The following is a 72,089-nucleotide window of genomic DNA, read 5'->3' as shown; positions in this document are numbered from 1 at the left end:
TTAGCTGCCAGAATCTTCAAACTTGTGTCCATCACTTCTTTATTTTAATCCCCCGTTTTTTGTCACTAGATCTATTCTCGTGCAGTAATTCTCACATGTCCTGAAGTTTCCTGAGAATGGAAGTGTGTTGTATGCCACTCTCTAATTGTCATAAATTGCCCCACAGAAGCAGATCTCGATCAGGTGGCAACAAAAGCTCATTCCTCAATCAAAAGCCACCCTGGAGATTAATTAATTCTGCATTTTTAGCCTTCAAGTCAATTTGCTTTTCATAACTTAACACTCCCAGCAGAGCGCAGTTTCCTTCCTTTTGATTGTGTATCATATGTTCTGATGATCTCAGCAGGCCCTCTGTCTTATAGAACAGAAATTATACAAACCACACCACGCTCCCTCAGTGTGCCAATTTAAAATAGCATTGGCTCTTTCTCAATTAGAAAGCTAAGAACGGACTTGAGTTCTCGGGGAGACCGCGGTCTTGACAGGCTACCTTGAAAGAACGAACACGGAAGGACACAAGGACACAGAACACATCTTTGTGAGAATTGAGATGTGCTGCGATCTTGTTGCTGAACTGACTGTTCTAATATTAGGATCTAATATCAATAATACTAACATCACAGATGTCATAACCTATATGTACAGTACTTATTGTTATTATTTGATATATTTTTATTTTACATATGAGTATGTGTAAATGAGTATTTAACTGTCAACTTTAAGATTCTTTTAAATATGCCAATTAAAAAGTGCTACAGGCTTTCTCTATAACTTTATTAAAATTATACCGAACAAAACAGCAAAGCTTTCAGCGGGAATCTCCTGATTTAGAACAAGCTTACAGGCTTCTGTACGTCGTCCACCAATGATGACTTTTTAAACTGTTCGATTATTTAACGGTTTGATTTAACATTTCCAGGTTTCTCAGAAGCCGAAGTCATCATTGTTAGCTCAACTTCTATAGAGAGCCTAAGTCCCTCCCCTTCCGGTGGACCAAACTTGGGACCTTATTTCGGAAAAATATTGTATTGTAGTCAATGGCGAGAGACAACAAATATTTTAATCCTGTTTGAATTGTGCCCTGAATTATACATATGATGTTTGTCAATTTAAAAGATACATTTTAAAGTCAAGAAAGTCACAGTTTGATGTAAAACTGTTGAGGTATAAGACTGTGAAAATACGTAATTAAAGACTACAAACCCAAAAGGCGCACATGTGTACCTTTTCATACCTTTTCTGAATGAAGCTAACTTTACTGAAGCTAACGTCTGTCATTTTTTCTATAGTCTAACGTTACAGTCGTATCGTTACGCCGTCATGCCTGTGTGTTTTGTACCAGACTGCACACACACAAGCTTGGTGACGTACATTGTGCGAGTCTGCGAGACGAGAGATGTAGTTCATTGAGCGATTTTAACATAAAACTAAATGTTACTCTTCTGTTTTATGACAAACTGTGACTTTCTTGACTTTCATAATTATCTTTTAAATTGACAAACATAATATGTGTAATTCAGGGCACAGTTCAGATGGAATAAAAAGATAAGTTGTCTCTCGGCATTGACTACCATACATATCTTTCCGAAAGGTCCCATGAGCCGGTAAATGAGAGACTACAATGACTATATATTTTGTGTGTTCCCATTTACTCAAATAGCAAAAGAAAAACTTCATGATAGTGTTTTCAAAACTTTCAAAAGGAGTAAAAAAATAGAGAGCGATTGACGGCAGTCAGAGGAGAGCAAGAAGTCAACTTTACCATCACTCCCACAGCCATTGTATATCACAGCAGCATTAGTTTTTTAACAAAGTTAATATAATACTAGGTTTAGTGTTATAAATGTTGTAAATTGTGTATATTTTATTAAGAAAATTGTGGTTCAGAGTTGAATAGAAAATATTGAGAACATTTCACTAATAAAACCAAGAGATACATTTTCCTGATTTTTTTTAAGGAAACATACACAGTTTAGAGTGTGAATTGAATTGAGGAACCGATTAAGCTGATAAATTAAAGGAAAAAAGGCTATCTATTTATTTTAAGAGAATTGGTTTAATTATGCAGTTTTATTTAGATCGGTTCCCAACATGCTTTGCATATGGCTGGAAATGGAGAGTAAATGTTGAATTTCTCTCACCCACACTTACACACACTATAAGGACACACTGATGATGACTGATGTGCCCTTCAATCGGTCCGAAATACCTCGTCCTGATAGAATCATCTGCCAACAATACAAAATGTAGTGGGTTGTTGCCAAGGTCTTTGCTAATATGTGACCAGATCCATCATTTTGAACAGTTTTGACCCAGAAAAACACATTTGCACAGAATAAAAAAGGAAAGTGTTTTATTGTGAACTTGTGTTATCTAATTGTAAAATATTATTACAATTTAATATAACAGTTCTCTTACGAGAGTATCTCTCGTACTGCGTAATATCTTACGCTATGGGGAAAACCTCTTTTCCACGAGATATTGAAGCCAAAAATTATCCTTAATTTTGAATCAATGTAAAACGCGTTGCGACAGCATGCAGACATAGGCAAGGTGACTCGCGTGCCTATTGGCTGACCTGTGGCAACAGCAGCAGCCTATCGAGAGAGGCCCTGCATGACCTGATACCCAATGGGGGCGCTTCGCGCCCATTTACATCACGTCCCGCCAGAATAGGCGTGGCCTTGGCCTATAAATATAGCTCGATAGGCTGATACAAACTGATTTTCATCTCTTCAGCGAAGCACTACTGCATCGCTGGATCCGGAGTGAGAAGCCGCGCCATCTGAGAGTAAGGCTTCTGTGGGACGAGCCTTCGAGCCTGAAGCCGCTGGCCTTCACCTCGCCGCCTTCAACCGCCGTACCTGCTACGCTTTCCGGCATTTATATCCTTTCACTGCTAAGAGTGTGTTCGCCGCTGCGACTCAAACTCTCTCTCTGTCTATATCTCTCTCCTAAAAGAGCTAGCGTCTTTTCAAAGATGCAAAGATCCTGCGGCTCGTGCAGAGCCACACTCAGCGACGGGGACCGCCATGTCATCTGCGTTTCCTGCCTGGGTGAGGAACATGCGGCTCTCGCTCTCGTCGACGGCGGATGCCTATGGTGACTCTGAGGACTCGCCTGGCATCCTTTTCAGAGCCTGCACTTCAGCCCGCTGTAGCGCCGCGTCATAAAAAGCGTTGTGCTCAGCGCGGCCCCGAGCCTACTCCCGCCAAAGCTTGCCGGTTCGCCCACCAGCATCGCTCAAGTTGCTCACCGACTGACAACGACCGCCGTCTGCCGCCATTGAGATCGACGAAACAACAGATGCATGTTCTATGTTCTGTGGACCTCCCCCCCACTGTCCGCGAGCCTTCTGGGAGACGGGCTGGCATTGAGTCTGAGTTGATGCGAATGCTCTCTCAAGCCGTCGACAACCTCGGCCTCGACTGGGAGGCGATGGATGGATGCTTCCTCAAGAAGGACCACGCGCCGTCACATGCCAGGTCCGCGCCTTTTCTTCCTGAGCTTCACGAAGAAGTCGCGAGGTCTTGGAACGCCCCCTTCTCGGCCAGGATGCGTACCTCTCTGCGTCTCTGCCGCATTCTCCACTGTGGACGGTGTGAAAGATAGAGGGAACCTTTCTCTCCCTCCAGTGGAAGCAGCGGTAGCATCCCATCTCTGCCTGCCCTCTGCTGGATGACGAGCGCAGAGATGCTGCCATCTAAAGCCTGCCGAGTGACGTCAGCCATGCACAGTCGCGCTTACACCGCCGCCGGGGCAAGCTGTGTCAGCGCTGCACACAGGGCCGGATTAAGAGTTCAGAGGCCCCTGGGCACAATGTCTTGTAGGCCCCCCCTTAGGCAGGCCAAATGTATATTTTGTATAAGGACATTTTAATATGGCATTTACCATTTTACTGACTTAAAAGGAACCTTGTTGTACTATGCTAGAGTAAAGTTCATAAACGGTCATTCTTTCCCATAGGAATTTGTAAAACTATGTTGGTTGGACCTCTGTGCCTCTAGGGGGGTTCGGGGGCATGCTCCCCCGCAAGAATTTTTTTTACATTTTAAGGTTAAATGCATCAATCTCATGCTCTTTGAGAGATCAAAATTAAGAGCTTCAACCCATGAACTGCTCGTTGAACAAAGAAAAAGCATTGATTTGTACCAGAAAAATAAAGAGGGCTCAAACATTTTTTTAGTTATGAGAGTCTCAGTCTACATTACATTATCAATGGTGTTTTAGGATGCCAAACAATTATTATAATAATGTAATAATGATTTATATAATTATTCCTATGAGTAAAATCCATATAGCCTATAAATGTACTATATAAATGAAAATGAATATTTCAAAAGTATATTTTAGTCTACATTACACGATAATACAGGAAAATTAAAATACTTTTGTCCTAATTTCTTCACTTGCAAGAAATAAACCCTTGAGCTTTTATTTAGGAGAAAACACCAGATAACCATGCTGATCGCGTGAGCAAAGAGTGCACTTTTCTTTAAATCACGCAGCACAAACAGGATGCCTATTCTTAGAGACTTGTGCTGTTTTATAAAGGCACAAAGCCATATCATGGTTTCGATTTTAGTTCGTTGGCAAAATATAACGCTAGAGACCTTTATGTTAGGTAAGGTTATATATTTTACATCTCATATGTGTTGGGAAAAGGGAGAAGAGAGAGTTCGGCAAAAGGCGGATTCGAACTCGGGTCGAGCGCATCAAAAGCTTCTTTCTAGCACTTCACGCACTACGACCTGCGCCACTGTAGCTATTCCGTGAAGTGTGTCTTTTTGCTAAAAAGACAGGCACTTTGTGCAAATATACGCTCCGTTATCTAAAATATTTGTTTTCTTCCCCTCGCTTGGGCCACAAGTGCGCATGGCGAACTTGCAATGAATACATTTTATCAGACCGGCCCTCGCGGCCTCGAAACACTACCGGCCCACCGGGGAAACTCCCGACTCTCCCGATTGCCACTCCGCCCCTGGTGCCCAGGGCCCCTTAGATGTCGTGGGCCCCTGGGCAAGTGCCCAGTTACCCTAATGGTTAATCCGGCCCTGGCTGCACACAATGGCCATCCTGCAGATCTTCCAGGCCGACCTTCTCCGTAAAATGGACGAGGAAGGCGTGGAATCGATCAGCGTCGCGGATTTAAGGAGCGCTACAGACCTGGCTCTACGCGATGCGAAATCTGCTGCACAGGCCATTGGGCGGAACATGGCCTCTCTCACCGTGGCTGAGAGACACCTGTGGTTGACGCTGTCTGAGATGACGGATTCGGAGCACAATCTGTCATAGAGAAATCGAGCGCGACCAGGCTGCCCGCCGTGATCGGCGCGCCCCCGCCTCGCACACTGTAAACACAGTTTTTATGTCTCAGTACACTGAAGCTCTGCAGCCACCGCTATGCCGCGACCAGAGCCCGGATTTCATTCCACCTCTAGCTATTCACGCAGATGCGTGGGCAAAGCTTACCTGGGTATCAAAATGGGTGTTGAACACTATAAAAAGAGGCTATTCGCTATACCTGCGTTGCACGGCGGGAGTCGAAACCACGGTAAACAACAAAGTATCTCATCTACTTCGAGCCGAAATAGCGAAACTACTGAGCAAAGGGGCCATAGAACCTTTATCTCAGGCTCAGAGCGAAGGGGGGCTATACAGCATTTTCTGGTACCGAAAAAAGTATTCTTGAGATTCGCCTTCGACGGCCAGGCATATCAATACACAGTCCTACCGTTCGGCCTGTCCCTACCACCCCGTACATTTACGAAGTGCATGGACGCGGCTCTCGCACCCCAGAGACTTCAGGGCATCTGAGTTTTGAACTACTTGGACGATTGGCTGATTCTAGCTCGATCACACTCAGAGCTCATAGAACACAGAACCACATTACTCGAGCATGTCAAGAATCTGGGTCACCCAGTCAATTGGGCGAAGAGTTCGCTGTTTCCCAGCCAGAAAAATTTCTTTTCTGGGCACAGTGCTGGACTCGCTGTCTTTGACAGCACATCTGTCGCCGGAGCGCGGACTGGACATTCAGCGCGCCGCAAAATCTTTCCGCCCCGGCTCTATAGTCCCGCTCAAAAGGTTTCAGAAAATGCTGGGCCTCATGGCCTCAGCATCTTCGGTACTTCAGCTGGGCCTGCTTCGCATGCGCCCACTGCAGTTATGGCTGAAAGCGCGAGTTCCACCCCGGGCATGGACCTCTGGTCTGTTTCGGCTCAGGGTCGACATTTAATGCCTTCGGCTCTGGGACCTTGGAAAATAGTCGACTGGTATCATTCAGGCGTGAGTCTGGGGACTCCCCCGAGTGTGAAGGTGGTGTCCATGGACGCCTCCACCTCGGGATGGGGAGCGCTGCTCGAGGGCAGACTGTTCTTTGGCCAGTGTTCAGAACGGGAAAGGCTTCGACACATAAACTGTCTGGAAATGTTGGCAGTCGACAATGCACTACGGCGCTTTTGTCCCCGGATAAAAGGCCACCACGTCTTGGTCCGGTCGGACAACATGTCAGTGGTGGCATACATAAATCGCCAGGGCGGCATCAGGTCCCGAAACCTTTACAGGCTGACGGAACGCCTCCTGGTCTGGGCTCAGCACAACCTGCTTTCACTGAAAGCAGCGCATGTGCCTGGTCATATGAACTGGGACCAGATAGACTGTCCAGAAGCAATGTCCCAGCAGGGGAATGGTCGCTGCACCCGCAGACGATCCAACTGCTGTGGGAGACATTCGGCAGAGCGCAGGTGGACCTGTTCGCGTCCCAAGAAAACGCTCACTGTCCGAACTTTTTCTCCAAGAGCAGGGATGCGCTGGCCCACGTATGGACCCGGTGCCCCCTCTATGCTCTTACCCCCGTCTCGCTCCACTCCCCCCTATGTCTGCATGCTGTCGCAAGGCGTTTTACATTGATACAAAATTAAGGATAATTTTTGGCTTCAATATCTCGTGGAAAAGAGGTTTTCCCCATATAGCGTAAGATATTACGCTATACTCGTTCCCTCTCTAGAGAGAACCGAGGTTACGTTAGTAACCGAGTACAGTTTCTACTCATGAATGTAATTTATTTCTGTGATGTCAAAGCTGAATTTTCAGTATAATTCCTCTAGTCTTCAGTGTCACATGATCCTTCAGAAATCATTTTAATATGCTGATTTGATGCTCAAGAAACATTTCTTTTTATTTTCAATATTCAAAAACACAAGTGTTGCTTAATGTATTCGTGAAATGTGAAAATTTATTTTCAGGATTCTTTGATAAATATTAAGTAACTAACAAGCTTTGGACATTGAATGAATTTTCTGAGGGAAATGTAAACCAGGTGACTTCTTGTTCACAAGATGGTTTATTAACGCCTTTCCGCATTTGAAAACACGACCTGAAGAGAAAAAGATACTTGGTACATTTACAGATTTTTTTTCACAAAAAAAGTGTTTAATGATTGCTGCAAAATATAGCTCACTTCTTCTCAACAAGCTAGATGATTTACACTGTATTTAAAAAAAAAAATTTTTTGGATGAAATTAATACTTTCATTCAGCAAGCATGCTTTAAATTTGAAAATTAAATATATTTCAAATAAATGTTGTTCTTTTGTACTTTAACTTTCTATTCATCATAGAATCCTGAAAAAATGCATCACACAGTCCAGCAGCACAACTGTTTTCAACATTGATAATAAATCTGTTGAGCATTAAATAAGCATATTAGAATGATTTCTGAAGGATCATGTGATCATGAAGAATGGAGGAATGATGCTGAACTTCAACTAAATTACATTTTAAAATATATTAAAATAGAAAACATTTATTTTAAATTATATTAATATTTCATATTGTTTAGATTTTGATCAGCCTTGGTGAGCAAAGAGACTTCTTTAAAAAAAAAAGAAAAAAAATTCTTACCGGTAGGGTATTATCATATATTTAGCATAAACAGTGCAGGATGCCCCTAAGTTTAAGACTTAAATTGATTTGTTCAAATCCTAACCGTAACCTATAAGCAATATAGTTTAGGCAATGCTTGCATCGTAATGCTCTTCGATAAAGCCCAAAGTATGCAGGTGTAAGAGGTTTGTGCTGTCAGGGTTCAGCAGGTGTTGGGTTGACAGTGTGTGCAGACATTGTTTGTCAGTGCTGGGTCAGTGAACGAGCTCGACTGTTGCAGCCTGGAGGCAAATCACCCTCAGTCACCCTGCCAGACACACACGTGCTCCCAATCATTCTTACGCAAACATGCTTGTCCACACACAGATATGGATTTACAAATGTGCAAACATTCACACATGTATGTGTGTGTGCTCATGCCTGGATGACATTGTAGTTGCATAGAAAACACATAATGATGGCTTTGTCCTGCCTTCCTGTTAACTGAGAGTTCAGAGGTGAAGAGATACATCAGGACTCATGTTCCATGCATCAGTGCATGCTCTCTGCTTCAACACTACAGACAGTAGTCGCTCAATACAACTGGAATAGAGTAGAATAGAATAGAATATTTTAGCCCAATTCCTTTATAATAAACAGATATACAATGTATCAGCTGGTGTGTTTATTTTCTAATGACATTGTGCAAGACATTACATGTAGCCTAATTTAGTTCTGTTAGTAAGTTATGTTCTATTTTATGACTTTATGAACTTTTTTTCTGCCTTTGATTTTACCTTGTCTCCAAAATAACAAAGCACAAAACAAATGGCTAAAAATTACAATTTAACAGTGTTTTTTCTTTGTTTCTTTGGTTTTGTGTCCATTTCACACTTCAAAGATAAGCAATTTATGTTTAGTAATGTTTTGTTGTCTCTATGGCAACTAAATCAACAAAACTACTAATGGCTCAATATTTTAGCACATTCTGAAAGGTCTGCATCCATTTTTTCATGAAAACACAGTAAACTTACTGCATGTAATTGAGTAGTTTAAATTCAGCATGTCACATTTTGGCTTATATATATATATATATATATATATATATATATATATATATATATATACACACACACACATAGTGTATATATATATATATATATTTTTTTTTTACATTACATGTTATAAACGCATCCCAAATCTATCCTAAATTCAATTAAATAATGACGATTGCTGTGGAAGACTTAAAATTGTTAACATTGATATTATAGAATTGAGCTGTAATGGTTGTTTGTGAAATCCAATCTCCAAATGCATAAAACAAAATGACTTACATGTGTAAATTAAAAATTGACTCGACGACTCTTTCTGCACAAAATAGTAACCTTTGGCAGCCACCATAATGAAATGATGCAACTCATCCTTTACACATACCTCCCCATTGTCTGCTGTGAATTGCATGTTTCTAATTTAACGAATTAATCGCGGCAGGCAGTATTTGTTTACCTGTATGAAGGCCATCACAAACAGGAAGTCTGCTGAGTCATAGGAGAATCCCTATAGGATCCAGCATAGGAACAGCGCAACAATCTTAAGCATCTCAGGCACGCAGTGTCTTCCAGGCAATACACTTTTTAATGGTTTTAACTATAGCAGCTGTAATCAGATCTAGTCTTGCATCACAATAATGTTCAGAATATTGGTATGAGTAATAGGTTTAGTCAATCTTTCATCAACATTAACTACCATTCAAAGTTTGAATAGTTTTGAAAGAAGTCTCTTATACTCACCAATGTTGCAATTTATTACAATTTAAAATAACTTTTCTATTTGAATATCTTTTAACATGTAATTTATTCCTGTGATGCAAAGCCGAATTTTCAGCATCATTCCTCCAGTCTGTAGTGTCATATGATCCTTCAGAAATCATTCTAATATACTGATTTGCTGCTTAAAGTAACATTTATTATTATTGATGTAAAAACATTTAAAACAGATGTGCTGCCTAATATTTTTTTTGGAAACTGTTTAAATTCTTTAATAAATAGGAAGTTAAAAACAGCATTTATTTTAATATTTTACTTTTTATTTAGTGTAAAAGTTGTTAATGTTGTCTTAATGCTGAATAAACATTCATTTTTGTCAAAAAAAATAACTTTCTGACCCCAAACTTTTGAACGGTAGTGTATGATAACTCTGTAAAAGAACAACCACTCAAAACAGACACAAGAACGGATAAGGAACTAAACTAAACGGGGGCTATATGAGACTCAGGGGCCGTTTAAACCACACCGTTTTGAACTAAAAACAGAAAACTTTTTATATGTTTTGGCCGTTCATTTACACGACAACTGTGTTTTGGGGGTCTGAAAATGCAAACTTTTGAAACCGGTTTCAAAGTGCACGTTTTTGTAAACTACAGAAATGCTAATTTGTGAAAACTGTGACATCATACGCTTGCATAGGCTATTATGTGTTCAGATGGTAGTGTTTCTTTACAAAGTAACATCGCCAACTACTGGCCTGGCATGAATAATACTATTATTTTTAGACATTTTCGCGGATCCATGTGAAAAGGCAATCATTTTGACAATGTTGTCGTCTATACGTGGAAAAAGGCAAAGGAAAAAACTTACGGTTTTTAGTACATCATTGTCGCGTTCATGTGAGCTGACAAGGGGCAGGTGGACACAATAGGTTGCTATGGTAAGAAACAGCATGTCAACTAAGGAAGACAGGAAAGACACACAGGAACTCGGAACAAATAAAGCTAAAACAGAACCAACCTGACAATCTGTGTGATTCAACTTGCATTGCATTTAATATTAGTAGCCACAGCACTTAACTCTACCGGCCTTGTGTGTGTACACCTGCTCTAGTCTATATTCAACATAAGGTGACCGCAGTGGACTGAGGCGTGCCATCTGTCCTCAGGACAGATGGAATAAATTCCTCAAGAGGCACCGTCGTACAATCCGCATTGCTGGGTGGGACAGTAAAGCAAAGCTTTTTTTGGAACCTTATAGAGATTCTCCAGAGTAATGCTACAGATGGCAGATGGATACTACCAACACAGCTGGCAAAAACAAAAAACAGACTGAAGTTAAACCTTGGAAGGTTGTGTTGCTTCTCCTTGTGATTTGTTTTTGCAGATTAACAGATCAGAGATTCCATGATGCCCCCGAAACATCCAGCATTGCTGGTCACCAACATAAGGTGTGTTTTGTATGTTGGGACCATGGGAGGCTAGTTGCTTGTTTGAGGGATCATACCAGCAAGACCACAACAAAACTTGCTTATGTGTTACATAGCATGTTTCTTAGTGTGTGTTCATAGTTAAAGACTAAATTAATTTGAATAAATGATTTAATAAAGAAAAAGACATGTTACTGGTTATATGTTTATACACTGCTCAGTTTTCATATGGTCCCAATCTATAGAGAGTAAATGTAACACTGAGGCAATGTCGCAGTTAGTGAAATAAAGTGAAGAGACCTGCGGTTAACAAGCAGAATCACTGAAGATAAGAGGAACAACAAGAACAATAATATCAATAATCAATATATCACAAGAGGATGATTCAACTTTATTCACTTATTACAAAATTGTTTGGCTGTATTTGTTTCATATGATACATGTACAAAGGTTGTTGAAGCCCTTCAGTACTTGGCCATTGACTTTTTTTTGTTTTTGCAATGTACACAAGCTCATTTTGACTGATTTGTGTGCAGATCTTTTGGAGACCATTACGTTGATGCTTTGAAACATTACCAGTGACATTGATTAATAATAATCATAACTAAACCAATTAAGATTTTCAGTTCTACTTTCAGCAGAGGGAGCAAATGAAATTACAAATTTATGAATATATAATTCAATAATATGTTTTAACGTTATATTGTTTGTCCTTTACATTATTTATGTGTTAAATATACATAAAACAATGCTTGTCCTCAAAACAGACAGCTGGCCTATGACGTAAAAATAAGCAAGAGATGCAATAGCGAGAATAAAGTCTTTATTGACCACAAGTGAAAACAGTTGCAAGTGAGAGGTGGAGATCACAGCAACTGGGTGACGCAGGGACGTTGATAGGCAAACCAGTCAGTGGTAAAGATGAAGACGTGAGCTGAATCCAACAATCGCCAGGCGCAATCCACAGATCTTCCAGAAGGAATAATCCACTATAGGAATCCAGGAAAACTCAGGAACAGAGTCCAAATCCAGAAAGACAGATAGCTAAGAGGTCAGGTAACAGGACACGACAGCAGGACATCAAACAATGTCTGACAACACAAGACAGCAGACAATAAGCATATATAGGCATGGCTGATAGACCACAGCTGGTGCGATGATAATTAAGGTAATCAGCGGCCACACCCACAAGCACACGCAAACACACGGTAAGAGACAGTAAATTCACGAACCATGACCATATTCACTCTCAACCCTGCAAGATCATGCTGGTGAACCAGTTTCACCAGCTCTGTTTTGCTTGAGAACAGCATGAACATGCTGGTCCACCAGCTAGATCAGCACTATACCAGCATAAACAAGCCTGGACCAGCATCGAATCCATGCTGTTTATGCTGGACTTTTCTCAGCCGGGCATCCCTCTATATAAGCTTTTTATTGGAAAGAAAGATGAATCTACTAAGATCAAAACATGATACAGTTCAACTTTCCCTGGAGCAGAAGCATTTCCCACTAAGCACTGACATTTTAACGTGAATCATCACTTAAACATGTTTTTAATCTTGACCTGATTGGAAACACTCATAAATGAAACACAGTTATGTGGAACCATAAAACTGAAACCTCTACAGCCTGTGATCTCAGTGATTCATTATGAAGAACATGTACAAGTCTTGGGGATAATTGTCCTTTTCTCACATTCATAAAGACCAAAACATTTCTTTAGGGTCAATGACATGATACTCACGCATTCAATTCTATATTTAACAATCAAAAAATTAAATACTTTTTAGACTTGAACACAATGATGAACATGTTTTAAATTTCTGAAATGAATATAATTTTGATATGATGACACATTTTGTGAATGGACTTTTTAATATTATCATTGTTTTTAAAAATGATTTGAGACATTCAGAAAAATTAATCTCTTCTATGGTGAATGAGTACTACATTTCTGAATCAAATTGGACATTTTTTTTGGTTTTATTATGGCTTAAAGTAACTAAAACGGTTCAATAATAGTGATAAAATCTTGCAAAAAATTACATTTTAAATTGTCAATTGAAAATTGTTAATAACAGATATAGCCCAGCCAAGTGACTGCCATTAAGATAAATGGGCACCCCATTGGAAAGCTTTCAGTAGAAACTAAGGACTAATTTGAGTTTAACCAACATGCCATTTTGTTGTCATATGTCAAGAAAGCTATAAAACAAAAAAATATTCACAGACACAATACTGCCCTAACAATAACATATTCAGATGTTTTGAGTGTCTCTCTTAATATGTTAACAGCAGACCAATAATTATAAAAAAACAAAACAACTAGTGCACAAAAGCTACCTGCTCAAATGTCCACTGTCTTGACTCAGTTAATGCTAAAGATAAATGTTCAACTAATGAAGCAATGGAGCGCGAGGAGAACATTGGCTTAAAATAAGATAAGACAGTGAAACTGTCTGATATGGATTTTGACCAGCTGTACAGCTTATTATTCTATATCATTTGTTTGGATGCTGGCCTCTGCGAAACACATTTTGCATTATTAACTATGATATTTTCCCTAGACACTTGGTAGACAGATATCAGTAGGTGGTAGGCGATGGCCTTATTATTATCAAAGCTTCAAGCCTTCCATGCTTAGCAAATTAGACTGTGTGACCACATTTGCTCACTCATCAGTGCTGTCCTTGATAGCAGGGGAGATTTTTAAGTGGAAATGCATCCTTCAATAGTTCTCTTATGGGGAAAATGTACGTTTGTTGTGGCCTGAGAGGGAGACAGCAATTTGTTCCACAGAATCAATGTGCCAATAAGAGCTAGGGCACTGATCGAAAACATGAATGAGACATTGAGTCATTAAAAATACATTAGGGCCAATCTGTGAACCAGCAGGGATTTGCTGGACTGTCTCTGGGCTGCCAATGAGAGCCTGTATAGTAGAAGCAGCCTGGCACTTAGTGCACTAAACTGAAAATCGATAATTGGCGCTGTCGTGGGTGACAATGACAGTTCTTATCAGCTTTTTTGGCCTGGTGATTGGTGGATTTGCCTTTCCAGAGTCTGGTCGCAGTGGTGTTAGTGATAACGCTGTGATCCGTATCTACCCTGACGTTTATTGAGTACATTACTGATGCAAAGTGTTTCCTGCAGTGTAACCGTGATAACTTGCTTTAAGCTTTGCTGATTTCATGCAGCTGGCTTGAAATTGTTAGAAGTTGCACATGTCAAATTTATAATCACCTACGCAAAAAGCAGGCAAAATTTTGCATTTAAATTCTCTCTTTCTCTCTCTCTCTCTCTCTTGAAAAAGATGTGTTTTCAAACGAAACCTCAAGCACGACAACTATAAAGATAGCGATAAAGATATAATTCTTAAAATCGTTCTCCATATTAAAGAATAACAGAGTTCACACCACAACTATAACGATAAAGATATGAGGAACGATATCGTTGGGATCACTTTCAGAATGATTTTTTTCCTGCTGTCGAAAGATAAAACACTGACAGCCACTCAGAATCCATTCTAATTTAAAGGTCTCGTGCATTTAAAATGGCAGATGACATTGCAGAGAAGTTAATCGTCGAGGTACAAAAACATCCTCCACTGTTTGACAAGTCAACCCCTTTTCGAGGATACGTTATAAAAAGATGGATATATGGGAAGCAATCGGTCGTATCCTGGGAATAAATGGTGAGAAGTATTAACAATAATATATAATTATGCAGTCTAGCATAGTAACAAAATTACCTCAGGTAGGCTATCCAGCGCTAGTTTTGACAACATTGCTGAAGTTGCAGTGAAACAGGCGTTGTATACATAAAGGTGTTGACTAGGCGATGTTTTTATCCCTTCATTGACTTCGTCAGCTAAATTCACAGTTACTGTACGTTCACACCGCCGCCGACTTGAGCTTCCAAAGCGGCCGGAAGTCATTCATTTTCAATGGAAGCTGGCTTCTCTCAGCTGCAAGGAGCGTCAAATCCCTCGGCGTCGCGTTTTGAGCGTCAATCAGAAAGTTGAAAGAAGGGCCCAGTCCTAATTCGCATACTATCTGTCCTAAATAGTATTCGAAAATATAATTAGTACGTCCCAAATCGTAGTATATACCCGGATGGTCTACTATTTCCGGTCAGAATCCGAAGTGCAGATCGATGCACACTCTAAAGCCCCGTTCACACTACAAGCGACTTTGTCGCTGTATGTCGCCAGTGGCTGGCGATGAGGTCGCTAGTGGGCATTCCCACTACTGGTTGCCTTTATAAATGACATCCAATGATGTGGAGAAGGATCATGCGCGCTCCACTCCTATTGGTTGTCGCTCCCGAAAGTCGCTCTTCATTTGCATAAAGTTAAAATGATCTCAACTTTGTCGCGTCGCCAGACAAACCCCATCCGGTCGCCAACGGTCGCCGGAACTCGCCCGCTCACGATTGAAATGAATGGTATCGCGTCGCTTGGTCGCGTGTAGTGTGACCGGGGCTTAACGGCTAATATTGCTCACAACCCATCGCTCGTTGGACGAGGATTCGGTTATAACTACAAACACGAGTGAAAAGTGTTAAAAAACTACAGACATGGAGGACGCGCGAGTCCGCCAGTTATGTAGAGAGAGTTAGATAAAGGGGTTTGAGTGATTAATTATCAATATCTAACCTGACGAAAAGGTATTTATTCAACGTTGTCTACATTATATTGGTCTGCAGCAGCATTGTGAACTATTGTGAATTCATTACCTTTTACATGCATCATTATATTCAAATTGCATACACATGAGGAGAGTCTCCGCATGAAAGACCCACGACTGGCAGATGAACGTGCTCTCCGAAACGGTAGGAAATAAAATTAGATTGAATGGAGGATTTTAACTGCGACAAGATGATTGACAGGGCAGTTTATGGTGACAGGAACACGCGACAGAGCTGTCCGTTAAAGGTGATGTGATAGTATGTCCCAAAGCTTGCCTACTCTTTTGCTACACACTCAAAAGTATGTACTTTTTCTTCACAAAAAGAGTAGGCCTACATACTTTTAGGTCGTGGTATAAGTAGGTGAATTGGGACTGGGCCAAGCTCAACTTTATGGTAATGAGCTATGACGCGGTAAAACGCCAGAAACCAATCAGAATAAAGACGTCCTTCACTCTGGCTGATTCCGGAGAAACATACGATGTGAACTTTCGTTCCTACCAAAACATTAGTTCCGAGAAAATGGAGGAGAAGCTGATAATCGCTCTTGCTGGGTTTCCTATCATATATGATATGACGTTGTTTGCTTACAGGGACCAGTTACAAAAGAAGGAGGCATGGGATAAAATAGCAGCACCAAACACAACAACTTCGCGATTTTCCATAATGATCCGGTACACATTTGAGAATGAGCGCAACTTCTATTTAAAATATTTACGAATGCTCGTTTTAAGCGGGAATGCAATTCATTTGCTCACGGTGACAACGATTTGACCAATTGCACTAATGCAAACAATAGCCTAATGCAAATAATAATAATAATAATAGCTAATTATTATTTTTTTCCCCGACCAAATTTGACCAAAACGGTTATAAAAATGCTGTCATTATAAAAGGTTTCTTAATGTATAGCTTGTTTTTTCTGTTTATTACATTTCATGTTGTGACACTTCTCTTCTCCCTGCTACGTCAGAGCGTCCAAAGCGTCAACGAGCTTCCCCGTGCTTTTTGACAAGCGTCCATGACTGAGCGGCCAGAGCTTCTTTGACGCTCAAGTCGACGGCGGTGTGAACGTACAGTTAGATAAGATCGATTACACACTAGACTTGCTAGATTCACTGTTTATATGCGCTCGGGACATAGCATGCTGGCTGAGGACATCTGCTGGCAAAGATGTGTAAAGGCAATAAGAACAGCAAAAACATATTCAATGACATGTTGTAAACAATTATAATAAAATGTAATCTATAACATCAGTCAATATCATTAAAGCTATTGTAGTACGTTTTTCTGAATGAAACTGTTGTTGATTCATTCGAAAATATGAATACAATTTGTCTTCAAAAGACGACAACTCTAATCAGAGTGACGGATTCTCCCAACTCCTCTCGTCTTTTAAGGATATCGTGTACCCAAAAGCGCCTGTTTTTCTTTTGATATTTGTTTGTAACGTAAAGCAGCAGCCGGGGTCTATTCCAGAAAGCAGGTTATGTGACATACCCGGGTATGTTTAAGAGTAAGTAAGCGGATAACCTCAACTTTCGGTTCCAAAAACGGAGGTAACTTTCAGGGTATGTTAGTAGTCATAGCAACTCACTCTCGGAACTTAACCTGCTACGGAGCCAGTTCTGCAGGGGATAGGCAGAATCTCCCAGGATGTAGTAGGCAACATTCACCCCACCAATATTCCTGGTGTAAGCTGGAAAGTGGTTGCTGGCCAACTCCCACAATGTGGACAGTCTTAAAACACAAGCATCATGCAAGCTGCCAGGCAGTCCTGCAAACACGTTCCAGAACAGTCCTTTTCCATCTACAACACCTTGAAGGACGATGGAGTGCCAACCTTTACGGTTGAAATAGTCACAGTGGTACTCCTGTGGTGCCAAAATGGGTATGTGTGACCCATCAATAGCACCAACACACTGCGGGAGCCCCCATCTGTTCTCAATGTAGGAAGCCATTTCTTCAAACTTCTCCTGGTCTGGGTAACGGATTTGTTCGGGAACCAACAACGTTTCTGCAGCAGCAGTGAACTCTTGAACACACCGGCAAACAGTTGTTATGCTTACTCCGAAAAGATGGCCGACAGTTCTGTACTCTGAACCGGTCGCAAGCTTCCATAAAGCGATGGCCACTCTCTTCTTTAGAGGAACACACTTGCGGAAGCTTGTGTCTTGTCTCTCCATCACTGGACGCAGTTTGTTGTACAAATATATGAATGTTTCTTCCGACATTCTGAAGTTCTGAACCCACTGCGCGTAACAACAATAACATCCCACCACTCGGTAGCTCGGTTGAAAGCCCAAACAGACGGTTTGCCGCGGCGACTTTGCAAAGCTAAACAGATCTGAAACACATAAACCATGCACATTTTAGTACGTAATACTGGTAGCTATAAAGTTGATTAAATACTTTGCATATAGTATAGTATTTACACATATGCAAACGTTAGCTATGTTAGCATAACTTACCCTCTTGCGTCGGCTTTGAACAACCGGATTCGTCTCGTAGTCTAAACTCTGTAGTAATTCGCAAACTCTCCTGTTTTTTTCAGCAGTGTTTCGTTTTGCTGCCCTCAGCCTCTCATGAAACAACGTTTGTCTTCTTGCTGTGAGAAACAGCCACATCCCGAGGATCAAAAACAGCATACACTCGATTTCCTCCATTGTCCTGTGTGTGTGGGTAGCGGATGTGTGTCGCGTATAAGATTACGTCACGGCAGTTTCCTGCGGCGTCGCTATGACTACCGGGTACTATTTGTGGCGGTACTATCTGCAATGGAAAACGGAGCGAAAAGCGAGCCGAGTCGAGGCGAGCCGAGGCGAGTCGAGCCGAGTCGAGCTGGTACTGGTAATGGAAAAGCGCCATTAGTTTGTTTCAGAGAGGTGACAGAACATGGCGTGCCCTGACCATTTTAGTTACATAAAACTACTTAATCTTACCCTACTTTATACAGTCACAATAATTTTAAATGTTTCTAATTATATAACTTTCAATTTCAGGGTTCCCAAATGTGATTGGGTGCATTGATGGAACCCACATTCCCATTAAAGCTCCTTCAGTCAATGAAGGAGACTATGTTAATAGGAAGTCAATCTATAGCATCAATGTGCAGGTGACAATAGATTTTTTGGGTGCTAAATGTTTGGGTGTTTGAACCATTAAATCACCCTCATTACTGGTCCCCACTAATTAGGTAATATTTGGCCAAGAGGAACCCAGTGGACCCGGTAGACCAAAGAGATGGCAGGGTGATATGAGACATGATTTGCCAAAATCACTTTAATTAAAACCAGTTAACAGTCAAGTGTTGTTCATTGTTTCTTTATTTCCTGTAACAAAAGACATTTGTATTTATTGCTTTAGATTTCATTCAACAATAAATGACAGATTAATGTAGACATATGTTTCCCACCTTAAGCTGGTGCTCCAGCAATTCAATTTCAAGTCTGGCCTTTTTTAGGTTAAGCCTTTTCTCCGCCATTTGAAGCTGTATAAGCTCCATCTCCATGTCACTTTTTCTGATTTGCTTTTGAAGGTGGACCTTATACCGTTTTATGGCAGGCAACTAGAAATACTGAAAAAGTCTTTAATACAAACACAGACCAAATATTTAAATGAGGAAGGAGAACTGCAGAACATTTCTTACACTGCTAAGATTCTGTGTGGAGGTAGATGGACCCTCATCTGTATTCAAATCTCCTGCCATATTCTGTATAATGACAATTTATTTATTCTCTTATGTAAAAAAGGGGGAATGCATTCTATGCATCATACCTCTATGGGCCTCCCCACATTTTCTGTTTCTGTCACAGCAGAAGTGGTCTCTTCATCATCATCCTACAGTGAAAATAAGGAAGGATGCTTGGTCTAGCAAACAGAAACCTAAAGACAATAATCACTTACAACTGTGACAGAGTGTGGTGTTGCAGGAGGATCCAACAATACAATGTGGCCATCAGCAACTGCAAGATAATTAAACCAATAAGATAATCATGCATATTCAATACTCAATGTATATTCTTAAACAAATACAACTAATAAAGAAGGACATTAGGAACATCTAAGTACTAGTAATAAGATTACAGTATACAGCATATGCAGTCAAAGCAGCATGCATACTGCACAAGTGAATCAATGACTGTAAAATGAATTCAAAATGCCTTTTTAAAATGGTGACAGTGTTGATGATTTTCTTTATTAAAACACTGACAAAAACAGAAGGTAAACATAAGTATTATCAATAAACATAAGTATTAATATGGTACACCTACATTTTACTAAGCTACTTGTCTTGGTAGCTGAGTCTGACGAACTGCCCCCTGGAATCCCATCGACCACAGCTCGCCCTTTATTAAGGGACAGTGCCAGCTCCTCAGCTAGGGTGAGGGGAGGGGGAGGTGGACCCCCACCTGTTTTACTGGCCTCAGCCTTCTTTCTATTGGCTGCATAGAAAACTAAATTACATTTAATACTAAATTACATGGCGTCAGTAACAAGTTTAGTAAGTTTAGAAAATATTACCTTGTTGGAGAATATTTTTGTGTTTCATTTTGACTTGGCTTACACTTCTTCTGGCTCCAGAAGGATTACACCTGATAAAACAAGAAGCCAACATATAACTAGCCAATTATGCGCATTACTACTGTAATATTAAGAAATGTATGGAGGCCAACAAGTAAATACTTGTCTATTTTTACTACATGCCCCCAAATAATTTTTGCATCACAAATTATAAATGGGGTATTTTCCCATATTTTTGGGACTCACAAGGGGAAAATACCCCATTTATAATTTTCTAAACTCACGCATTTACTCTGTCCATTATAATTTGCCAAGCCAACTTTCTTTTGCTGATGCAGCAGTATTGCTTTTTTTTTTTTTTTTTGTTATAATGGGCTTATAGTCTTCATAAGCAAGCTTTAAAACCTCCAACTCAGTTTCACCGAAGTATCGTATGTAGCTCGCTTTTTTTCTCCCTTGGTTTCCATGGTGACTCCTGAAATCATTGAAAATGTCTTTATGTACTGGCCGTGCGCGCGCATTAACTCTGGGTTACCAATAGGAGGTTGATTAAACTAACTCAACATAGGTGTTTTGGAACCGACATACCCAGAGTAAGCAAGTTTGGTGTTAACCAACCAAGAGTTCAAGGTTTATCTGACGGTAAGTTAACCTTGCTTTCTGGAATACACCCCCGGTCATCCCTTTACGCGGGCGCGCGCGTGCTTAAAATAAACAAAACCATTATCGGTTGTTGGTGTGGACGCATATATAGTTATCTTTATCGTTATCTTTATAGTTATCGTGCTTGGTGTGAACGGGCCTTTAGTGTGGACAATGCATCAGGGGCTGTTTGCACTACACCGTTTTCAACTAAAAGTGTAAAACTTTTTATTTGTTTTGGCGTTCATGAACACAACAATGGCGTTTTGGGGGCCTGACAACGCATACTTTTGAAAACAGGATTCCAAGTGCAAGTTTTTGAAAACGATACCGTTATCATCTCTGTGTAAATTATAAAGACACAAATTTGTGAAAGCGGTTATAGGCGGGTAGTGTTTCCTTCAGGAGAATACAGCATTTTTAGTCGTTTTCACGGATCTGTTTTTAGTACATCGTTGTCGTGTAAACGAGGGATTAAATTAACGGGGAACGTAGGCTAATCAAGGTAAACACAGAAACAGGTGTGTGGAAACTAATCAACAGCCAGGGAAACTAAATAGGAAGGCAGCCGAAACAGGAACAGAAAACAGTGGAAACTAAACCAAAACAGTATATATATATACCAGTTGCTGAATAAAAAATAAATTTTCCATAACCACACTAGGGTTATTTGGCTACTTTTAAGTCAATTTTTGGGAGAACTCTCACTTTAAGTTATTGTGCACATCTACAACCTTTTGCTTTTGATGGAGAAAGTTTGATCGGTTTTACTCACAAAATCACAGTATAGAAGTGGGTGTCTGTCTTTTGGGTCAATGACCCTCATTGCCTTTACATTTTGTCCAACCTAGACTGATTTGAGATGTTTGACACACACTTAACTTTGAACACATGTTTGCCGCTATTATTGCTCTCAGACATTAAGAGGATGACTCCACTAAATGAGAAAAAGAGCTGACAGTGTGCAGTGAAGCGCATTAACAGACACCAACAGTGTGTGAAAAGAGGTGTGAAGTGTGCATATGTCTTGTTTGTTCTTTTGTTTATATTGTGCTGGGAACATATGAACAGAAGTATTGAGACACACTTCTTACTGAATTCAGGTGTTTCAATCAGACCCATAAGTCAAGCAGTCTGCATTTACAACATTTGTGAAAAAAAATGTCTTCTGACAATCATGCTTTTCTGTTTGGCAGTCTGATGTTTTGAGGCGAGTCTGGGTTTTCAAGGACTTTGTGGACCCACTTTATTATAATGTCTCTGTAGTAATAATGCAATGCCATTAAAGTCCCGGTTGATGAAATGGTCAGGTGTCCCAATACTTTTGTCCATGTAGTGTTATCTAAAACATACTTTTCAAAAGTCATTCTTTTCTTTTTACTAATGAGAAAAAACTACTGTAATGTTAAAATAAATGATTGGAAAAAGACAAGATAATTATGAATCGTGTTAGAAATGTGCAGCAATTTCTTCACACTATCAGAGAGATGAGAGATGATGATGGATTATTTTGTGTGTGTGTGTGTGTGTGTGTGTGTGTGTGTATGTTTCTAGTTATTTAAACCTTATTGAAAATGAGCTGTGCTGTGATGTGTGACATTCAGATTCAGATAAGTGGATCAGCAGTCATCAGGCTGACATAACCCTACGTGATTTATCCAACCAACTAAGCCAGATCCCAAAAGTGATAGTATGCAGCTGAAACTGTAGAAGAACAGGCTGTTGGCAAATCAAAAAGACAGATGGTCAAATGCAGGAAAAAAGGCGTTTGCCATCTTTAAGGTGCTGCAGTCCACAATGTTGTTGTCCAGAAACAAATGAGCTGGGACCGTAGTTGGTCTGAAACAGTGACAATAAAATAAAAAAATCAACCATTTTGGGGCATTTACACTTGAAGTCTTATAGAACATAAATACGTATGGTCAATGTCCCATGTGCATTGTAGCTCCAGTTACAACTGTTAATACCATTCATGCAGTGGTTCACTTACAAGGAGCATCAACTGACATTTTAAAACCACTAGAATGAATTGTTCTGAGGTTTATGCATTTTTTATTGATACAGAAGTTTCATTTCAGTTGTATTACTTAATATGGCATGCACAATGGAATACTGTGGACTGAATCATTTTAGTAGGATAATAAATCCATGGACACTCATATAAATAAAAAATAATGCATGCTGAAAATAATCACCTAAATTCTCCAGATATAGGTCAAACGAGTATAATGCATTTATTTGAAAATAGGGCTATATCTAAATTTTAAATATAGGACTACTGTAAATATTTAAATAATATGCAGAATGATGACGCCCCTAGGAACTAAAACGGAACTATGAACCAATGTGACAGGCAGGTATAACAAATAAACGGCACAAGCTAAGTTTTTATATTGCGCTGTGTACTTTTTTGTATGAGTGATATGACACTACTTTGGGGAATATATATATATATATATATATATATAATTTTTTTTTTTTTTTTTTGAGAACCAAACTGGCAATTTTAATATCTCAGGCTGCAATATCTCTGCCCTTAAGCACAATTTCAGTAGTTGATGACTGAGTCACTTTACACAGTTGACCGCACAGAGGCGGCAGTAGTTTGCATATTAGATTCATGTCTAAAGCTGCTGTAAGCCATTTCTGATCCAGTAGTGGAAACAAACGGAACTAAATAAATTATATTTTACAAACAGGTTGCCCTGAACTAACAGTACCAAACAACACCTTAATTTCTCAGGGCAAGCAAGGAGTCCCGCCCCAAACCAATGCAATTGGCAGTGAGCCTCCTCCAAATTTTCTGATTGGCTAAAACGTACGGGGTGCAATCACAGAGACAAGTTTGATTTCTCGAACTGTTTCAGGAATTTAAAAGGATTTAAAAGGAAGTCTAAATTATTAAATATAAATAATAAAGGTAATTTACTGGCTGAAATCGGAAGCACATTAATTGGCATCAGTCTAGCACAGTTAGAAAAAAAATATTATTGAACAAAACAGTAGCCTACAGTTATTTGTAATGTGTAAATTTATGATAAAATTATAGCTAATGACCGTACTGAGCAGCTTGCCGTGAAGGTTTGCTAGCGTCTATTGCAGACTTTAGATAGGCTATGTTCTAACTAACTAATCTAACTTTTATCATTACACTTTGGTTACAGTCCTGTTGAAACTAACATATATATATATATAAAAAAAAAAAAAAAAACCTTTTTGTTTTGATTAGTGGGGGTCTGATGCATAGATATAATAAAATCTAGATGCTTCATTGGCTGCTTTGGCCCGTTGCTGCGATATGTCAACGAGTCCGCCATACTGGACTGGGCAAGACTGGCTTATAAACAAATAGAAGTAAATGTAGAGCTTTTTTTTTTGGACAAAAAGCACATTATGTTTACAGTTCTCAACCGATTTCAACGAATTATGACCTGAATGGAGAACGAAATTTGCGTTTTAGATTCGTTTATAATATAAACTACAATGTAAACTCAGACTTCACAAGAATCATGTAATATATTATATTATTTCTTATAAAGTCTGTTTTCATAGCTAACTAATGTTATCGCTAGCTTTTAACAACTCTGGTGGCCAACAAGCTACCAACATTACATATATTATAATGACCAAATTCAACCAGAAACAACTGAAGACCTCCGATGCAAAAGCCTCTAAAAGCCACCTATGTCAAAAATGAGATAATAATGTTGAGTAAATGCTCTCCGCACATAGTATACGCTCATCAAATACTTTCACTTCAAACTCACTAAATCCCAGCCTCAGCCCATTCAGAAATGTTGGTAATTAGGTAGAAACCTATATAGGAGCCTGATAAAAATGTTAATATTAAAAAAAATGTTAAACGGACATAAAGGCTTTTGCATCTGAAGTCTTCAACTGTTCCCCGTGATTTGGTTTGGATTGTACGACGGTTTGTAAAACCTCAAAATAGTCAGGTATCTTTTCTAGAGGTCCTTTTATGAGAGTAATGGCAAGCTGCCCGGTCCAACATGGTGGCGCCTTTGACGTACGATTCAGTGGACAACGTACGTAGATCTTTGCCACGTTCAAAAGCTCCAGTCGAAGGGTCCACCATGTCGGAATGGTTAACATGAAGCTGTTCATATCTAAAAAAGTTCACACTAAAAAAATCTATGAATTTTTATCTAAAATGTCACAACTTTGTGCAGCCTATGGCTGTAAAAACCACCCAGCTGTAAATTCTAGCCAAAATGGCATAACCTTTCAGAGTTGTAAATGTTCTGGCTTGTGTTTTTATGTATAACTCAATAAGCATTTCCTCTTGCAGATTTACCACAATAATAATAAACTAAATGCTGTGATCTGATAATGTCTATTGCAGATATATTCATATGTGAATAACTTGGTTGCCGAGCTGGTGCAGTAAAGTCAACTTTGGTCTCGAATGGCATGGGCCATTTGACTGTTCCAATATGGCGGACGGCTTATCTATAGCAAAACCAATATCATCTATAAAAACACTATCTCTGTCTAATAGGGTTTTCTTATAGCAGTCCATGGAAACAGACACTAATGAGGCATCTGGGTAGTAAAAGTAATGAACTTTATCGCCACCTGCTGTTGTAACTTGTACAGTCAAATGTCCACCAGCACAGCAACTTCTGATAGACTGGCTGAATGTCTTTGATATGAACAAACTGCCTGATGATTTTGGCTGTCAAGGATTTTAAAGAGAGATTCACCTTAATCCGAATCTTTAGTCTGAGCATAATGTAGCATTGTCAAATATTCCATTAATACTTTATAATTCGCAATTAACATTAGCCTATGTTGTTTTTCTCATTTCCGATTTTTCTCATTTTGTCACTTTTTGTCTTTCTTTGGTCTTGAAGTTAAAGGTTGTTTATGTATTTCCCTTGGATTTAGAGTGTAAGCTTTTCCCTCTTGTTGCTGGATTGCTTTTCAGCTTACACACTTGACCTTGAAAGCTGTTTATTAGTGTTTGGCACATGTCCCCTGTGTTTGTATTCCAGTGTCGCTTCTAGAACTTGAGAATCTTGTGGAACGAGTCACACAATCCTATTTTAAAATAGCAATCTGTTGTGGATTTTTGAAAATGTTGTTAAGGACCTCAGAAAGAAAAAAGGAAGAATACTTTTTTTTATACCACGACATGACTAAGAAATGATGATAAGGAACATCATCAGGTTAAATATACCTAGTCTATAATTATATTCTAAATAGGCTACACTAGAAACACAAAGTCCTAAAATCTAGACTGCTGAGTAGTGAAAAATGCTTGTTTTGAGCATCTTTCAAATATAGCCTAATACTTTTTTTTCATTATAAATGATATTGTCAGCATTAAAATTTGTGTGAACATTTGAACTGGTGAAAATTAACATACTGTTGCCTTAGTATTTTGTCTCTCCCTCTTTTGCAAAGACAGCAGCACTCAAGCTGACATGAACTCTGTAAGTTTATGCATATCACTGATCCATGTTATCAAGCATGGTTTTTTAAGAGCATGAAAGGAAGGAAATCTGGCATCTGAAGAATGCCACATGGTAATGGTTACTATGGAATAATATTAGGAATTAAAAACTTTGCGTTTATCCCATTAATAAATTACAATTTAAATGTTTGGCCTGAGAACCAAACACCGGAACTATGCCAGGGTGGCTGCAGACGCTGGGCACAATGCTGCCGGAATGAGTGATGCCTCTGAGGAGGAGACGGAGTCGCTGGAGCAACAGGTGATTTGCTTTTTGGACAGCAAAGACATTTATGTTGACAGCGAGGATATTGAGGCTTGTCATACCCTGCCGAGCAAAAACAAAATGGCCACACCATTGGTAATAATCAGGTTTACGAACAGAAAGAAAAAGTCAGCACTCCTCAGACAGGGAAGGAAATTGAAAGGCACCGAAGTATACATCAACGACCACCTTACCAAGAAAAATGCTGACATTGCCAAGAAGGCACGCATACTCAGAAAACAAAACAAGATCCAAGCAACATGGGTAAGAAATTGTAAAATATTCATCAAACTACATGGGTCAACACCTGAGACAGCGAAAGTGCTTCTCATCAGGGACATCACTGAGCTGGATAAGTTTGAAGAAAGGAATGAATCGAGAGCAACATAGATCTACATACGGTAACTGAATATAAACTGAACTGAACTTATAAAAAGCAATGACTATGGAAAACTCGGACCGAAACTCATCTGTTAAATATGAACAGTTGAACTTGGAAACTTTCAAATATGCTGAACATAAACCACAAGATATTGAAAATGACATTGACCCAGATAATAACTTTTACATTGGTACTCACAGTCAGTGTGAATATTATACAGGTGAGCAGTTTAAAAAATACATAAAAATGGATGGCACAATATCAATTATACATTTTAACAGCAGGAGCCTAATTGCAAACTTTTCAAAAATTAAACAGTGACTAAAACAAGTGGAAAATAAATTCACAGCAATAGCAATAACAGAAACTTGGCTCACGGAAGAACATCATGATTTGGTTGAGATTGAGGGATAACTGTTTATCATCAACAGGAAACAATCCAAAGGTGGGGGGGTTGCATTATATATTGACCAAAGATATCAATGTAAAATAGTTAATAAAATGTATTTTGTTTTAGATACAATCATGGAATGCATCACAGTACAGATTGAAAGGGCAAAATCTAAGAACATTCTAATTAGTTGCATTTATAGGAAACCGGGATCAAATATTGACATGTTTAAAGGAAAAATAACAGAAATATTTAGTAATAGTAATAACAAAAAAAAAAAGGTTTTTATTTGCGGAGACTTCAATATTGATTTGCTCAACCCACATGAACATAATAAAACTACAGAGTTTATTAATTTGATGTATAGTACCGGTTTATATCCCTCAATCACTCGACCAACGAGAATTACAACAAATACTGCTACATTAATTGATAACATATTTACCAACGTCATTGACTATAAAGTTGAAAGTGGACTAATAATTAATGATGTCAGTGACCATTTGCCAGTATTTGCAAACATACATAGCTACACTAGGACCAAGAAAGACAACAAATATACACAATGACCCGACACAGAAACCCAAGAAAACATCAAAATATTAAAAGAGGATTTAATGAAACAAGACTGGGGCAAAGTGTACGTAGATAATGTGAATGAAGCCTATGATTCATTTTTGACTGTAGTAACATCACTTTATGACAAAAAATGTCCTGTAGTAAAAAAAGAGGTAAAACTGAAATCTGATGAAAAACCGTGGATAACTAATGGAATATTAAATGCATGTAAGAAGAAAAATGTATTATATAAAGAGTTTTTAAAGAAGAGGACAAAAGAATCTGAAAATAAATATAAGATACATAAAAACAAACTAACCAGAATCATGAGAAACAGTAAAAAGACTTATTTTAGTAAACTACTGGAGGAAAATAGAAGCAATATAAGAAACACCTGGAAGGTGCTGAATGAAATTATCAAGAATAAAAAAGGCACTGGAGATGTGTATATACAACTGGAGATACTAAATATTTTCTGACAGAAAACAATATAGAAGTTAAGGATATGACATTAGCTGCAAATTAATTTAATGATTTATGGTTTCAGGGCAAATAGGACAACTTCACATGCACTTATTCAATTTGTGGAAGAAATAACTAAAGCAATAGAACAAAAAAATATGCAGTGGGGATATTTTTGGATCTTAAGAAGGCATTTGATACGGTAGACCACAATTTATTGATTATGAAATTACACAAATATTAAATTAGGGGGACTGCACTTTCTTGGTTAAATAGCTACTTACATAATCGACAACAATATGTTGAATTACAAAACCATAATTCAAAGTTAATAGAAATTACCTGCGGGGTTCCCCAGGGGTCAGTGTTGGGACCATTGTTGTTTAATTTGTATATAAATAATGTATGGGAGGTATCAAAAACACTGAAAACCATTTTATTTGCTGATGATACTAGTTTAAAATCTGCAACAACTCTTGAATACAGGGGGAAATTAATTAAAAAAGATGAAGAGCTGGTTTGATGCAAATAAACTAACACTGAACTTAAGTAAAACTAAATTTATCATTTTTGGTAATCGTGCTACAAGTTCAAATAAAAAACTTATGATAAATGATATTGAAATAGAAAGAGTAAATGAACTAAAATTTTGGGAGTAATAATCGATGAAAAATTATGTTGGAAGCCACATATACATTATATCAAGGCAAAAATATCCAAATCAATTGCTATATTGTGTAAAATCAATTACCTATTAAATCAACAAAAATTGTACACGCTGTATTGTTTCTTCATACTTCCATACATTTCTTATTGTTTGGGAGTATGGGGAAACACTTACAAAACCAACACTGAATCTATATTTATCCTTCAAAAGAGAGCCATAAGAATTGTTAATTAAACCACTTATAGAGCACCAACCACTCCATTGTTAATTAGATTAAAATAATTAAAATTTAGAGATATTGTTGACTTTAAAACTGCACAAATTATGTATAAAATAAATAATCAACAGCTATCGACCAGTATTCAAGGGTTGTTCCAAACGAGTGAGAGCAAACATCATTTAAGAGGAACATTTGTATTTAAAAAGAAACATATAAAAACAAATTTTAAATATCACTGCATCACTACAAAAGGAGTGAATGTATGGAACAGTTGCAGTGAAGAGATGAAATCATGTACAACAATGAGTAAATTTAAAAAACTATTTAAACTGAAGATATTACAAGAATATGAAAAGGCCTCGAGGTGATAGTATTGTACAATAGTATCGTATTGCATGCATGTAGGTATGCATTTGTTTCTATGTGAATGCATGGGTTTATGTGAACAGTAGGTAAGTTGATATACAGGGTATGTAAAGACATATGTATAATAGAAGCGTCAAATTGTTTTGTATTTAACTAAAGGATAAAAATAGAGACAGGGGTAGGACCTGAAAAGTTTGTTATGAACTTCTTCCTACTCCTTTTTGAACATGGGAATTTCTAATTAGAATTATCTACATTAATTTTGGAAGTTTGTGCTGAGAAGCACATGTCCTTATATTACTGATATTTTAATTTTAGTTTTATTTATGAATGCATGTTTGTATATTTTTCATTTTTATGTTTTCTACATGTTCAAAAAAACCCCATTTAAATCCCATATTTTCAATGTGGTGTCAGCCACCTGGCGTATATCCGCTAGGGGGCAGAAGCACAAATCCTGTGCTGTCTTGCGCACTCGTCCTCTTCTTCTCTGTTTATCATCATCCTTCACTTCCTCTACGAAATCATGGCGGTCCACGGCCCGGTCGTGAAAATCCACCCGGTGGTTTTGGCATCGATTGCGGACTCATACGAGCGAAGGAATGAGGGAGCAAGCCGTGTGATTGGAACGTTATTAGGTGGGTCGTGTAAATTCTCTGAGTAAAATCTCAAACAGTTGCTTTTAATAAAGACAACAGAAGCGTTGTTTTGTCTTGTGAAGCATGTGTTATAGTCGAGCCGGATGGCTGGAGTGGGTGAGAGAGAGAGAGAGAGAGAGAGAGAGAGCACGAGCGCACGAGCGCACGGATCCGTTAAGTTAAAAGATCAACACCACTTAACTGGTTTAATTTGTGTGTCACACAGGAACAACAGACAAGCATTCGGTTGATGTCACCAACTGCTTCTCTGTTCCTCACAATGAGTCTGAAGATGAGGTGAGATACACAACATCATCCAACTCAACTCTAAGAGAAATAGAGACGTGTCCGTGGTATACCATGGTACTTTGAAATGCCATTTACCCGAGAGGTTACTTAGAAAACAATTCTAGAAAATACCATGGTATCTATCACCATCAATTTGGACATGTACCATGATTTTGTTGGATGTGCTTTAGAGAACCCCCATGTAAATATCATTGTACATGAAATCCAAAAACATCATTCTTCAAACACAAAGATAACAACACTCAAAAGTGACATCATCCTTATTTACAATGTCTGTGTCTTAGGTGGCTGTTGACATGGAGTTCGCCAAGAACATGTATGAGCTCCATAAGAAGGTTTCACCGAGTGAAGTCATTGTTGGATGGTATGTGGCCGCTCATGTTAATGAATTTAATTATCTTACGTTTTCTAAGGATTGATTTTAGATTTGTCTTAAAATGCAAACTGGTGCTGCGTCCCAATTCACATACTATGTGTAAAAAACTAGATAACTATAGTATTTAATTACATATATATATATATATATATATATATATATATATACATATATATATATATATATATATATATATATATATAACTAGTAAATATAGTTTATTATCTATACTATCCGATGAGGATTTGATTTGAACTACAAAACTAGTTCGATTTGAACAACAACAAAAAAAACGGTTGACAACGGTTGAGTATAGAGAAGTTTGACTCCTGTTTAATTATCTATCCAACCTGATGAAAAGATTTTTATTCAATGTTATTGCATCATTATGTAAACGCATGAGGAGAGTTCTCTGCATGAAAGACGTACTACTACGTGCTACTACATTTCTCTCCGATACGGTAGTAAATTAAATTGAATGTGGAGGATTTTAACCGAGACAAGATGATTGACGGCAGTTTAAGCAGTGACAGGACGCACGTAACTAAGCAACAGAGCGAAGTGTAGTATATACCAAAGCTTTATGGCGTATTGTGATGCAGGCAGCAATAAGTGTTTTATTTTTCGCAGGTATGCCACAGGATTTGACATCACAGAGCACTCTGTTCTGATCCATGAGTATTACAGCCGAGAGGCTCCAAACCCCATTCACCTCACCGTGGACACGGCACTGCAGAGCAACAAAATGAACATCCGTGCCTACGTCAGGTATTATCATCTGGACTAAGGTTGATTATTTTTTGCTGCTGGCCAGATGTCCTCTGCCGCATTAAGTTTTTATTTGTTGTTTGTGCTGTTAGTTCGCAGATGGGCGTCCCAGCCAAGACAGTTGGTGTCATGTTCACCCCATTGTCAGTCAAGTACATTTACTATGACACAGAGCGCATTGGAGGTCAGGTTTTTTCTCCACTTATATACATTTTTGTGGATTATTCATTTTAAATGTAATGTCTTTTCTGGTTTACACAATATTTTGTATTGGAACTTTATTGCATTTGCATGTTTTAAGAATAGCTTTATGCTTTTGCGCACATTCTTCTAATGGATTAAATGCATCTCTCTATAGTTGACCTTCTACAGAGGACTCGTGCATCTCCCAGTCGCACCAACGGATTGACCACAGACCTGGCCCAGGTAGCAAGTGCGGCAGGACGCGTTCAAGAAATGCTTTCCACAGTGCTCGCATACATAGAAGATGTGCTGGTGAGTGTCTCTTTTGGACAATGTGTTTTCTATAATGTGGCCTTTTTTTTTTCTAAATGTATATGAAATGAATACACAGTGTTTTTGTTTTCCCAAAAAAAGCATGCATGAATTAGAAAATAAAGTTTGAGACGTGCTTAATGTTAAACAGAATTATTAAGCACAATAAGCCACGGAAAAGATCTCAAAGCGTCAAATACTCGCACTGACTTACACAATTGAAGGTCGCACACAGACAGCATGCAATCCTGAATTCTGTTCTCTTTAGTGGTGTATTTCACTTGAACGGTCAAAACAGAATTTTCAAAATATCTGTCTTGACGAGTATTCACGTAAACATGGTCAGTTATTTCTTAAGTGAATGTAAATAGTTGGGGGGAAATCTGATGCGTAATATTATATTAGATCCGTGCATTAGGTCTCAATATAGTAAACACTCTCTCTCTCTTAACATTATTTTATACACACACATATATATATATTAGTGGTGGGCCGTTATCGGCGTTAACGTGCTGCGTTAACGTGAGACTCTTATCGGGCGATAAAAAAAATATCGCCGTTAATCTATTCTCAAAGTTGGGTTGGGATCATACACTATCTTTTTCGAATATCATTATATTTTCGCGCAAATCGCGCAGCAGGGTATTTTCCTGTCAGGGACACGAGGTGTATACTTTTACATGTTACGTTGATCGTTCCTCTCGTTACTTTACATGTTGTTAAATGAGTTTATTCCAAGCGCGCTGTATCTTTTTTATGGGCATGAGCGATGCTCAATTTACAAATGCATCACTCTTTTGGGTCGATTCTGTTCAAAGACTTCATCAAACAAGTTGGCAGATCTGTCTAAATCGGTTCGCGAATCAGTTCTGTTCAGTTCCTCACGCACTGAATCGTCTGAACTCTGAAGCGCGTTCAATCACACTCGACACGGAGTCGTAACAGGAAGATTTAAGAACATCAGGAGCTACAGTTTAGTCTAGTGAAAGCAAATCTGCAAATGCATCATATTTTAGCCAGCGATGAAGATCTTTATTAGTTGAACATCTTCGTAAGCTGTCTGTGAATGAATGATTCCACAGGACGATACATTCGATTTCATTTCATTCAGGTAATAAATTTTACAACCAAACAGATTATTACGCCACGATAGCACTAAAAAGTATGACATTATCCGTTGGACATATACATTAATTTATAGGCTACAAAATAAATAAGCTACCTTTGTGTACAGTTTATGAAATGAACACCTGCCATCCCGCGGTAATGTGTGTGTATTGCGCAGGGGCATAGTCACACGAATAGTTTACATTGATTGAAACTAATTTGTTTAAAAAGGAGGAGGCTATTGGCGGTAAAGGCAGGTTCACATAAAATCATTATGACATTATTTTTTGATCTAACGAGCATCTGGTTTGGCGATGCAAAAACGGACTGTAGCTAGGTCGTGCTTATTGTTTTTTTCTTCGTCCAATAAGCCTAGTGTAAAAAAAAAAACGACGAAAACATATTATTAGTTCAATTAATAAACAGTTTGTTTGATGACAAATCGCTAAAGATGAACTTGGCCTCCCTTTCTGTCGTTGTAATTGTGCGTTTTATTTATTTATTTTATTTTATAATTTTTTTGACCGATATTCGACTTTTGCTCCTCTATTGTCGAAAAGCATTTTTGGCACTTATTACTTATTTGGGTAGCACACATATTCTGAATGCCTTCGGCAGTATTCAAATGAGCCATTTTAATCTAGATTAATCTAGATTAATTCCAAGATTCCAGTGAGATTAATCTAGATTAAAAAAATTAATCTATGCCCACCTCTAAAATATATATATATATATATATATATATATATATATATATATATATATATATATATATATATATATATACATACCAGTTGATCTTTTACCAGAATTGATTAATGACTTCAACAATTCTTTTTTTTCTAGTCTGGTAAAGTGATGGCAGATAACAGTGTTGGTCGTTTCCTCATGGATCTTGTGAACAAAGTGCCCAAGATCTCAGCAGAAGACTTTGAGAGCATGCTGAACTCCAACATTAATGTGAGTGACATTCAGTACAATATGATATTATATGTGTTTGAAATGCTTAAATATCAGGGTTCCCACAGTCATAAAAATACTAGAAATATTTAATCCGCTAGTACACAAAAACACAAAAAGGTCTTTAAAGGCTAATTCGCACTGCACAGACAAACTCCGACCAATCCAGACAGTGACTAGATTACAGTACGTCAGTTCTCAGACATACCGTGACCCGACAAATGCAGTATCAACATGTTCATTGGTGAAAACAAGCGACAAAGAGCTGACCCGACAAAGAGACACTGTTGGTCGGTATTTGAGAGTGCACTAAGTGCAGTGTGAATTGGCCTTAATAATGATCTTCCTAAATTAAAATTATTTAAAAAAATCTTTATCAACAATAACTGGCAAATTCTAAAAATTAGAAACTGTCTCTCAGATTAAATTAAAGTGGTGTGCTTGTGCTTCTGTTTCTTTGCAGGATCTGTTGATGGTGACCTACCTGGCAAATCTCACTCAAGCTCAGATCGCGCTTAACGAGAAACTAGTTGTTCTGTGATCTGAAATTAAAATGAATAAAATGTTTGTCATTCCAACAATCTGTGTGATGAGTTTAAAACAGTGCTTGGATATCTGAGAGCTTGTGAGAAAAAATATATACATAATTAAAAAAAAAGTAAATTTAAAGCTATTATTGTATCATTTTTTTAAACCCTTTTGTGCTATTCACTTATGTACACTCAGGATGTTGAGGTCTCCAGAGACCCCAGGCAATAAAATATGATTTTGTAACAATGTATTTTTTTTTAAACAAATGTAATGTCACACACTTTATTAATGGTTTTACTCTACATGTGAGGGTAGGGAGGGTTAAGGTATTTTTTATTTATTTATATAAATGAAAAATATTTTTAAAATATTTTTTTAAAGAAAAAACGTATTTAAAACTTATTTGAAAAAAGATCCATGATTTTCATTCATGGAGATAACAAGGACAATCTACTGTGGTTTAATGGAAGATCGCTGCCATAAGCTGGAGAACAAACACTTTTAAAGGATAAGCAGAAACCTGACAGAAATACACACACGTTCACATGTGGTCAGAAGAACCCATTGACGGACAACGCGGGCTACGTAATGCGCGTCCTTTACTGACGTCATCTGGAAGATCGCAGATGGAAAGATGGCTCCGTTTCGCTGTCGGCGAGACCCGTGCGGCTTTATTTGTCTCATTTTAACTTATTTCAGCGTCTTTTACGCCGACTATGTTGTGATTCAGTATGTCCTGATCCCCGCGTACTCTGAAAGGTGAGTACGTTACCGTATGAACAAAGCTTCGAAGAGCCAGTGTTTGCTTCACGTAACGGCATCCGCCGCTCATGAGATCTTCGTTTTTTTTATTGTAGCTTTTTAATAGAATCACCCATTGCATCAGCCGTTCAAAATAATTGTTCGTGCTGATTGTTATCAGGGTTCTGATGTGTTTTCTCACCCGCGAAAAGTGTTTACAGTGCGCTTGAACTATACTAGGAACTAGAATGTGATTGTCAGACTGCTGTAGTGTGCATCATTCAACGCGTGTTTGTTGATTACACTTTCAGTCTCTGTGTTACATTATAGTCTAAGGTTTCAGCAGGTTAACTCACTTGAAATTAACAAGCCATATAAGATTATTATAATATAACTTACCACTCTCCCATGTCTTTTTTGACGAGTAGGCTACCTTGGTATTTAAATAGTTTGTAACGTGAATAAATTATGTCGACCACCTGTCCCCATTTTGCTATACTGGATGAAAACGTCAAATATGACAGATACAAAAAAAAGAAAAAAGTTCCAAATGCTTTGGATACAATAAGAAGCATTTAAAGGGTTAATTCACCCCAAATTGAAACGTCTGACTTCATTTACTCACTCTCATGTCGCTCCAAACCTGCAGAGGTGGGAGTAAGTCACACATGTGCAAGTCACAAGCAAGTCTCAAGTCTTAACCTTCGAGTCTCAAGCAAGTCCAAGTACATTTTTTTATAAAGGCAAGTCAAGTCATTGCCTTATGTCAAGCAAGTCAAGTCAAGTCGTAGCTTGGGTCACAAGTCACTGGCAAGTCATACAAACGTTTGACGATTTCACTGAATTTATATATTAAAATAAGTTAAAACTACAGAAGTTGTGGACTATGGTTTTATTTGCAACTTTATTTTTTTAATATATGCATTTCCACATATAGCCGAGTGGTTACTACAATAAAAATCTAAATGTAACTGAAATTAGGCCAACATTAAAGCATGAAAAAATAAATATGCCTCAAACATTGCAGAAAACCATTAAAAGGTATTAAACAATTCACAATTCAAGTATAATTCCTATGCGACCAAATGCATTCTTCAAACCGGCATCCCCTTAATACAAGTTATATATTTTTAATTATGAAGTTAAAACCGCCAATAGGTGGCGCCAAATTACCGTATTAATGTACGAGTCATAGAAGCATTAATTTAACTTATGTTCAAAACGGCAGATTCGTTCTGGAACTAAGCAACTAGGTCACTGAATCACAAATAGCCTACGCATAACTCTTTCTGTGGCTTGTTTGGAACTATTGTCATTGGAGAAATCGAGCAAAAACAGAAAATATTTGGAATATTAGGCTATGTCTAAATGTCACATGACAATATTCACTTTTAGCCTACTGAACTGTTTTATAAAATCATTATCACTTTTGCAATCGCGTTAATATTCTGGAAATATTTTTTTAATATCATATGTTATAATTATGAAAATAACTCATACTAGGGCATTTTTTTCCACCACATTTTGAATTTTGGGTGCAATATTAATTCTGCTGGCATTTTGATAACATCTGTAACCCCTGATAACATCTAACCCTGCTTTAAGAGAAACATAAAACACGACAAAACATTAACAGTTTTCTATGTTGTTTTTTGTCATTGTAAAGAACGACATATTTGGCTTTAAAGCATGATTTAAAAAGAAATGTGGCAAATGTTATACAAAACATATGACATCATTAATTATCATTTGAATATTGACAACATAAAGCTACATTTGAAAACATAATTGTGTATAAAGAGGCGTGCTGTTTTAACCAATATTCTCGATTTAAAGATAGTCAAATTAACTATAACAAACAGGTTAAACAAGCCATAGCTTACTTTTAGACGTGGTGAATGAAGTTCGACTGTTCGAGGTTGTGATGGTCGTGTCCGATATCCCTCGCCGGTTATTATGCGGACAGCAAATCTTCTTGTATGAATATAGTCAATTTCTAGTGTTTATATCCAAAAATAAACGATGCTGGGAGATGTTTTTGTATTTAGCGCGCTCACCGCGATGTATGTTTTTTCTGGGCTTGTGCAGTGTCACGCAATCGCGCAGAATCTGATGACTGGCGTCAATGGTTCCGTTGCTTTCATTTTGTTCATCAATTGATGTTGCGATGATAAATGTATATCAAGTCATTCTCGATGTTCATACAGTTCAAGTCAAGTCAAGTCTCAAGTCATTGGATCTCAAGTCAAAGTCGAGTCATTTTCTTAATTTAGTCAAGCAAGTCTCAAGTCAAGTCCTTAAATTTGCGACTCGAGTCAAGTCATGTGACTCGAGTCCCCCATCTCTGCAAACCTGTATGAATTTCTTTCTTCTACTGAACGCAAAAGAATATATTTTGAATAGTATATTATATAGATATATTTGATAGTATGGAGTCATACGTCATATGACAATAGTATAGTCAATGTGGCCCATCAACTGTTTGGCTACCAACATTCTTCAAAATATCTTCTTTTGTGTTCAGCAGAAGAAAGGAATTCATACAGGTTTAGAACAACTTGAGGCTGAGCACATGATGACAGAATTTTTATTTTTGGGCGAACTATCCTTTTTTGTTTGTATTGTCTTGCAAAGGAGGATAACCTAGACTTGCTACTTGAAGACATTTTTGTATAAAATGTGATTTTTACCTACTAGTCTTTAATATTTAGCCTAGATCGTTATATTCCGTAGACTTGAATTACATTGGCCCTCATTTATCAAAAGTGCGTACACCAAATTTCCAGCGTACACCTGGCGTACACCCAAAACCACGGTGACTTTGATATTTATCAATATGGACGTTGGCGTACGCCAGGTCCAGCTCAAATCCTACGCCAGGTCAGGAGGTGGTGTACATGTACGCACGTTTTGAGTTAGTGCGGAAATGCGCAGAAAAAGAAATTCCTAACACCACAAAACGCACTGACAAACTAAAAGATATGAGCTCTTTTCCAAAACGCGATAAACGCCATTTTTAAAAATAAATTTGTATTTTATTTCTATTAATAAACTAGTGTTGTGTCTGCAAAGATGAAATTGATGATCACCATCTCAGTAGTGAACGCGCCATAGCCAGAGTAGCATATTTCTTTTAGTTTATTATTGTTTTGTTTAAAGACATTTCAAGCTTTCTTTATAGGTATATTTCTCATGTCTGTGAGGCATATACTGAGTTTCGGTTAATTTGTGATGAGATGCGCTCCAGTTCACGTGCAATGCAAGGGACCGCGCCCGCGCCTCCATGTCATGACTCATGATTATATTGTCTGCTATTTGCTTTTTATTTATTAAATCCAGGCAATTGGTTGATGAAAAAAATATTAAAATTAAGATACAATTTTTACAAAACGAAATTCACTTTAAAGAAAGGCTTTCAACAAAACAAAACTTAATTAAGTGGCCAAAATCATGTCTGAGCATGTCTCCCAATATATTGCGCATCCTATCTTAGCCTATGTTCACTTTTCATAATCAACATAGATGGGGAAAAATAACATTATTATTTTTTAACAAATATGAAACTAAATGCACTTAGTTAATGGCTACAACACGTAGCCTAATAGTAGGCCTGAATATTGTTATCATTACTTTTTTCAAGTTCGGCACGAATTACTATTAGCCTAAATGTGTTACTAAATGATTTGAATGTATGTTTAACATTGTTGTATTTAAGGACTGTATTTGTGTGTTATTTTTAAATTATTTGTTTTATGTGGTGGACAATATTGGAACGTGACATTGGAAATATTTATTTTATTTTTTCTATTTAATTTATTTTACTAATTATTTTGTTTGGCTTTTATTTATTTCATGCAGTTGCACTTATTTAATTTATATTAATTTATAGTATGAGTCCCTGATTATATGTTGCATGTTCTCTTCTTGTTGTTTTTGTTGTTGTTTTTTTAGACAAAAAAATGGATGGATTTATAGCGTTTGAAAAAAAAATACAATTAACTTTGAATTTATCATCAACAATATTGTTGTTTGATTTAATAATAATTTTTCATGATGGTGATGGTCTCGATCTCCAGAGAAGTGTCTCCTCTTTGCCGTCTTCCGTGTGTCCATGGCGTAAAATGAGGGTGTGGGGGAAGCGGATACTTGAATATATAGGGGCGTGTTATTCTAATGACGATCGCTTTCAGCCGCGGCATTTATCAAGGGCAGGTATTGCGTACACCTGGATTTCAAAGGTACGCACAGCTTCATAAATCAGGCGGTGAGAGGAGTGTAAGCATAATCTTACGCCTACATATACGCCCGTTTCTACGCAAGAATGATAAATGAGGGCCATTGTATCCATCAAACATGGAGAAATTGACTGGCAATAGTTCCAATTAAAGCTTATTAGTGATTTAAAGCATGTTGTCACTCAGTGTTACTGAATTGCAAATAGGCTTTCCAACTAATGTAAATCAATACTTACATAGTGTAATAGTAGTAAATTCATCTCTTTCCCACGTGTGTGGATGAATTAATTTATTTGGCCATTATTGGTCTTAAAGAACAATAAATGTTTTAAATGAGCATTACTACTATGTCCTGACAAAAGAGTTAAAAAACAAATATATCCTTATTGCAGTTTTTTTTCCTTTTTTTGCGCTTATCTGTCACAACAATTATGTCTACTCCATCACAAAATGTAAAGAAATTGTTTATTGATAATTTTCCTTAATTTTAAGTAGGTCATATTGAATGAATGAATGAGGCATTTATATAGCGCTTTCGTACTACTGTACACCCAAAGCGCTTTACTATATATTAGGAGCTAGCTACACCAAGAAACAAAATTACTGCATTTATACATATGTGATATTCTAAATATTTTGTGGCTATGGTTTTAATGCTTATGGGTATTTTAGTTTGTAAAGTGTATATTTTCTTTGTGTTTAGTGTATGGTGCACTCTCCATGGATCCGTGTTCAATATTATTCTGTTACTACTGCTGGCGTGCCATTCAAAAGCAGTGTTCTCCGACCCTGGTGAGTTTCCTGAAACTTGACATTGCTTTGTCTTATTTAATAGAGCCAGACACGTTTTCTCTCGGTTTCATTCATACACTATTGACTAATTGTGTTTTAACCCTATAAAGTCTCCTGTATAATATTATCCATAAATCATTCTGTAGAAACATCATAGAAAATTCTAGAATCAAACATGAATCCCACAGGCTTTTGATGAACATTTATTTGTCTCTTAATCATCATTGAATTGCATTGGATTATATTTTGTGCCCTCCACAATTACAACTACAGAACTCTGATAATAAAATGAAGCATTTAAATACCATCTAACTAAGACTTATTATACTTATATTTACTTATACTTATATTTAGATTTATTTATTATAATATTCAAAACACTGTAAATATGTTCATAATCTGTAAATCTGGAAATGTCTATTCTGACTAAACCTAACTGTGATGCTTTTTATTCTCATATATTTATATTTTTATTCTTTATTCTTATAATTTGTAGTATTATGTTTCATGTTTCTTGTTGTATTTGTATAGTCCACTGGAAGCCTCAGCACCAAAACAAATTCCTTGTGTGTGCAAGCATACTTGGCAATAAAGCTCTTTCTGATTCTGATTCTGATTATTGGGAGATAAAGATTGACAATGATATTTACATGCATTTTATGTATTTAGTCTGCTAAACTGTTAACTTAAGACGTCTAATTGATTTAAATTGCAAGCTATATAAATAACATCAGCAGCAAATGGAAAAATGTTGCTCAGTTTGGGCCTCTAAATATTTGTTTTCTTGAATGTGAGCCCATTTTCTATATCATTCGGCATGAAAACATACTATACTACTTAAAACATAAACTTACAAAAACAAATGATATGGGGGTGGTAATGGCGCAGTGGATGAGACACATGCTTTTGGTGTGAGAGACCCGGGTTCGAATCCACTGTGAGACACCAATGTGTCCCTGAGCAAGACACTTAACCCCTAGTTGCTCCAGAGGCGTGCGACCTCTGAAATATAGCAATTGTAAGTCGCTTTGGATAAAAGTGTCAGCTAAATGAATAAATGTAAATGTAAATGATATTGTGTTTAAATTTTCAAAAAAATTATTCAATTAAAAAAATAGTGTCTGGCTACTATTTCAAATTTTAGGCATTACAGGTTTAATCTGTGTAAACTTTTAACATTTACCATTACAGGAATGGTTCCTCTACCTGAGACAGCCATTGACTTCTCTGACTTGAGGTCCCAGTCCAGCCGTCTAAATGACAGAGTGAGTGTCTCTGATCTGTCTACTACTGTAGCTATATTTAAGTTAGGGATGCAGTGATATGAACACTGATACGATAACCTAAAGCAGATGCGATAACCAAAAACTCTTTATATTTGAAAGCCAATAACCGATATATTGGCCGAGTGTGTATTCTGTTTCCTTGCTTGCATCTTATTTCACTGTGCATTTTCTCTGTGACATGTCTTTAATCATTGTGTTGGTTCTGATCAGGGCTGCGAAGGCTGGACAGTGTGTAGTCGCTGTGAGACGTATCGGCCTCCTCGAGCCCATCACTGCAGAGTTTGTCAGCGCTGCATCAGGAGAATGGACCATCACTGCCCGTGGTCAGTCTCTCCTCATTCTCAATTGGCCTGTGTTATCACCTTGAGTGTATATTTATCTGCTGTTTCTGGCTGCCTTTAAAATATCTTAAGTGTATGCAACATATTTGTGCTATACAATATAATGGATCCCACTTTATATTAAGTGTCTTTAAAGAGGACCTATTATGCCCTTTTACAAAGTCTTGATTTTGTTTTTGGAGTCTACTAGAATAGGTTTTCATGCTTGAATGCTCAAAAAACACCTAATTTTTAATATATTACATTATTGCAGCACCTCTCTTCCCAGTCTTTCAGTAACGTTCTGTTTAGTTCCGGTCTCTATGAAGCCCCTCCTTCCAGGTTTAATCTTCCACAAAGCACAATGTGCTCTGATTGGACAGCAGGACCAGTGTGTTGTGATTGGTCAACCGCTTCGTGTGTGTTTTGGACACGTCACACTCCTTACAATAACCATGAGTAAACTACGTACGCAGCTCAACCAGGCCTCGTCCCTTTTTTTTGTGTTTTTTTTGTGGTAATTACTTCTTGGGCTGCAATTATTTACATTTGGAATATTGTTACGTGTACATTCCCGGAAGGAAATGCAAGACTACAATCGAAGCATTTCAAGGAGTTCAGAAACAATGCGCACTGATATGGAGAAGGTTTTTGTCATGTCTCTGATTAATGCATTTGCATATGTGCTTGTTCTTTTATAGGATCAATAATTGTGTTGGAGAGCTCAATCAGAAATACTTCATTCAGTTCCTCTTCTACACAGGTGAGTTTTAAGAACATGGGGTGTTTTTATAACAATGGTGTCCAAACCTGCTCCTGGAGGGCCACTGTCCTGCAGAGTTCAGCTCCAACCCCAGTTAACTCTTTCCCTACCATTGATAACATTTTCCCATTTATGAGAAAACGCTTCCCCAGCATTAAAGGAGTTTTCAGACTTTCTGTGTTTTCACTGTTATACGGTAGGGGGCGCAATCTACTCTGTCTATGTTTTGAATCTGATCTGGACGTAGTTTTTGATAAAAATGCGTTTTTCTCAGCTTTTTAGTTAAAACTCTGTTTCTTTTATGAAACCTGCCCACATTCAAATGTTGATAAAAAAGAATGCATGAAGATAGATTTTTTTTCAGAAGCAGAGGTTTCTTTTGATATATTTAGTTTAGATATTCATACTACAAAATATTCTGGGTTCCTTGAAACTTTTGTAAAAAATGATTTTAAAAAATGCTGGTGCTGGCTGATTTTTTTTCTAAAAAAAAAAAAAAAAAGTGGGAAAAAGAGTTAAACACACCTGAAACAGCTACAAGAACTTACTAGACCAGAGCCCCTTTCACACAGAGCGTTGATCCCAAAGATTGCTGGAGTGCCTTCTGTGTGAACGCAAACACGTCCCGGGATTGATCCCAGGATCTATTGCTGGATGGGGACCTTGTAAAATTGCCGGAATCAGTCCTGGTAAAGTCAGGACCAATGCCGTAAGGGGTGTGTCGTCGCAATGACGTAGTTATCGTGCGACTCTTTGACAATTTTAAATGCAGATCAACGTTCACGTTGCACATTAACAAAGAAGAAAGTTTGTGTTCGTCAAGGAACAAAGAAAAAAGTTTGTTTATCAAGGAGTAAAGGAAGGACAAAAAAAGCAAGCAAACGTCACATCCTGATGTCACATGTTTTTATGGGATCTTTACGGAGTGTGTGTGATGCATACATAGATTCCAGAAAATCACTGGCAGTGTGAATGAACCAATGGACACATTATCAGTGTATTTTCCGGAATCTCTGTGTGAAAGGGGCTCAGGGGTGTCCAAAGTCGCTGCTGAAGGGCCACTGTCCTGAAGAATTTATCTCCAACCCCAATTAAACACTCCTGAACCAGCTAATCAAGGTCTTACTTCTAGGAAATGTCCATGCAGGTGTGTTGAGGCAAGTTAGAGGTAAACTCTGCAGGACAGTGGCCCTCCAGGACCAACTTTGGACACCCCTGGTCAAGTAAGACCTTGTTTAACTGGTTCAGCTGTGTTTAATAAGGGTTGAAGCTAAACTGTGCAGGACAGTAGCCCTTTTGGATGCAGATTTTATTTTCAATTTTTTCATTTGACTTTCCATTTCTCTCCTCTAATACCACATCTCTGTAGGCATGGCCAGCTTGTATTCCATGGCGCTGGTGGTGTCAGCATGGGTGTGGAGAATAAGGAGTGAAAGAGAGGGAGATGAAGATAAAGAAGGAGAAGAATCTCCCAGCAAACATCTTATTGTGTAAGTTACTGTGTACTCCTGATGTACACTATAATGATTATCAATATTGATTAAGATATTAAGTACTTTTGTTAGCTTTTTGCTTTTCTCACTCTGTTCTTGGTCATTTGTTCTGAAGGGCACATTATATCATTCTGCTGGTGGAGTCAATACTTTTTGGAGTGTTTGTCTTGGTGATATTTTATGACCAGGTATGCTTCAACATTATATAGCTTCATTGGGACTACATGTTTTGGACCAAATGGTGACATTATAGACTAAAATTTTGAAAAATGTGTTCAAACACAGCCACAGTGTTGTACTTACATACTTTGCTACAGTGTTTGCATGGGGAGGCTGGAGTAATTCATATTCTTTATAGGGATAGCTTACCCCAAAATGAAAATCATTTACACAACCTCATGCCGTTCCAAACCTGTTTGCATAATTTTCCTTTGCATAACACAAAAGAAGATATTTTAATAATGTGTGAATGCTGGTAACCAAAATGTTTGGTATCCAGTGGCATCCAGAGTTTGGCATCCAGTGTAGACAGCATCGCTGATTATAATGGGTTCTAAATGCTTTTGTCGTGCTGTCGTACTGCTCACGTCTGGTGTAGACACGGTGTAAAACTCTAACACTATTCTCTTTTGGCTTTCTAAACACATTTTTATTCAAATCTTATGTAATGGTAATTTTGCATGTGATGATCTGTAATCTGTCTCTCTTGTTTTTGTCCTAAGCTGGTGTCCATTATAACAGATGAGACGCCCATCGAGCAGATGAGGAACAGACTACTGAAAGACAAACTCAACAACACCCACCCGACACACATTACACACACAAGAAAGCCAAAAATTGCATTGCTGAGGGAGGTTTTTGGACGTGGTGAGTTTAACTATTTTCATCTAGGGGGTATTCCAGAAAGCAAGGTTAACTTACTGTCACATATACCCTAAACTCGCAGCTGATTAACCTGATTAAAAATATTGCTAACTCTGGATATGTCTGTTCCAAAACTCCTGTGAAGAGTTGTTCCATCAATTTCCTATTGGTAACCCAGAGTTAACTTGCGTGCACAGTGAGTACCTAAAGACATCGTCGTCAATGGATAACCATAAGCGCACCATACTTGGATATCACCACCTATTGGGCTGTTGTGCAATCATTTTTTAATCTTATCATTTTTTTTCTCTTTTCTCTTTCTACGTACCATACTTTGATGCAGAAATATGTTTTTGACAACGGTGAACAAGTATATAATTTGTTTAAAGCTAAATAAATAAATAAAAACCGTACTTGTAAAGGTAATACGGCTGTATAAAGTTCCTGGTCTACAGCAGGTTATAATCAGAGTAAGTTGCTATGGCTACTTATAGTAGCCACATAGGAGTGTGACGTGTTTCCTGAAAGTTACTTCCTTCTCTGGATCCAAAAATTGAGGTTATGCATTTACTTATTCTTAAGGTTTCCTGTCCTATGTGTGTGGCATAACCTGCTTTCTAGAACACCCCCCTGTTTTGATCCTTCAAGCTTGTGACTGTCACTGTCAGAAAGCATTGAGGAATATGTTATACTAGCATTCAAAAGTTTTGGGTCGGAACAAAAAAAAAAAAAAAAAAATATATATATATATATATATATATATATGTATTAATGTGTTTGATATTGAAGTGTCTCTTATGCTCACAAAGGCTACATTTATTTGATCAAAAATACAGTAAAATTGAGAAACATTATGACATTTTTCTATTTTAACATTTTAAAATGTAATTTATTCATGTGTGGGAAAAGCTGTTTTTTTTAGCATCATTCCTCCAGTCTTAAGTCACATGATCCTTCAGAAATCATTCTAATATGCTGATTTGATGATTATACATTTTATCAATTTAATGACTCCTTGCTGAGTAGAAGTATGCATTTTTAATAGTTTTATTGAAATCAAACTTTTGAATGGTAGTGCATATAAATGATGAATGTTTTTCCATTTGTATTTCTCTCATATTGACAGGTTCTATACTATGTTGGCTGTTCCCGCTCCATTCCTCCCCCCCTTCAGTTGGCGGCATCAGTTATTCAGCACTTCCTGATTACAATGTGTAACACTAATCAGTTTTTCATCGGTTCCTTTGAACTTTCCATCAGTATTTCATCGTGTGTAGGACACTGTGCATATTATTTTACTGAGGTGCAAATTTCAGCTATGAAGGAAGAGTGCTGCTCTGTGTGAGTGTTTTTGTACACTGACTTCTGTTTACTACTGCTTCTCTATCTCACACACACACACACTCAGATACAAATACTGTTACAAAAGGGACTTCCTTTACAAACCTGGATCTTTTTCCTTTCTGTGTTTCATATAACCCAGGATAATTAATGGATTTCATTTTAATTTAATCATACATTTTATTGTGTGTTTTTGAGTACATGGACTGTACTCCATTTTACATAAGGATTGTATATAAAGATGTATTTTATAACTTTAATTTCTGACAAAAGTGTTGCTGCATTTTCAGGGTACTGGACTACTTGTTGAAGTGCTTGTTTTTATTTGTTTAAAATCTTAATGTTTTTGCTGTTTTATGGACAGCTTGAGGGATGTGTGTACATAACAGATGAACTTGTATATTGATAATGTTTACATTGATATTTATTGTAATTTAACTGTGGATTTTTGTCTCTTAATGCTGCTCTGATTTATGTGAAGTAAAAGACATCTTTTCATATTCTGACTTTTTTGCTTTAAAATCATAAGTTTAAGTGACAATAAACCAAATGTGTTAAATGTAAATCATTGTGTTTTATTATTCAGGAAAGCTACAATAATAATAGAGGCGTTTAATCAAGTTAGAGATTTTCACAATAAGTCATTAACATATTTTTTTATAAAAATAAAGTAAAAGTGTAATGAAAAGGATTTAGTTCATAAGCTCATAATGTTTGACAGTCTATAATGCAGGTAGCTTTTAAAAATCTGTGTGTAGGAAGCGGTGAACATTAATATTTCACTTGAAGCAAAGCACACTTAAATGAGTGAGAGCTAATTAAAACGGGATTATATTAATTTTTCCATCCTAACGAGCTCCTCGCTAATTGGCCGAATCCGCGATCACGTGCTTGTGTTGTTATTTTTGTTGTCAACTTCCTGGTAGCAGCAATCATGTGATTATGTGACGCTTCCTGGAGCTTTACTTTCACGATTCACTTTTGCACTTCGTGAGAACATTTACCAGCAGCAAACATACACAGCGTGCTTTTTTTGCGGACTTGTGCTCGTTTACGACATGGCTGACGGTGAGCGATCGCCTTTGCTGTCGGACAGTCTCGACGGAATAAACGGGCTGTCACCGGTAGATGAGACCTACCGACCGCTGACCAAACCACAGAGTGAGTCAAACCTGATCCGCATTGACAGACAGTGGCTGTGTCTTAAACCCTATTGAGCAGTCTACCTACACAGCATGTTTGGGCATCGTAAGCAAAATTAAACTTATGATTAGAACTATTCGATACAGTTCGACTGGAGCGTTCAGTTGTGCCCACGGTCACATGCTGTGGAGCAAAACTATTGAGAATCCCCTTATTTATTCATTTAAATGTGACTTATATAGAACGTAAAGTGTGTCACTGTACGCAGATCAACATATGTCGATTTTGTGATTTCATTTGCAGTAATCTGTTATCTGCCGATCCTGAACACAGCACAAGTAGATTAGTGCCAGATTATACAGTTCACCTGAAACGCACGACTAAAGGAATCTTGATTTTTGCGCTCAGTTTTATCAGTATATCAGCCCAAGTACTATTGACTATCAGCCTGGATATTAATAAACGTTTAAACTGATTAATTAATGTTAATGTAATCATCTTCTACACACAATGTTGCTGGTCTTGGTAAAAACTGATACATTTTCTAACTTTGCACAATGTAAACTGACAATAAAATAGCTAATGTGGTTAGCAATACTGAAGGGATTATGTTGAATAAACCGTTTGTTGGAGTTAAATATTCTATCTATCTATTCATATTTTGTCTATAGGCCTACATATGTATTCAGATATTTTTTAATAATTGATATTCATAATTAATATCTGTTTATTCATAATTTTTAACTAAGAAATTAAGTTTGAGTGTAATTTCTATAGTGTAAAGTCTATTATGATATGGTACGATAAGTCTGAAATTGATATTTTCTTTATTACATTAATGTTGTGTAGAAAATGTGTAAAGAAAATGTTCTGTAATATTGTTCTTATCTCTTTGCATTCTGATATTAGTAAAAGTACCCATCGGTTTCACTGCAAATATTTAAATAAATAAATAATTTATTAATTTCTTTCTTTTCTCACGGGTGACATACAAGGATTTATTTAAAAATTATTGCATAATATTATTAGTAATAAGGTAAATTTTATGCAAATAAGTTAATCTTTTTTTATATATTGCTTTGATAATACATGCAATAAGAGAGTTAATAATATTACAAAGGAAAAATCTCCTGTTCTGTATATTTCATTGTCATCTTTAGTGGCAGCATTGCCAATCCTTTTCTTTTTTCCCCAACTTTCTGTTTGCCTTACATCCTCTCTCATGCTCTCTTTCCATCCCAGATTTCCCAGAGTTCCCATCAGCTCCCCCCTCGTCGATGCTGGGAGAGGCTCCTCCACCGTACTCCCCGCTGGGCTCTCCGGAGAGCGGCAGCGCTTCTGCCATCGGCTGCAGAGTGTGTCAGTCGCTTATTAGTGTGGAGGGCAAAATCCACCAGCATGTGGTCAAATGTGGAGTCTGCAATGAGGCTACAGTGAGTTAACAAGCACATCCGTTTAGGATTCCGTTCCTCAAACATGCATACTGTTTTAGCGAGGCGATGAAAACTGAACTAGATTTAAGTGAAAGACCATGACATCACTTCCTGATTTATCTAGCCCATAAAGAATGCTCCAGCAGGAAAGAAGTATGTGAGGTGTCCGTGTAACTGTCTTCTCATCTGCAAAGTTACCTCGCAGAGGATCGCCTGCCCTCGACCTTACTGGTGAGAGAATTTAAAAGGAGACATTACCATAATTCATGACTCTTAAAACAGTATTTGGAACATGCCATGGTACATTGATGATATCAGATATATACTGTACCATGAAGCTGAATTATACTACATTAATGTTCAAAATTTTTAAAACAATAATAAATTAATACCTTTATTTAGCTATTTCAAATAAATGCTGTTCTTTAGAACTTCCTATTCATCAACGAATCCTGAAAAAAATGTATCCCGGTTTTCACAAAATTATTAAGCAGCACAACTGCTTATTAAGCAGTATTCAACTGTGATAATAAGAAGAAATGTTTCTTGAGCACCAAATCAGCATATTAGAATGATTTCTGAAGGATCATGTGACACTGAAGACTGGAGTAATGATGCTGAAAATTCAGCTTTGTCATCATAGGAATAAACTAATTTAAAAAATATAATAAATTATTAGAAAATGATATTTACACTTTTTTAAAAATCTACACCATGGTTGTCAATTCTTTCATTTTTGTCAAAGTCAAATAAAATATTAGTTTTAATTATGAGTTATTTAAATGTTTTTGTGTGTATGTTTTTGTGTGTCTTTTTGGCGGGGATCAGTAAGCGAATTATCAATTTAGGTCCAGTTCATCTGGGCGCAGGAAGTCCGAATCCTCAGCCTACCGGTGCCAGAGTTTCCTGTGCCCACTGTGCAAACACCTTTCTGGTAAGAACTTTTCTTATACAAGTTAACATTTCATAGCTCTTTATTGATTCATTTTGCCTTAATACTGTATCTGTAACAATGTCTTTCTGTTGTTGATTTAGTGGACAGAATTTACAGATCGGACATTGGCTCGGTGTCCACACTGCAGAAAAGTGTATGTTAAATACTATCCATAGACCTTCCTCTATTTAGTACCACACATTTATATTGATTACAAGTAAATTCCATTCCTTTCATCAATATAGCTCATCGATCGGCCAGAGGTACCCTAGAAAGCGGAGTTTGAGATGTTTCATATTGTGTTTGATCTTCAGCATAACGACTGCAGGATTGATTGTAAGTATAAAAACATTTTAGAGTTCATTATTTCAAAGAGTTGCCATTTCAGAATCTTTACTCTGTTCCCTTTCTTTCTCTGTAGGCTGGTACGTGGTTGAATGCACAGCAATATAAGGGGATTTATGTGTCCTGGGTATTCTTCATTGTCCTGGTGCTGATCACTTTGGTCAGAACCCTGCATTGGGCTTGTATGAAAATCAGTGAACCACTGCAGAACTACTCATAGAAGAGAGCAATAAGGAGCAGGAAGTCGAGATGAAGTGTAAGAGACAAGAATAAGTCCTAGTGGAAAAGAAAACTAAGCCAAAAGGGATGTTAATGGAGAGATGCTCTGTCTAAATGGGTGAAGAACTGTCCGTAAAAATCCACATTTCCCCCTAAAATCAATGCAAAATAAAGTTCAATAGGCCGAAAAACAAAATGAATAATAATTAATATTCTAGATAATTATAATTCAATTATTGTTTGAATTCCTTTTGGGGTAAAAGTATGACCCACTTTTCACCCAACTAATTTAAATTTCAAACCCAATCTATTTTATAATATATAATCCACATTCCTAATGGGAACCAACTTCCTAAACACTGCACACTTTAAAAGCGCATAGCGAAACTAAATATTTCTGCACTGTCAGTAGGACAAGAACTTTTAGTTTAGTTGCAGAATCCGTAACTGCTGAAACAGGCTTTTATTTTTTTTGCCCTGTGAATTGACTCTGACATTGTTGTGGTGTCACACATGTATACGGAAGCATTAGAGTTATAATGAGATTGTTGCTCAATTGCTGACAGAACTTGTAAGTGCCTCACATGACAGTGTGCTCTGTTGTTCTAGCCGGTAAAAATCATTTATTATTAAAGCAAATATTGCCATATATAGAGGAACTGCAACTTATAGCTTTATTGAAAGTTGTAGGGTATGAATATGAAAGAAGGAAATGAAACGCACCGAAGCATTTGGAAGGTTTAGAAGAAAAGTGGAAAAAGCAAAAGCTGATCTATTTTTTAGAAAGTGCATTTTAATGTCACAAATTATTGGAATGTGCTATTGATTGAATCATAGACAACAATGAAGTTAATTTATTCTTTCAATGTATTTTATTGCTCTTCCATGGATATTATTCATTGGATCTAAATGTTTGTGGCCCAGGCTTAGACCAAACCTTTACCTTCCTCCTTTTCCTCCTACAGCATTCAGCATATCTTACTATGTATCCTCACCCTCAAAAACATCTTAGGCACCAAATTATGCTTTGCTTACTAACTAAAAATGTTCACATCTGACAACAAGCAATATTACAGAGATTCTAGAGATTTCTAATGATCCATATGTTACTTTTATTAATGCTGTTTTTTAAATCAAGCATCGCTGCTTATTATTTGTTCCTGGCCGTGGTTATATGGTTATATAGCTGCATTAAAACCTTCTAACTTGTATGCTATTAATAATTGTAGCATTACCTAGTAGATTACAGGCAGAGATTATTATTAATTTTTACTAGTTCTAAAAGAGACGCAATCTCTTCAAATTTAAACTTTCAAATGCTGATGAATGTAAATATTCATCACGGCGCATTGCTGTGATTAACTTATATCGTCACTATCAGAAAAAATATGCAAAATTGGTACTTTTAGGGGTACAACGGCTTGTCACTGAGGCAGTACTTTGTATTACCTCTAAAATATGCACATAAGTACCTTAAAGTAGCAATATGTAACCTTAAGGTATTGCTAGACACTTTTAGGCATAAATAAGGTACAAAGCTGTCCCTTTGAGGGGTTTACCCCGCAGTGACAGGGTGTTGTACTCCTAAAGGTACAATTTTTGCACGTTTTTTTTCTGATTGTAATAAGATGTAAATGTATCTGTGCTGACCAATCGCATAGAATCATTTCCAGCTGAAATGAACTCTTTGCATTGCACTATTAATGAAGAATATAGATACAGTATATATATTAATACTAAAACTATAATACTTATACCTATTCTGTCAAATGCAGAAGTGACCAGTAAGTTTTTATTTTTGTTGTGTTGATTTGTTTACATGATTGTGCAGTTGTACTGTGCATTTACTTGTTTAAATTGTTTAAAATGTATATATATGTAGTTGCACTACATTTTAACGCGGTAACGGATCCTATCCTTGTCATTGTTGATTTTGTTGTTGATCATTTTTGTATGTTCCTTTGTGACTAAAAAGTTTTAACAATTCCTGAGTATTTGTATTTGTGTTAGGGGTTCTGGCCGTTTACAAAAATATGACAACAGACGAAACGTAATAAAAAACTGAGGTGAAACTCATTTGTAGGGTAAGGTTCCAAGCTAAAGCAATGATTCAGCGAGTACAATTTTAAGGTTAATCAAATGCTGATGCTCTTTTTGGCTAAATTCATTTATTAATTTTATGCCAAGCGACTTGCAGTGCATTCATTCAAGGTATATTTTATCAGTTCATGCACTTGATTTTGAGCTGCAGCAATAAAACTGTATGATAATGCCCTTCAAAAAATAATGCTAGTACAATCTGTTTTGTGATGGTTGTCAAATAATGCTAAATTAATATTATTTATAACATGTATGGACTTTTTTTTGCTGTGACTCCTTTTAGATCTTACTGTATTGGGTGTACTTTCTTTTCAGAGGACTATGTTCAGAACATTTTCAAAAGGTTATAGGTTGAAAACGCCAAAGAAATATATATATAAATAAAGCAATTTTAAATTTGTATTAGCATGAACTTTAAGCAAAAGGAAATGTGTGCAAGTGATTATCTTTGTAGGCAGATAGAAGTTGAGTATATTATACTTATACTTGACTATAGCCTATATAAGGTTAAAATGCAACCTTGTAGTCCTAAATGACCTTGACTTTGCAATAAATTATTACATACCTCATTTGACAAAATTTCACATCCTTGCAAAAATGTTTTAAATACATACCACTGGAAGCACAAATGTCAAATAAAGAATTGCTAGTGTTTTCCCAATCCCATTACACAAACATCTGATAATCTGTTTTAATTTTTAGCTAACAGCATCCGTTTTTATTTATCACCACAGAATGATTAGTCACTCAGTACATGGTTAGTACATTTTATGAAATAATGACTAATTAAAGGTATAGTTTACCCAAGACACTTTAGACATCGTTTACAGAACCTCATGTTATTTCAAAGTCCATGCAACGCAGTTTTGAAGGAAATCTTAGCAAATCTTTTCATGTCTGATTTATTTGCTGAGTCTTTTGACTCGGATCTTTTAAATCAGTTGATCCACTTCAACCATTCTAAATGATTCATTCAGATATCTGATTGATCCAGTTCATCCTTTTCTTCTTTTAGGCCTACTCCACAGAAGAAAGCCAAACAGATTTGGAAGGACATGAGGATGAGTAAATGATGACAGAATTTTCATATCAGGTTGAACTATACATTTACATAAATTCACAGCAGCTTACAACAAAATATAACTAGGCCTCGTTTATACCTGGTATTAAGATGCGTTTTGGTCGATCGCATCACAAGTACAGGGCTCTCAAGTTTTATCAAAAGTTTAGAGTGAGATTTAGGGCAGGAGCCACCCAAATATTTGCAGCAGCGGTCCCTCGACCCAACCAAATTCGTTTCAATTTTTGCTAGCAGTTCAATTTTGCCTATTGTTCATAATTGACCAGCACAAATGGGAATTATAACAATTGTTAAATCTGATAAAAAGACAAATTCATCCAAATAAAATAAATAGTTATATTTAAAAAATACAAATTTATTGAAAAATAAAAATAAATTTGACCCCAAAGAAGCCAACTGAACATCAGTGCTCAATGTACATAACATTGTGTCATAACAACTTGTGAGCATGTATGTCAAGACCCAAACCGGTCACCTTTACAGGGGTCATCGGATGGCCATTTTCCACAAGTTGGTATGATTCTTTTGGGTCTTCATGTAAAGTTTGTAAAATACTTTGGTTAAAATTTCTCAATGGTTGTGTAAAACAACACCCTTTTTACCTCTTCAAAAACAGCTCTGTTCACAGTGACCCGTTTCGTTGCATGTCTCTTTAAATGATAATGAGCAACAACTTTTTGGCTTTTTGAGGATTAAAAAAAAGTAAATGGATTTTTTTTCATTGCTTGGTGATTGTGTCCCCACACTGCAAAGACACGTTTATCTGCAAATACCATATAAAAGTGTATTTTGCATCCGATGACCCCTTTAAAAGCTGTTGGAGAGTTTTTGAATGCATCAAAAATAATTTAGCACGAATTTGGCTGTACTCCTCAACATCAGCTCTCACTGTCTTTGATCACAGGCAAGAGATATCGTCCAAGAATCGTAAAATCAAAATGCTAAAAAAATAAAAAATAAATGAAGACGTCCGCAACCCGCATTCATCAGATCGTGCTCTTTCAACTTCCACTCGGTGTGTCCGCGTGTTGTCTGGTAACGAACGTGCTTGCAGCGGGAACACATAATTTACCCGGAAACAACTAATTCTAATTTCTGATTGGCTGGTAGCTAGCATTTAACTCGGTATAACTCGAGACAGATGAACTCGGCAGAGAACTTCCCTCCGTTTGCCTGCGTCTCGTCCATTAATTGTATAGCGGGACAAGTTCCCTTACTCCTCAGCGTGAGAAATACAAGGTGTGGCGTGTGAACGGGTTGAAATGCGTATCTCACGCCCAATGCGTGAGACTTGAGAGCCCTGCAAGTAGACGACGCGGACACATTGGCCTACCCGTTTACACGCCGTTTACGCTGTGAGTGCGTATTAGAAAAATTGTGCTTGGTAGGTTTTTCCTCAAACCAAATTTGGGTCCTGGCTCGACAAAGTGTAAATCCCATCTGGCTACAGCGCGCATTAAATCAGTAGGCGGAGATTTGGTGGTCATTTTGTGGCTGTTCAAACACATTCAAACACATTTTAATTAGCAACCTCCACTTGTAATACGATCGTCCAAAACGCATCTTAAAGGTGCACTGTGTGATTTTTAGCGGCATCTAGTGGTGAGGTTGCAAATTGCAACCAACACAAGTTACGGTGGCCGACAGGAAAAGATGTCATCGTCTGAGACAGCAGAGAGTAGCCAGTTAAGCAATGAGGTTTCTTTACAAAGATACATTAAGACATTATGTTTACTTTATCATTCAGTAAAACGATATGTTATTGCAAATGATTGTTACTTGTTCATCATTGTGTCAGTGTTTTATTCGCTGACTTTAGCTAGCCTTAGATCAGAGATACAAATTGACTTGAAATACTTGTCCTTTTTTCTTATTTACAGAAATATTACCTACTGTATGTCACCTGATTAATAATGTGCCCATCTGTTTTTGTTACTACCACCCACTCTCAGAAAAAAGGTACAGAATCTGTCACTGGGGCAGTACCCTTTTAGGCTTTTAGGGCTAAATGGTGTACCTTTTGAAAGGGTACCACCCCATGACAGATTTGTACCATTTCTTCTGAGAGTGCAATGTCTGCAGGGCTTAACAGTTTATTTTATTTGTTGAGCCCCATCATGCAGGGCCAAAATACTAAGCATAGCTACTACAACTTCATCACCTTGACTGTGGTAATAGTTGTGTTTTCCTGATTATTCGGGCAATCCTCTTCCTCTCCATCCTCTTCATCAAGTTGGAGGCTTCCAGAAGAGAAGCGCATGCGTGCCAGTGGTCCAGAACATACCACTTTACCCAATGCAGGAAAGTATGGGTAGAAGGTGTCTGAATCCGAATCACTGTAACTACCTGTGCCGAGTACACATAAAGAAGTGGGTCTTTCCGGGAGAGGGGTAGGACTTAGGGGAAGGTAGGTGGGCCTAGCAAGAACCTGGTGTCGAGAAAGGTGTGGATAATACCCCAGCGGGCGATACTCGGATGCGTATGCAGCGGCGTTTGAGGCAAGTGTAGGTCGCTGGAATTTGAAGTCTGGTTGGCTTGAGGCTCGGCGCGGCAAGCCGGTCTGAAAGGAGGAGTCGTCGCTGTAATGGCCTGCTTCCACTCTATTCAAGTCCAGCTTCTTATTCAACCCAGCCCTCACCCCTAGTCCTCCTCTGGGGTACAGTCTCGATTCGGCTAATCCCGGGCCAGCAGGACGGAGCCTTTCCTGCTGCTTCTGAAGTTGTGGCGACAAGCAAGAGGATGGCAAGGATGAGTGGGCAATTTGTCTGGGAAAGTATTGAAGAGGCACATGGTTGTGATGGGTTTGAGGGAGGCGATCTAGGGATGAAGACGTATGGTCTTGCAGTAGGTAAGGGTGAGTGGTGAGTGGGAAAGTGGGCAGCACAGGGTGGAACTGGAGGTGGGGCGCGTTAGGATAGAGGAGCACAAGATGCTGGGCGTTAGGAGACAATCGTCTCTTTGACTTCTGTCTCTGGGCTCCTCTACCACGATGTTCTACTCCTGATGTAGACAGGGAACGAAGCTTGGGCGAGGCAGAGTTGCTTGAGAAGGCAGGATTTCTTGACAAGGGCCTGGATCGCTCAAGCTCATTAGTGAACATGACTTCCATCGCAGATAGGCTGCGCTTTGCTACGCCTGTCTGTTCACTCTGTTGCCCAGAAACAGTTTGGCCAGGAGTTAGATGCTCGTACAGCTATGTGAGAAAGAAACGTGAGAATATGTGGATTCAAATACACATCTGAAATGTAAGAAACAAGTTCAATACCTGCTTAGAGACATCAGTCAGTATGTCAGGAGAGGATCTGCACTGTCGAGTGTCATATTCAGACTTGCAGTAACTTCTGAAAAAAAGTGCAAAACAGGCTGTAGATGCGATGAAAAACAAACCCATACAGCAATGTCCAATTTCCTAAAGAATCTATTCTTGTAACTTATGCCTGCTATAGACTGTGCAATTTTGGCAATCCTACAAGATCATTACAAATCACACTGTACGACATGGATCATCTAAACTTGGGTACGACATGTATGTAGACTGTACGATGTTGACACCTATAGAATCGTAGGTTGCGACGCAAGTTAGAATAGAAGACTAACACATCATCAGCATGTGCTAGTGGTAAACAAATAGAGCTAAATTAATCTCACTTTGGCAATTGTGGTTTTTATGTGCGCTGAAAAAGAGGAGGAAGCGAAAGAGGAGAATAGGGGTGCCATGAGCCAACTTGGCATGCCAATTTTTGACCACAGAAATCGCCAGGATTGGTCATCTTTCATCTGAGACAGCCCAAAATCATACAATGTGTACCAAGCATTAAAGGGGAAAATGTCAAAACACATCCCAGTTTAATGTTCAGAGACAACTTTAAACCAATTGTAGGTTGACTTTCCCAAAAGACGTAAACTTTGTGGTGCTTTTAACATTGCTCTGTTGGTTCCTGTCTCAAATGGTGCGCTTGTGGACTTGGTCATCATTTGTCTGTCCATGACGTTGTAGGTTTCAGAATTGTGCTTATTATGAGTGGCTCAATATAGTAACGTTGACCCAACCAGTGGTTTTAGTTAAGGCTACCTAATTGTATAATCAAATAGAAGACTGCAAGAGTGTTTGGGAAACCATTATATATAATTTTTGCTATTACCTTTAGTCCCACTAGTGGCACAGAAAACAAATCACAAACAAAATGTATGCAGAAACGTTTTCTCAATCTTACCTTTCAAACGGCAAATGTTTCTTGCCTCCAGAGCCCACACACTCAAGAAGTTGCTTCTGTGTCCTGCCACTACAATACCACAACCGAAAGCAGAAACATATTTTTTTACAAGACAATTGTTGCTGAGGTGCATGGTGCCAAAAAAATCTCATCAAGTCTTGTTCACATTTAGAGTGATTTTCTTGAATATTTGGATTCCCTGTCACTGGATGTGATAACGTTATTTGTGGGTTGCATCACTGGCATGAGCTTTTGAAAAACGAATCACTAATGGGCTGGTATACACTACCATTAAAATATTTGGGGTTGGTAAGATTTTGTAATATTCTGAAAAGAAGTTTCCTTATGCTCACTCGGCCTGTTTTTATTTGATCAAAACACAGTGAAAGGGTACTATTGTGAAATATTATTAAAATTTAAATGCTGATTGTGTGCTCAAGAGACATTTATCATTATTATCAATGTTGAAAAGAGTTGTGTTGCATAATATTTTTGTGGAAACTGATTTTTTTCCTGTATTCTTCGATGAATAAAAAGTTCAAAATAATTTTTCATGCATGTGGGCAGAGACACATCGTATAGAAGAGTAAAATCACTCACTGACATTATCCATCTTGCATTCACTCAACTATAATATCTGATCATGTCGCCACATTGCTGCTCATTTGCATCAAGTGAAAGTATTCTCAACTTCGTCATATCGCTAGACATGTAATGTCGGCTAGTTGTGTGTTCACAAAAAAAGAATAGAACTGCTCTATTTAATATCTTCATTACACACTCTCAGAGGGTTCATGGAAGACTATAAGTATTAGACAACTGGGGCTTCTTATTGCATTCCACATATCTAAAGTCGTTCTCTCACACACGTACCTGTATCTGAAACTGGATCCTTTGCTGGACAGAATGGACTTTTGATGTGACTTGGGCTCCTCAGCAAGTCTGAAGAAAGCGTGATACTCCACACACATTTTCCAAAACGCCTTACAGACATCTCTGCTGGCCATGGAAAATTCAACGGTGTCCCTCCTCGAAGGCTAATACAGTTAGAGTTGAGTGAATGACAGATTAAGATTGTTAAAGCATTTTCAGTCTCAGACTTGCTTTTTTTATGTTTTCAGATGCTAGCTTAGTAGAAACACATTCCAATACTAATGACTAAATACTAATAAATATAACATTTTTAACATTTTCCCTTCCTGTAGCTCAAAAGTAGAGGCCTCCGCTAGCAACATCAAGGTCATGGATTTGATTCCCAGGGAATGCATGAACTGATCAAACGTTTACCAATGTTACGTTGAATGCAATGTAAGTTTATTTTGCATAGAAGCCTCTGCCTACATGTAAATTTAAATTTATTGGTGCTGATTATGGAAGAGGATAAACAAAAGTTGTGCATCTGCCTGCTTTTTTTTATGTGTTTTATCTTTCTTTTCTTTTCTATCACATTGTTGTCTCTCTCATGATAAATTGCTTCTGCTGTTCTTCGTTTGTAAGTCTGCCAGCTTTGGATAAAAACGTCTGCTAAATGACTAAATGTAAATCTAGAAGTCAGCACTAATGTTGCAGATATAATATATGAAGAGAAATATAATTTCAAGTGTTGCAGAGGAACTATTGAATTCTTTCCCCCCCAGTTTCCAAACAGTGGTCGTAATGGAGGGATTGTTTGTGTCTCACCCCAGTTTCGGTGTGGAGTTTGATAAGGAAATTTTTCCTCTTGAAGCTCAGCTTACGGATCTTGGCCCAGCTGAAGGTATTGATCTTTGTGTTTCCCTGATAACGGTATAAGATGTTAAATATTTAAACATGTAAGAGAGAGTTTATATTTCTTAGCTGCATTTAGGGTTGTGTATATTTGTTCTGATGCGTCTTTCAAATTGTGCGTTAATCATAATCTAAGTTTAAGCATATATTTTTGTACAGTACCTGAAAAACGAGTACCCCCATATGTGTGACAGCGAGGTTGATTCTCATGCCTTCTCCATCATGGGCAGGGTGAGGGCGGATCCCGTACATGTCCATTTTGCGGGCAACCTCCAGCAAATGCACATCTGATTCAGCAGGAGTGTGACCTCTGTCAACAAAATCCAAATTAAGTTAATGGACAAAATTAAAGACGTTCAATTAGACATCTGTCATGGCATACTGTACATTATAAGGACTGCATGTTAATGTAAATATTATTTTGGTATGCTCGTACGGTGTGTAGCTGTATGTTACCTGTGCTTTTTGTGAAAGCGAATGATTTTGTGGTCTAAGTACTCCTGGTTTGGCACATATTGCTTATTTTCAAGATGATGAGCATCCAACTCGTCATCATAATCCCCAATTTCTGCTACGAAGGGGAAAAGAGAGGGAAAACCGTAAAGTGTATATGATAATCAAACTGATAAGATTAGGAAGCTTTGTATTTTGATGGCATGTTAACTTTCAATGAGATAAAATGAGCTACCTTGCAGTATATGAGAGACCAGCAGGGCGGCGCTGTTGTCGTTACAGGTGAGGCTGCCATTTGACAGATCCTGTTTGATCTGAAGGGCAAACAGATACCTGTATAAAAGAGGCAGCAGTCAGACTGAACTCATATCACCAATTACCATATATTTATCAGTCTATATATCAGATAATCATTTGCGTGGGTTTTACCTGGTTAAGCCTCTTTGCAGTTGTCCTGGGTCAGGAGGGAAAAATTTCACTATAAAATGGAACGCCACATCACTGGTATCTATGGGAAGTACACAATCTTATTTGACCCCAAAAATAGCATTAAACCAACTTTATTAATAATTCTAATATTAACTAAAGGCAAAGGATCAAGTGGACAGTGATAGTTAATGGGTATCTGGGATTTTAAATAAAAACTTCAATCTAGTGAAAAAACTGAATTAGTAATTGGTGAATACTAACTTCTGAGACCAAATATACATATGAGGGGATACAGAAAGCATCTAGAAAGTGGGGTAAGGTGTGCCAGGGGGTACATTCACAAGATACAGTATTTTAATGTATTTTTAAAAGTATGTATTTGCAAATAAATGCTGCTGACATGCAGCATTTTTAGCTGTTCGTGAAGTTTTCTACATGGCCAGTATTATGAATGCTATGTCAAAGTGTTTTGGGGGCAAGTTGGATTTCTAAATAACTTTTTTTTAGATGCCCTATTTATGGCCCAGGTGGTTCAGTGAGTAGCACTGTCGCCTCACAGCAAGGAGGTTCCCTGGTTCGAGTCGCTGTGTCTGTGAAGGGTTTCCTCCGTGCTCCAGTTTCCCCCACAGTCCAAAAACATGCAGTACTATAAGTGAATTGGAGAAGCTAAAAATTTGTCCATAGGTGTGTGTATGTGTGTGTGAGTCCCAACCCATGTAACGGGGTTGGGGAAGACCCTGTGACCTATCCCGGAAAAATCATTGCCAAGTAAATTGACCGACAGTCTCTCGTGTATGGCAAGTGATGGCCCATAGAATCACTAAGAGTTGGATGAAATGGCTCATGAATGAATGATTTTATGGCCCAATGTTGCAGATGCTCTATTCTAATTTATATCCTAAAATATATGAAGTGTATCAATTTGACCTCTAAATCCTTTTTCCTTGCCAATAAAACTTGACTGAAATTGGCACACCATTCACCAGTATTATAGCATAAGTTAACAAGCATTTGCTGAACAAATAATCAATTGAAAATTAATCAAGTGGACCTTGACACAAGACGACCACTAGGAAACTTACTTTTGATTTGCTTAGCCACTGGTTTCAGGAGTTCAAGCCAGACCTGTATAATAAACATTAAGACATGATTTAATTTCCTATGCAGCATACAAATCTCCATTTGACAAGTGTGGATAAAGCAACTATTTTAAGGGACAGTTCACCCAAAAATAAAATGCTGTCATTGTTCAACCTGATGTAACTCTGTATTTTCTACAGACTGAATTTAAAGTCATTATTCACTGATAATGAGATCACTGAACAATTTTGATTTGTGACCAACTCACTCAGATCAGTTTTGTGAACTTAATGGATAAACCCATTAAAAAACTCACACTCAAAAGGTCATCGCTACTTCTCACATGAAGTCACTGCAAAGAGTTTGGCAGATCTCAAAATCTTTAATGAGCAATGGCTATCATTTCTCTCCGTTCATCATGGAGAGCTAGCAAGACTTAAAAAGACTCAAAATATAGCGTAAATCATATGGGTCACTTTTATGATGCGTTTAGATCCTTAAAAGTTCTAGATCCCATGACCAACTACATTATTGAAAATGTCTTTTTTGTGTTCAATAAGGGTGAGCAAATGATGACAACGTGCTTTTTTTTTAGGGTGAACTATTCCTTTAAGGGCAAGACTCTGAGGCTGTTTATGTTCAAACTCTGTTATTGACATCATTGACAGGTCAAAGGACTCACATAGCTGCCAGTATGGTGACGGAACTCTAGGCCAAAGTACTCCTTCTCCAGCAGCTTTAGATGACCACACACCTTATTGAAGAAATCAGAACCCAGAATCTTTCTCTGCAGGAAGATGAAGAAAAAGAAACCACAGAAACCACATGTAAGAAACCATCATCTTACATGACATTTTATACTGGTCTCAGTGCTGCCAGCATTAATGTTACTCTTGATTGATGTGACTGCAGCGTCACTGTGAAATTGCTCCTCGGATTTGCTTCTTTCTTCCATCGCTATTACTTAATGTGGGTGTTAATGAGATGGTGATGCGATTTTGAGCAGAATGTAACTGTTAGAGCAACTTTTTCTGGTAATTGTATCTGCAGCAACTGAACTACTCAAACAGAATTATGGGGAAGTCAGATGCTCACTGAGTCAGCCTCAAAATACAGGGTTGCTATCTGATGAGTGTGTTTGTGGGCACGTGTGTGTGAGGATGTGTCACTAAACCCTGTATTTACTGTGACAGCGGGGCATTTAACCTCCCCATTATCTTGTCAAAGACAAGGAACAAAAGAAGATAGAGGGATAAACTCTAAAGAAACAAGTGATAGAGAGGTTGAAACATAGACCACAGTATAAAAATATATCAGAATATACATACTTTGTAAATATGTGTTCGAAGACATGATGCTTTTTGTAATGTTTATTTAGGACAAATGCTATTTTCGACAGTGGATCATCATTGAACATGCACTTTAATCCAGTTGTGTCTAGGGAATACAATCAAATAACACAGAAAATGGGACTTGTGCTTGTCTATGCAAAAGTTGCCACCATGATGCCAGAATGTTGTGGGTAGCGATGCTATTTTATAATTATTTATATGCTATTAAAGTATTTATTAATATTTTGAATTAGCTTTTGTTTTTAGTTTTAAATTTAGTTTAGTTTTTATTAATTGATGTGCTTTCATCGTTTTGTAGTACTTAAACCTAAACTTGTTTTATTTCATTTAGTTGTCAAGGCAATATTTCTTTTCGTTTAAGTTTTTATCTTCTAAAATTTATGTTTTATTGTCTTTCAGATTAATTTCAGTTAACGAAAATGCCTTTTAATAGTTTTAGTTTAAGTTAACGACAACAGCACTGGTAGTCACCTGTATTAAAGCATTTGCTAGATGCTCTGGGTGGTTGGTTATATGAGCCTGGTCACCAGATATTTCCCTCTTTTGATGTAAATGTACAAGATATTTTACCTGTTTTTAAGTCTTTTCTAGCACAGCTCCCATCAACAAGCCACACAATCTAAGGTACCATTCGTGTCATTATTTAATACGCAAAAAGAAAAACCTAAACCTCAGTATTAAAAAACAATAATAGCAAGCACCACTAAAATGCTGAAATTACATTCTGTTGATCAAATATCGATTCAAACAACGGATCGTCTCTCTACAACCTGACATATTTCTCTCCGATTTCTTGTATTTTTCACTGCCTCTATACTAATTGCCTATTTTGCCCGAGGGTGTAGGGGAATGCTGGCGTGCTCTCTGGAATGAGGCCAGGACAAGCTTCTGTTCGGTGTAGGCCATGATATTTACCCCTATTCAGACACACAAATGCCTCACGGGCACTAACTCTCTCACTCATTCACTCACTCACTGATTCACTCACTCTCTTTCCTTTTTTTCAGTCCATCTCCCCACCACCCTGACTTTATATCTCACCTGCTTTTTCTGACTGGTAGGACAAGATTGTGCTCTGCAAAAGCAGTGAAAACCCCCAGGCACGTACACACACACACACACACACACACACACACACACACACACACACACACACACACACACACACACACACACACACACACACACACACACAGAGCATCCCCCATGAAGCAGAAGCTGCAAGCAGATAATGGGACATGAAATGATGCTCCTTTACAAGCAAAACACAGCAAGAGTGAGAGAAACACACACACACACACACACACACACACACACACACACACACACACACACACACAAACTAGACCACAAGGATGATGTGTTGACAAAGAATATAGCCTGTTTTAGGGATTTTTAAAGAATATATTTTTTAAATGAGGAAACTTTGATTTAAAAGAGATGCATTATTGCAAACATATTAAACGTCAAAATTATGTATTGTCCTTGTTACCAGCTACACATACTTCAGCGATTATTTAATAGACAGGGAAATAAACATTACAAAATGTAATTAGACCGGGCTTGTTGTCACATTTTTTAGTTCACTGAACATTTCACATGCTAGGGTTATTTTTGAAAGCCATTGCCAAATAGCTCTCAGTCGCAGGCACAAAAAAGCTACACTTTTACTCCTCTGCTACACTCCCATAAAAATACAGTTCACTGAACACATTCTGTCTTTTTCTGACAAAATGCCTCAATAGAGTTGTCACACTATGGGGTAAAATTTAAACTGTAAAACAATTTTGAACAATTGATCAAACATAGGCCTAAGTGTAAAATGTAACATACAGATATATCAAACCATTATATGGGCAACAAGTAAATATGCATGTGGCAACTTGCCCCAAACTGACATTTATGAAAACTAGCCAACACAGATTACTTTCAGTTACAGTCTACCTTCATTATGCAGCTGAACATGTCTGAATGCATGCCAGTGTGGTTTTATTATTCATTTGTTTTGACGTAATATATAGGCTATATATAACAATGCTATTGAATGTTAGTTTGGAGACAAAATTCACACAAAAACAAATTCTCGGTTAAGAACCGCAGGTTTAAAAAAGGTGTTTGAAACCAGCATACAAAATCATTATAGAAAACAAGCGTTTGCGGACCGTAGTTACCTCAGACATAGTCCCACTGTGACAACTTGCCCCGTTCTGTATAAATATATTATTTCTCACCTCCACCTCGAAAACTCTCTCGCTGTCGTCTAAGAAGATGACGCGTAATTGCAGTTTCTCGTTCTTGTTCTTCTTCCGCGCAGCTGTCGTATTGACAGGTATCTTCAGCAACTCGAACTTATCCCCCATCTTCTGCACCTCTAGGGTTAAAACACCGCACTTTTTTTCATTTAAATAAAGGACAGAGAGTCCATAATGTGGATCATTATCGGTTTGATGCTGTAGTGAGGGAGCAGCGCGCGGCGGTCTCGTGACGAATGTTCACGCATCCTGTTCTTAAACTGAGCAGCATCAGCAGCACTACTGTATCTGATCTCAGTGCAGAGCATCTACACCACACGCGTTACAATCAACACTAGTAAGTATTGATCAAAAATACAGAAAGAAACTGTAATATTGTGAAATATAATTACAATTTAAAATAATTGTTTTCTATTTGAATAATCTAATTTATTTCTGATGCAAAGCTGAATTTTCAGCATCATTACTCAAGTCCTCAGTGTCACATGATCCTTCAAAAATCATTCTAATATGTTGATTTATTATCAATGTTGGAAACAGTTTAATATTTTTTATAACCTGTGATACTTTTTTTCAGGATTTGATGAATAAAAAGTTTAAAAGAACAGCATTTTTCAAAATATAAATCTTTTGTAACAACATAGGCTACAAAAGTTTGGGGTCAGTACATTTTTTATATATATTTTTTGAAAGAAATCAATAGGCTACTTTTATTCAGCAAGGATGTGTTGATAAAAAGCGATAGTAAAGATTTATATTAGTAGAAAATATTTCTATTTTTTATAAATGCTCTTCATTTTAACTTTTTATTCATCAGCTTCATATCATAGGTTCCAAAAAAATATTAAGCAACAAAACTGTTTCCAACATTGATAACTGAGTAGTATCAGATCAGCATATTAGAATGTATTTCTGAAGGATCATCTGACACTAAAGACTGGTAATGGCTGATGAAAATTCAGTTTCAAACGTTACAAAATTCAGTTTCAGAATCGAAATGTTTTCAAAAACATAAAAATAGATAGTAATTACCATATTAATGATTACCATAGTAATGTTTCCAAACTTTTGACCAGTCATAAATAAATAAGTAGCCTAAATAAACATGACTATTTTTAATGTTAATATAATCGTTTTTTTTTTAGTTTTTTTTTAGAACTGGGGCCTATACCATGAAGCCGGTTTAGGTGGCTAGCTAGCTATCTTTCAGTTTAGTTTGCGTCAACCCTGGGTTTTAGGGACCATGAAAGTGGTTTGGCTTTTAGCAGTGTTCATCGCCATAGTAACTTACATACAACATAGTAGCCGCTCCACGGCTAACCTGGTCCGGGGCAGGTTATGTTCTAGGTATGAGGTTGCAAACTGAACTTGGACCAATCAGCTGTGAGCAAAGTGACACATGTCGTCTGCGATAAAGTCACTCCACCTGTTTCTACTCCAAATTAAAGGTCACTACATAGCAAATGATTTTTAAAGACAAAATCGTCTAGTTTTTAGTGATGCTTATTTAGAATAATAAATGTGTATGATTCAGATATTATTTAGGCCTATGTAATTATTATACCCTTAATCAATCACAGATGTACAATTTTAGTTCATCAATTATTATTATGCAGTTTAAATTAATAAATATATAAAGGTAATATAAATACGCTTTAGCATCAATAGATGAAGCTATAAAATAACTAAATGTGAGCTTAAATGTTCAATTCTCTCTATACCTTTATCAGCTGTATAAAATAACTTCACAACTTTTACTTGCACTGATACAGTAGCGAGACCTTTTCTTTTAGTTGTCCTCTTTCATAGACAGCTGTTTTCTTCTTGCTGTGTAAATTTATTTAAATTCTTACTATTTTAATACTTTTATTTAATAAGTGAATTGCGCTGCTTCTCTCACGAGAAATTAATCTTGTTCACTCTTTCTCAACATGTGATTGGCTGTTTGCTACACTTAAACTCCTAAACTCAAAGCCTGAGTTGACAGAGAAAGTTGATGATCAGCATGGTACCACCAAGGCCTGGGGCCTGTTTCAATAAGGAGGTTCAACTAACTCTGAGTTAAAACTTGAACTCTGAGTTGACTTACCCTGACATGGGAAACTCTGAGTTTCCGGTTTCAGAACAGCTGAAATGAGTAAGTTCAATCAACTCTAAGTTGACTGACTCTGAGTTAAGCGCGTGCACCACAACTATAAAAAGCCATTATCAATGGAGCGCAGATATTATGAGTCACCATGGTAACAGCGCCACACAAAAAGAGGTCTGCATATTTCTCACCAGCAGTACGCAAACTTTTTTTTTAAGCAACAGGGCAGCAGCGGCGATCGAGAGAGTTAGTTTGGGAGAAAATAGTTGCTCGAGTCAATGCGTAAGTTTACATTTTAATTACTGTTATACAGTGTTGGGTGTAATTACCAAGTAATCTAAATACTGTAATTTAATTAAAGGGATTACTCTTAATTCTTCTGTAATATAAAGTAAAATATGATGTCATTGCATTAAATACTGCATAGACTAAAGAACAATTCTGTATAAAACAATAGTGGATTAACATAACATTTTTTAAAGGTATATTTTTAATGTAACCATGTCTCTCTACACACTTTGGTCAATTCAAGAATAATTCATGAAATTGTATATTGTTAATTTGAAAGCATTAAAGGTGCAGTTTATTGTCTCATTTTGTATTGTTCAAGTGGTTGAGGTTGATATGGGATTTATAAAGTAATTAGTAATAAGTAGACCAATAATTTCTAGAGATAGTAATTATTACATTAATCTAATTACACTGTTGAAGATGTCATTTGTAGTTAGTAATTAATAACTATTTTAGAGTAACTTGCCCAGCTGTTATAATATCAGAGGTGAAACTGGAAGAACAGTATGTTATTCAACCTAATTTTAATTTTCATGTAGGTGCAATCCTGCAGGCATTAAAAGAACATGGCAGCAGCTGAAAATGAAATATAAAAACATAATTCAGTCAGGTAAGGCTTGAGCATATCATGGATGTAGGCTACCTGACTTTACATACATTTGACATATTCAATAACTAAATAGCATCCAGTGTCTTGCAGTGTAGCAGCATTTCTGACATAGGTCAAATTAACACAATTAAATGTTCATTCTCATTTGACTTCTACTCAGCCAACAAAAAGAAGGAAGAGGCTCGCAAAGATGGAGATGGAGATTCAGAGGAGATGGAGATGCAGAGGAGAAGGAGATGTAGAGGAGATGGAGATGCAGAGGAGATGGAGATGGAGAGGAGATGGAGATGCAGAGGAGATGGAGAGGAGATGGAGATGGAGAGGAGATGGAGATGGAGATGGAGATGGAGATGGAGATGGAGATGGAGAGGAGATGGAGATGGAGATGGAGAGGCGATGGAGATGGAGAGGAGATGGAGATGGAGATGCAGAGGAGATGGAGATGCAGAGGAGATGGAGATGGAGAGGAGATGGAGATGCAGAGGAGATGGAGAGGAGATGGAGATGCAGAGGAGATGGCGATGGAGAGGAGATGGAGAGATGGAGATGCAGAGGAGATGGAGAGGAGATGGAGATGCAGAGGAGATGGAGAGGAGATGGAGATGCAGAGGAGATGGCGATGGAGAGGAGATGGAGAGATGGAGATGCAGAGGAGATGGAGATGCAGAGGAGATGGAGATGGAGAAGAGATGGAGAGGAGATGGAGATGGAGATGGAGATGGAGAGGAGATGGAGATGGAGAGGAGATGGAGATGCAGAGGAGATGGAGATGCAGAGGAGATGGAGATGGAGAGGAGATGGAGATGCAGAGGAGATGGAGAGGAGATGGAGATGGAGATGGAGATGGAGAGGAGATGGAGAGGAGATGGAGATGCAGAGGAGATGGAGATGGAGATGCAGAGGAGATGGAGAGATGGAGAGGAGATGGAGATGCAGAGGAGATGGAGATGCAGAACAGATGGAGCAGCATTTCTGACATAGGTCAAATTAACACAATTAAATGTTCATTCTCATTTGACTTCTACTCAGCCAACAAAAAGAAGGAAGAGGCTCGCAAAGATGGAGATGGAGATTCAGAGGAGATGGAGATGCAGAGGAGAAGGAGATGTAGAGGAGATGGAGATGCAGAGGAGATGGAGATGCAGAGGAGATGGAGATGGAGAGATGGAGATGCAGAGGAGATGCAGAGGAGATGGAGATGGAGAGGAGATGGAGATGGAGAGGAGATGGAGATGCAGAGGAGATGCAGAGGAGATGGAGATGGAGAGGAGATGGAGATGCAGAGGAGATGGAGAGATGGAGAGGAGATGGAGAGGAGATGGAGAGATGGAGATGCAGAGGAGATGGAGATGGAGATGTAGAGGAGATGGAGATGCAGAGGAGATGGAGATGGAGAGGAGATGGAGATGCAGAGGAGATGGAGATGGAGAGGAGATGGAGATGCAGAGGAGATGGAGATGCAGAGGAGATGGAGATGGAGAGGAGATGGAGAGGAGATGCAGAGGAGATGGAGATGGAGAGGAGATGGAGATGCAGAGGAGATGGAGATGGAGAGGAGATGGAGAGGAGATGGAGAGATGGAGCTGCAGAGGAGATGGCGATGGAGAGGAGATGGAGAGATGGAGATGCAGAGGAGATGGAGATGCAGAGGAGATGGAGATGCAGAGGAGATGGAGATGGAGAGATGGAGATGCAGAGGAGATGGAGATGCAGAGGAGATGGAGATGGAGATGAAGATGCCGAGGAGATGGAGATGCAGAGGAGATGGAGATGGAGAGATGGAGAGATGGAGATGGAGAGGAGATGGAGATGCAGAGGAGATGGAGATGGAGAGATGGAGATGCAGAGGAGACGGAGATGCAGAGGAGATGGAGATGCAGAGGAGATGGAGATGCAGAGGAGATGGAGATGGCCCTGAGCCTGAAAGCTGGAAGGCCAATGGCTGAGGGAATTCCTGGAGGGACTTCATCAGAGCCAGTCACTCCTGAAGATTCAGGAGTGTTTTTGTTTTTTGATATTTCCATATATTTTACTTTGGGTTGGGTTTTTTGTTGCTCCCAACAGATTCTGATGGTAATATCTGTCTTTTGGAGCCTCCTGTCCCAACAGAAACCCAGGCAGTTGGAAGTAGCCTACTCAATACACCAGAAATTATGACAAATAGTATTATAAAGTGTGCTCAACCAAATGCTCATCTTCACAGGACGATGGGGATGAAGAAACAGTTTCTGCTGCCACAGAGAGGCCTACAGAGGAAATGTTAATATTATGTGTCTACACATCAAACAATCTACTCATTCACATTTCTTCACATTATTTATGTGGAGTAGCTTATAGAATCTAAGTTTATATCTAAGTATAAAGGGATATTCTTATCTCTCCCCCGTCCCCAGAGTGTGGAAGAACAGCAGGAGGAAGGTCCATCAACTTCTGGTGCACAGATGAACACAGTTCAGTGATTTTCAGTGAATGCCACAGTTTAATTCTGTAGAATTTGTTTAGAACTACATGATGTAACTCTAATCTACTGTATTTTCAGTTGCCAGTTAAGAAGTTATATAGACTTCATCTTATTAAAAAAATTGGGGGAAAAAACAGCAATGAATAAATGTACCGAAAGAATGAATGAGGTGTTTAAACACCGCTTCCTCTTTAAAAAAGGGGAGGAGAACGAAATAAACTCTGGGTTTACGGAAGTAAACCTGCTCCCGACCAGGTTAGGTTCACAGAGTGAGTTACCATGGTAACTGACTCTGAGTATAAGTTACCTCTCTTTCAGAAACAGGCTTGACTTACCCTGCTTTCTCAGGTTTGACTTACCTCCCATTCTGAAACAGAAAACCCAGAGTTTCCCTCATTTCAGGGTTAACATACTCAGAGTTTTCACTTAACCTCCTTTCTGAAACAGGACCCTGGTTGTATTAGTTTGGTTTTGTCAACTCTAAACTAATCCTGTAACCCTGAGTTTGTTCAACTACCATCATGGTACAGGCCCCTTGTTTACTCGAAGTTCATCAACTAACGTAATAGCGGGGCATGTTGTCACAAAAGTTCAACCGGTGAACTGCATCTTTTTTCTCTGGACTATGGAATTTTCAGTCTTGTGTCTATTCAAAAATAAAACTTGAAACCCTAAGATTTTCAATGGAGGAAAAAAAGTGACACCTAGCCCCATTATTCCGTACATTGTTTTGGGACTACGTAGTAGGCTATGTTTTGGTAGCAATTCGTAGCATATCTCCGTTTACGACAGGTTGCCATAGACTGTAAAAAATAGCAGGTTGCGGCTACCACAACAAAACCGTGTCTTCTGGTTCAGAAAACTCACTTGAGCAGCAACTCATCGTATACGCCATGAGATGGCAGTATTTCCTAATGAATTCCTAAGCAACGACCCATGTAAACAAATACTGTACAACTGTGTACTTTCATCTGCAGTGCAAATAGCATATCCAACTGTGCGAGGACAAAGACATCAAACATCTAATTAAAACATGTCAACTCCACAAAAAACATCACACAACTGATCTGTCTCTCTCGTCCTCACCTTTTGTGCTCTGTATTCCTCGGCAG

The 72,089-nt window shown here is 37.8% G+C and overlaps 4 protein-coding genes across 5 annotated transcripts; 3 read left to right on the top strand and 1 right to left on the bottom strand.

The window, feature by feature from the left end:
* Positions 1-30,185: 30,185 nt before the first annotated feature.
* On the top strand, positions 30,186-34,939 carry eif3f (eukaryotic translation initiation factor 3, subunit F). Its single transcript, XM_077205235.1, has 8 exons — positions 30,186-30,343; positions 30,570-30,640; positions 30,937-31,016; positions 31,659-31,796; positions 31,889-31,980; positions 32,155-32,291; positions 34,245-34,358; positions 34,822-34,939. Exons 1-8 carry the CDS (start codon positions 30,232-30,234, stop codon positions 34,897-34,899), a joined length of 822 nt encoding a protein of 273 aa, XP_077061350.1. The 5' UTR covers positions 30,186-30,231; the 3' UTR covers positions 34,900-34,939.
* Positions 34,940-35,488: 549 nt separating this feature from the next.
* On the top strand, positions 35,489-47,289 carry LOC143714172 (palmitoyltransferase ZDHHC3). The gene is made up of 9 exons (XM_077205234.1): positions 35,489-35,648; positions 40,569-40,657; positions 41,849-41,922; positions 42,154-42,266; positions 42,965-43,026; positions 44,396-44,516; positions 44,635-44,707; positions 45,242-45,386; positions 46,510-47,289. The coding sequence occupies exons 1-9, from the start codon at positions 35,524-35,526 to the stop codon at positions 46,599-46,601; spliced, it is 894 nt and encodes a 297-aa protein (XP_077061349.1). The 5' UTR covers positions 35,489-35,523; the 3' UTR covers positions 46,602-47,289.
* Positions 47,290-47,637: 348 nt separating this feature from the next.
* On the top strand, positions 47,638-58,632 carry pip4p1b (phosphatidylinositol-4,5-bisphosphate 4-phosphatase 1b). Of its 2 annotated transcripts, none has more exons than XM_077205228.1 (7): positions 47,638-47,885; positions 49,110-49,300; positions 49,425-49,531; positions 50,129-50,234; positions 50,336-50,388; positions 50,480-50,570; positions 50,656-52,782. In XM_077205228.1, exons 1-7 carry the CDS (start codon positions 47,783-47,785, stop codon positions 50,797-50,799), a joined length of 795 nt encoding a protein of 264 aa, XP_077061343.1. In that variant the 5' UTR covers positions 47,638-47,782; the 3' UTR covers positions 50,800-52,782. The 2 variants fall into 2 exon arrangements, with proteins under 2 accessions (XP_077061343.1, XP_077061344.1); XM_077205229.1 differs by lacking the exon at positions 50,656-52,782 and adding an exon at positions 53,914-58,632 and having other exon boundaries at positions 47,656-47,885; positions 50,480-50,574.
* Positions 55,573-65,634, bottom strand: LOC143713990 (FERM domain-containing protein 7). Its single transcript, XM_077204909.1, has 12 exons — positions 65,506-65,634; positions 62,605-62,709; positions 61,925-61,967; positions 60,843-60,921; positions 60,649-60,746; positions 60,417-60,531; positions 60,123-60,270; positions 59,874-59,969; positions 59,067-59,230; positions 58,194-58,262; positions 57,245-57,320; positions 55,573-57,172 (listed from the first exon to the last, which is right to left on the bottom strand). The coding sequence occupies exons 1-12, from the start codon at positions 65,632-65,634 to the stop codon at positions 56,126-56,128; spliced, it is 2,169 nt and encodes a 722-aa protein (XP_077061024.1). The 3' UTR covers positions 55,573-56,125.
* Between the last annotated feature and the right edge of the window lie 6,455 nt (positions 65,635-72,089).

The sequence above is a fragment of the Siphateles boraxobius genome, unplaced genomic scaffold, assembly GCF_051911475.1.
Source record: "Siphateles boraxobius isolate OS27281-9 unplaced genomic scaffold, OSU_SipBor_1 53, whole genome shotgun sequence".
Lineage (NCBI taxonomy): Eukaryota > Metazoa > Chordata > Actinopteri > Cypriniformes > Leuciscidae > Siphateles > Siphateles boraxobius.
This window is presented reverse-complemented; position numbering and strand designations above follow the sequence as displayed.

Bases quoted from the DNA above. Each gene is read 5' to 3' on its own strand.
- pip4p1b (XM_077205228.1), top strand. From the start codon at position 47,783: ATGGCTGACGGTGAGCGATCGCCTTTGCTGTCGGACAGTCTCGACGGA. The intron at 50,235-50,335 runs GTAAGAACTTTT...TTGTTGATTTAG, and splicing joins ACTGTGCAAACACCTTTCTG to TGGACAGAATTTACAGATCG. The intron at 50,389-50,479 runs GTATGTTAAATA...TCATCAATATAG, and splicing joins TGTCCACACTGCAGAAAAGT to CTCATCGATCGGCCAGAGGT.
- LOC143714172 (XM_077205234.1), top strand. From the start codon at position 35,524: ATGGCTCCGTTTCGCTGTCGGCGAGACCCGTGCGGCTTTATTTGTCTC. The intron at 42,267-42,964 runs GTCAGTCTCTCC...GTTCTTTTATAG, and splicing joins ATGGACCATCACTGCCCGTG to GATCAATAATTGTGTTGGAG. The intron at 44,517-44,634 runs GTAAGTTACTGT...TTTGTTCTGAAG, and splicing joins CCCAGCAAACATCTTATTGT to GGCACATTATATCATTCTGC.
- eif3f (XM_077205235.1), top strand. From the start codon at position 30,232: ATGGCGGTCCACGGCCCGGTCGTGAAAATCCACCCGGTGGTTTTGGCA. The intron at 31,981-32,154 runs GTCAGGTTTTTT...ATCTCTCTATAG, and splicing joins TGACACAGAGCGCATTGGAG to TTGACCTTCTACAGAGGACT. The intron at 34,359-34,821 runs GTGAGTGACATT...GTTTCTTTGCAG, and splicing joins TGCTGAACTCCAACATTAAT to GATCTGTTGATGGTGACCTA.
- LOC143713990 (XM_077204909.1), bottom strand. From the start codon at position 65,634: ATGGGGGATAAGTTCGAGTTGCTGAAGATACCTGTCAATACGACAGCT. The intron at 59,231-59,873 runs GTGAGACACAAA...TAACTGTATTAG, and splicing joins AACTCCACACCGAAACTGGG to CCTTCGAGGAGGGACACCGT. The intron at 57,321-58,193 runs GTAAGATTGAGA...ACTTTTTTTCAG, and splicing joins AAACATTTGCCGTTTGAAAG to AAGTTACTGCAAGTCTGAAT.